The 71,078-nt window shown below is 47.7% G+C and overlaps 3 protein-coding genes across 3 annotated transcripts; 2 read left to right on the top strand and 1 right to left on the bottom strand.

Moving 5' to 3' along the window:
* Positions 1 to 30,513: 30,513 nt before the first annotated feature.
* LOC149363959 (uncharacterized) lies at positions 30,514 to 33,452 on the bottom strand. The gene is made up of 3 exons (XM_089570006.1): positions 33,374 to 33,452; positions 31,699 to 31,997; positions 30,514 to 30,780 (listed from the first exon to the last, which is right to left on the bottom strand). Exons 1-3 carry the CDS (start codon positions 33,450 to 33,452, stop codon positions 30,514 to 30,516), a joined length of 645 nt encoding a protein of 214 aa, XP_089426132.1.
* Positions 33,453 to 35,339: 1,887 nt separating this feature from the next.
* Positions 35,340 to 44,552, top strand: LOC149363958 (uncharacterized). Its single transcript, XM_089568626.1, has 8 exons — positions 35,340 to 35,381; positions 36,505 to 36,562; positions 36,732 to 36,817; positions 37,010 to 37,141; positions 37,603 to 37,665; positions 39,075 to 39,128; positions 41,031 to 41,165; positions 44,247 to 44,552. Exons 1-8 carry the CDS (start codon positions 35,340 to 35,342, stop codon positions 44,550 to 44,552), a joined length of 876 nt encoding a protein of 291 aa, XP_089424752.1.
* An 8,891-nt stretch (positions 44,553 to 53,443) lies between these two features.
* On the top strand, positions 53,444 to 65,607 carry LOC149363957 (uncharacterized). Its single transcript, XM_089570004.1, has 6 exons — positions 53,444 to 53,707; positions 56,103 to 56,209; positions 57,770 to 57,832; positions 58,899 to 58,958; positions 59,260 to 59,316; positions 65,407 to 65,607. Exons 1-6 carry the CDS (start codon positions 53,608 to 53,610, stop codon positions 65,497 to 65,499), a joined length of 480 nt encoding a protein of 159 aa, XP_089426130.1. The 5' UTR covers positions 53,444 to 53,607; the 3' UTR covers positions 65,500 to 65,607.
* Positions 65,608 to 71,078: the final 5,471 nt, after the last annotated feature.

Genomic DNA, 71,078 nt, shown 5'->3' with positions numbered 1-71,078 from the left:
ATTTCTTTGGAGGAGAAATTCTAGAGGCCCGTGTGCTGTGCGATGTCCGTGCACGTTAAAGAACCCCAGGTCGTCGGAATTTCCGGAGCCCTTCACTACGGCGTCCCTCATAGCCTGAGTTGCTTCGGGACGCTAAAACCCGAACAAACCAAACCAAACTTTTCTTCCTTCTTTCTTTTTTCTTCCTTTCGTCTCTTTCCACTCTTCGTTCCTTTTTTTTTCCTGCTTTCTGAGTTATTAATAAGTCACACAATTCGGCATTGACTGTTCATCGTGTTGAATCAAGTTTCACCACCTATGTAAAGATACCCAACGTAAACGCAGTTGTATAGAAAACGTGGATAAGAGAACACATTTCTGCCATTGCAAAAAATTACCATAGCAGTTGGCTGAGACATTCGCGAGCACATTGAATGCGCATGGCCTCCCTGATGAAGCAGCTGGTTCCAGTTGCCGATGCGTCAATTCACCGCTGATTGAGTACCCGTGCGTTTCGGGTTAGTCTGAGTAGGTAGTAGAGTTTTGAAGGGAAACTCAGCGTTTACTTTTTATCGTGCAATAAGGACGCACTTTCGCTTTTTAAGCCGCGCGCGAAAGGCGGTGGCTTCGATAAATAATTTCCAGCAGCGCTAAAGGAGATTGAAGGCAGGTTAGGACGACACCTCCGGCGGAAGCACTGTCGTCACAGCGCCACCACTTATCACTTTTGTGTTACGACGGTTTATCATCAGCTGTGGCCGAACATCGTCCCAAGACAGCAATATCCAAACACCCTTAACAGCGCATGCGACTGCATCGCCAGAGTTGCTCATGGGCTCGTGGCACCTTTCACTGCGCATGCGTGGATGGCTGGGCGTACCGATTCCGCAGGTGCAGCATGTACAGCAGTGCGCAGCATGAGGCGGTTGCCAGGAGAGCGGCAGGCGTGACCAGAACGAACCACGACAGCACCCCCTTCACGCCTCTCTTGCTGCACCAACGAAGGAAACAACCACGGGATAGGTACACGGTTTTTAGACAGCAATAAATTGGTATGTGTCACGAAGGCTGCATTGTGGGGTCCTGAAGGTACTCGTGTGCTATGAGAGACTAGTAAAGAGAAAGCATGGGCCTAATTTCGACCGCCTGGGCTTAACTCTTTACCGTGCACTGACATCGTACAACCCACTCGCATTGAAAAAAAAATCGAAGCCGCGGTCGGGATCCAACGATATGACGAGAAGTGAAAGTGCAGTGCGCTGGTAATGCGTGTTTATTTGTAGTCGAAAAAAAAATGCAGTATGAGTAGCCTCCTCTGAATATGTCTGCTGGAGGGCACGTTACACATAATGGCTGTCACAGCGGCAAACACAAGTGCGGAAAGAGTGTGCATGGGAGTGCAGTCCCCCACTTTCGCTCTTCAGGCACAATATTAACTCCACAATCAGCGAGGTAGGGTACGGGCGCGTGCTGTATAGAGCGGTCGCTCACATGACAGCGTGCTGCACGAGCGCCCCCCTGGCGGCCACAGTGAGCATGCTGGACAGGCTGGCCGTCATCGTCACCATCGAGCAGCACAGCAGCAACGCCGTCCGCTGAGACATGTGAGCCCTGGAAGAGGAAGAACTGCACTTGGCACAACAACAGCCTGGTTCAACCCCCGGCCTATATACGAACGAACTCTTGTAGGCTGGCACGAACTCTTGTAGGCTGACATCGCGAGGGACATGCACGCATGTGCGGACGAGAAAAGCGTGGCGGTGGTATTCAGTGAATCTCGGTACCGAGGTAGAGTTCCGCGGAATTTCCGATCCATTTCAAACATCGGCAGTCGCAACAATGCGTTGTCTCTGTTCTAAATGTTTTAACGCGATAGCGTTAGAAGGCGTCCGTTCTGCAGAAAATCCGGTGTCGTCGGCGTTGTGAGGGAAAAATCTCCGGAGAACCAACGACGTCGGCCACCTAGGTCACGTGACCTTGTGGAGTCTGTACAACCTGCCCATCGGAGTGTGAGCAAACTGGCCAGAGTGGCAGGTGGCAGTTAAATAAATGATTGGTCGCTCCGGAAGAGCAACCTGAGTCGCACAAGCCCCACCGATAAGTGGCCGCACCTGCCATCGGAGGGCAGTGGCGCATCGCTTAACAGCTCCACTACTCCGACAGGAGTGGTATGATGACTCCCAGGGAACAATGAGTGCGAAGTCGGCAAAGTCCAATTCCGCATATGTGGGCATTAATTAACCCATTACGCTACCGCGACACACTCTTAAGGCGGAGCTTTAGTGTCCTCTCCAATCTTTTGCAACTATTTATCTTAGAGGCAGCCAGGAGGAAACAGCGGTCGCGAGTGCCGCCTGCTCTGCCATGAATAGCAAAGTTGAATGCAGAGTGCACATGAGCTGGCGTGATCTGCGGGAGGCTCCAAAGTGCAACACGACTAGGAAGCTGGGCACAGTGGTTGATATCTTTTTTCTTTTCTGACGGTTTGCTGGTTGAGCTAGGCCGACACTGTCTTATACGACATAACTTTCTATAAGGAAGTTACAAGGCAGTCACAATGTTCAGTGAAATTTCCGCAAGAAACTAACGCCACCAATCGTGTGACTTCGTGGTCGCGTGGTCACCAACTGTGACCAGAGCACAAGATTTTTTATGATTGCACCCTCAGTTATGGAATTTATTAGCAAAGCTAAACCAAAATTCATTCGAATCTCAGTGACATCGTTTGCAATTGTCAGGAAAAACTCATTTAACTTCTTGTGAGCCTTCATCAACTTTTTAGTTATCGTAATATACCAGGCTTTCTAGCCAAAGTTCGAAATAATCTCGCAGTTACAAACCTTCAAGAGCCTTTTGTAAATATGAGCAAGCCTAACCACCTCACCGAGGTTTAGTGAGTTAGTTTTTTCTCTCATAAAATTCACTCAGTTTACACCCGCCTGCAGTACGCACCGCTGCAAAGTGAGACACATATTAAGCTACCCGTGAATAACAGCAGCACTGTTAACTTTCGCTTGGATCCCAGGGCTTGCGCTGCCGAGCAGCTCCATGCGGGGGCGGCGTTTGCATCCCGGATCTCGGAGCTCACCTAAGACATTCCTCCAACTTGGCATCGGCTGGGGAGAGTAGAGAAGTGGCGCTGGCTGCACGAAAGAACAAAGGGGTACATAAACATATAAGGTAACGTTCATCGTGCAACAGAAAAAACGTCGCTATTGTTTAACCATAAGGATACTGGCGTTATTCACTAGGTTAAGCACAGCCAGACAGAGAAGCAAATGTTACCGTTAAAGTGCTTTCCGCAAGTAAATATTCAGTAGCCTTGTTCAGAGCACTTTGTTTTTTGAGAAACACATCTCTCGGTGATTCGATTCCTGTTGTGCTGTCTTTCAGTTCGCTTAGTACGTAATTACGGCGATCATCATCTTAAACATCCACGATAACAAAATTTTCTACTGGTGATCTATAATTAGCTCTCTCTTGAGCCAACCCTGCAATCTGCCTGTTCCAGCAAGTCAGCTTAGCATATCTCTCTATCTCTCTCTGCATAAAGTTATATTGAAGCTAAATCTGTAAAATCTAAGAAACGTTAGAAAAGAACCAGTGTCTTATTATAGAGAGATAAAATCATCCCTTTGCGCACATTTCACATGATGGTTTTCTTTTATGGCTTTTTTTATGAGAGGGCGGAAAGCCGCCTTCTAATACGAGAGGGTGTAAGTGTCACGTCACAACACCCTTGTCAGTCAGCTGACGACTGCTGTTATTCGTAGTTCGCCATTGTGCAGATGGGAAAATCGAAGCCTGCTCCTGTCGAGTTCGAAATTCGCTACACCAGCGACGAATACGACTCTGCGGCTGAAGAGGCTTCGCATTCACACACACAAATATTGGCTGTGGTTTAGCTGTGATTAAACCTGGAGTGATACGAGAGCTCCGCCGAGCCGCCTACTTATACAGCTGCGACATCTCTCCCCCCCTCCCCCCCCCCCCCTTTTCAACACGGCGCATGCGCACAGCTGTTGCAGCTCGGTTTCGTCGGCGCGCCGCGCCGCCGGCTGCAGCAGCTGCTCCGCATCACGTGACCAGCTGGCTCAAGGCCACGGCGCCGCCACGGAGCTCAAGGGGTGCCACGCAGAAGGCTCGAAGAGCTGGCGTAGTGTAGCTCTCGCTCCGAAATAAATAATGGAGCATGGCTACGAGCTTTCGGCGTCAAGTGACTACATGCGACCGAGTGTAGCGGGAGTGTTTCAGGTACTCGGGGCCAGCAACAATTTGAGATTTTCGCTCATACTCAACTCACAATGGCAGGAGCAGCAAAACAGCGTTACGCCGGATGTTAAGGACAGTTTCACAAGATAAGCTGAGACAAAGACGCAATTACTGCGGCTTAATTTATCGAAGCGCCCTAAAATTGTTCCAAGCTACGTCCCATGGGAATAAATTGCTGCAGTCGTGAACGCCAGTGTATCAAGTATCATTCATCGCGGTGCTCGACTGTGAACTAAGCACTTCACAGTACTAATGGAACGTGAACGCACAGAAAACGCTGCGCTAAATTTAACATGGCACGCAGCTACAAACGGCTATTTCTTCCCCTAATAGTACATAAGTCCAAGCGTAAGCAGCCGACTTCGCATACTCCCAGCGTTAGTTAATTTTTTCAGCTTAGCAGTCTCGCTATGCGCCTCTTACAGGCAACGACAACGGCAAGAAGTTTTCAGTGCTTTTATAGATACGGCCTAACTGCCAACAATGAAGGAGCTCAGTAACAAATTGGCTTTATTTAAATTTATACGGAGTACACTCAGCACAAGAGAACTTGTGATCATATGCTCTTTCTTCTCGTTGCCCAAGCAATAATACAGCGCCAACCTCTCCGTCTCTCATCGTCTCCACCGTGTAGTTTGTCCTGTGTGATTTGCGTTTTCGTGAGAAGGCAAACGGAAGAGCGTAAGGCTTGGGCGTTGTCTTTCAAACGGTATGCCAAGGGTTCTCAACACGGCTCTACTGTTGCATAGCATTCAAGAAGAAAGTTCTTCGAAAAACTGAAGTCGGCTCTCAAAGGCATCCAAGTTGGCTGTGATCGTTGCGCAGCAAGGATCCAGGATCATCTGAGCTTCTCATCTCTCTGAAACATATGCGAATGTGTGTCTCGACCAGACATGCTCTCGTGGAAGCCTTGAGAAAAGCAGTATGTTAGCAGTTGGTCTCGTCGTGCCTAAAGTTCCCGCGGTTCCCGGTTCCCGCGAGGGTCGCGCGAGGAAAAGCTGAGAGTTAGGCGAAGCATGTACTCAAACAACTACACACAGTCGGGCACATGCATACTGCGATCTGAATCACGCGGGTACAGCAGAGGTGTTGTGAGATCACAACTGAAGTTTTTGAATGCCGCCTTCAGTTGTAGTGGTGCGATAGAAAGCCTTAGAAAAACCGTGTTTTCCTCCTTATTTTTCTAAGAACCTTGTATTTATTACTTATGCCAGATCAGCACGCGTTTGGCTCAAGAACTGCGACTGCAACATTTTGATTCAGTAACCCTTATTCGATGCCAGTACTGGTTAAGTAAAAAGCAAAATATTTGCATGCAAAAGGTTTTTTTTTTAATCCCCACTGCATTAGCGAAGCTAGGGTGGATAGAAGAGGGGAGGTTTGTCTCCGGCAGCATGCTTCCCCGCGCTGCATGCCTCCTATGTGCTACATGCGATAGATTGCCCGCGTAGGCCATCGTCTTCCCGGTATAAACCGTCTGCCGCCGAGAGGACCCAGAAGTTCGCGGTGCCTTCGAGAGGACCATGTCGTTGGCGTCACCGAAGCAGACGGAGCTGGGCTCAAGTTTCGCATTAGGGAGTATCGTAATCGTCCTTAGAATTTCTGTCTTCGCCTACTACCGCTATATCTTCGTTACAGTCCTATTCTTGGAAGCTTCACCTGAGCAACATGGATAAGCTATATCCTCCTGACTACGTAACTATGTATGCAGTGTGTACGCTGTAGGTGGGTTTATATACAGTGTATGGTCATCAATTTACGTCACGCGTTATATTTATTGTCATCCACGTGCACTTAAATGTCGATTATCATCCTAGTAAGCTTCGGCAGTGTGAGCGCCAAAGTATTGCCGCCACGTGCAGAAAAAAAGTTGGAGGCTTATCAAGGTTAAGCCCAGTGGATGCGAAGCAGCCTTCGTTTTGCATTCTTATTATTAACGTCCTTAGCGTTTGGAGGCATCTTGACCGCATACACGCCCGGCGCAAAGACGCTGGCGCGGTTGCGGGCACAGAGACTGACGCGACGGCGGGCGCGCGCCGCTTCATCCCTGGCGTGACGTCACATATCACGTGATGCAGCGATGGTGGCGCCGCCTCCGCGTTGCGCGCGACAGCGCGAACCGAAGCGTGGAGACCTCCGCCGGGCGACGTCCGACGGCGCGATATGAGGCCCCATTTGCAGCCGGTGTGACGTCATCACGTGACGTCACATCATGTGATCTCACTTCAAGGTCAATGGTGGCCACCGCCGGGCGTCGCGCGAAGGCCCGAAACCTACGTTAAAATGCTTCGCATAAAAATTGGTACCACGAAAACTTGGCGTCCAAGCCCCAGAATACCTTTTCTGTGTTGGAAAGCACTGTTCACCGAGTGCTGTTGGTGAGCGATTCGAGAAGCGACTAACCCTATCTGATACCACACGACCGGACCTGCCCGACACGATGGTATACCCGACTGGATGCGACCGGCCGACCGATTGATCAGTCTAAAGATTTCAACATGGGCGCTCACCAAAGCCGACGCTGGTGCTTGGTGCTGAAGACGGCTTTAGCGCTGCTGCCTCAGCGCCCCCCGTCGGTCGTTGCGGTGGTGAGGTGAGACTGCTGGCGTCGCTGATGGCGCCAGGGGAAGTCAGCGCAGCTACCGCCCTTGAACCGGTGCATTGGGCAAGAGCGCCAGGACCTTTCGAATCCGGCGCTATTTTCGGTGTGTCTGAGGACGGGATGGCATGGGGAGAGTCCTCGCAGACCTGGAACCCGAGCAACGTGCCATATTGAGGGTGAAGTCAAGGACAGGCGTGTAGGGTAGACAGTTTCACCAGGCACGGAATACCACACACAGGAATCCTCAACATTAGATTATTATCCTGACAAACACCGAACTACCCACTACGGACCAGTGATGACAATTATCTATAGGTCCTGCTTAGCTCTGTCGGAGTCCGTTTTTGAACATTAATTACACGTGACACATTAATTCCTTCACTTAGTCTGTACACCGCGGCCGTCTATAGTACTTGCGCTAAAAACATTCAAGGGAAATTATTGGTTCATACTTATCGTGATGGTTTTTCGCCTTATTAGTTCCAGGTAATTGCTGAATGGTCCTCTTAGATTTTCGCTGAACTGCAACGGTTAGCTGTACTTCGGTGAGAAACCTTTGTGGGGATTGAAACTCCTGACTAACAAAAGCTGTAATTAGTAGCTCCTTCGAAAACGTTGCCAACGGATATTTGCGTCAGGTGTTATGCAACGGCTCCGAGACAGGCCAAGTAGACGGAGACTTGAAACACCCGTTATATGTTTTTTTTTTTTTATAAAAGGCAGCGGAGGTTGTGGGAAAGGAAGAATCGAGCAGGAACTACGTTTTGCACGCAACATAGCGCTTTTTATTACCTTAAACACGGCCATGCAAACCCGTCAGGAGGCTTCGATCGTAGAAAGCAAGAACTCGGGACGATATAATGCACCGATGCAGTGACCTACTCATTATCTGCATCCTACCGTGCCAAATATGTCTACTTTAACATAGCTTCTGAAAGCAACAGGCCGGCGAAGCCGATTATGCCTGCAGACGAAAGCAAGCTGCCATTTACTTTTGATATTAGATAATTGTCGCGATTTCAACCAGCTTTTTCTTACAAAAGTCGACAACTACTGCATTGTTGGTTTTACGTATGAGTTTCTAATGCAACCACAAAAGATATAAGTGTCATTTTTCTGCCATTGCAGCTGATGTTGCAGGCACATTTGCCTTTGGTGCAAGGTACAGCTTTCATTTCAGAACGTGCTCACCTCTTCTCAGCCCTTCTACCACGGTGATATTGAAAAACACCGTTCGGAACAAAATAAAGCGTGTTTTGGTGCACGCGTTCAGACTACGTGTTCAAGTGACCTCTTCTCGTTTTCCGTTCCTCCTTGCCGTCACTTTATGAGAAGCACTAGCGTGGTATAGTTGCTTGAAAACAGACTTCAAACTGAAAAACTGATCTGGGCGAATATTCATGCGCAAGGGCTCTGTTTGCCATCTGGCTCTTGTCCACGCAGATAGTGTCGCCATCTGTTGAATACGGAATGTAACAGGCGTTGCTGTTTGCAGCAAACACGTGGGAACACGCAGCTCAGTCAACCTGGCGCATTTTTCCATTTTTTTTTATGTCTCCAATCTAAAGGAATGAAGTCTCCACCCTCCAGAAACTACACCCACTGCAACCTTCCCACCCAAGGCACCTACCTAGGAGGCTCATCGGCTTAGTTCAGGTATCTCACTTCAGAGGACTCCTTCTCTAGTCTGTAAAGCCGTAATGTCCGGCAAGCATCAAGGCCGACTGCCAACGCCTGCTTGCAAAGATCTTCCCACGAGGGGGGTTAATACGGCTCCCTTACCTGCTCAGCCTCCGCCTGCTCTTCTTCCTCGGGGGTGATGAACTGGCACTCGTCTTGCCCGAACTCGACCGTCGATGCCCTGCGCGCATAGATGGCGGCCGGGCCTCCCAGCAGGGGCACCCAGCTCTTCCTCCTCGGCATCTTCAGTATGGACTGCCGGCGCACAGAGGGAGGCGCCCAGGGAGGAGGGACCGTCTCCACATCGTCGAGAAGAACAGCTGTCGTGGGCTGCGTGGCCTGCATGGACGGCGCTGGAGCCGTCGCCGAAGGCTCGGCCACTCCGCGCGGGCTCGGCGGTTGCTGTGTCGCTGTGAGGGAGTATAGGTTGTGTCATCACTGGTGCCAATGCGTCAGGACTTATCGATGCATCCGCCGGTTCTCCCGTTCCACTTCCCGGTACGTGGATCGCGATACAGTCGGTATCAAATGTGCTCGTGGAGGCAATTTGCCATCATAACACTAACTTGTAAAAAATCTTTTCCCCTATGAAAGCTTTAAAACGGACTCGTCTGAATAAATAAAAAAAACTGACTTCGGTACAGAGTTTATGGCTTTTACAACTGCTCATACACTGTCTCAACGTAGTGACTCGCATTGGCAGGCAGTTCATCGATTAGCACAAGGAACAAATCTGCATAGTAAATCTTTTCTTGGAAACTCGAACGAAGAGAGCGGAGGGAAAAGAAGAAAGGGACACATCACAGCGCTGAGTATTTTCTGCGTAAAGTGGATTGCGCTGCCAACTTGCATCGTGGGAGCCGTTTGATGCACAAGAACGCTGCGGTAAGAGAAGAAAAAAAAAACAGTTCAAAAGAATGCGACACCGTAAGGACATTCGAGGTAACTCTGTCAGGATCCATGGATATATTTTATCATTTCATGGTTTGCTGAAGTATCGCACCTTTGGTTGCCAACTAGTGTTATCAGCATGAAAGTCGACGCATACACAACAATATCGCGTGCGCACGCTTAGCCAAGGTCTCTAAGAGGAGGCGCACAATAATGAAGGCTGGCTACTCCAACAAACAAGCGCGCTTGTTCCCGGGTATTTTTTTTCCTCGCTTTGCCTTTGATTGATTTGAGAAAATGACTGAACAAGAACTGTTGGCGAAGGATGGCAGAATAGCCCCAGTTGTGTGTTAATAAGGGCAGTGAGGGCGTGATATTAAAGTCGGTGTTACGGGAGTGTCGACGCTGGCTTTCACCTGACGGTCGCATTACCTAAACGCCCCTTCAGCTTTGTCTCTTCACGTAACCCTATCACTTTGCTATCATCATCATCATCATGGCTACGCAATATGCAGGACAATGACCTCTCCCATCTCCCTTCAGTTAGCCCTAGCCTGCGGAGCTGCGGCTACCCTATTAAACTCATCCACCTACTTTTTTCCCGCCCCCTGCTACAATTTCCTTCTATTTGAATCCAATTAATTATCCTCAGCGACCATCGGTTATCTTGCCTTCGCGTTACATGCCCCCCCAAGCCAATTTCTTCTTCTAGATTTCGACAAAGAACTCATTAACCAGCATTTGTTCCATGATCCAATCTGGTCTCTTCTTGCCTCTTAACGTTGCGTCTATCATTTCCTTTTCTTTAGCTCGCTGCGTTGCCCTTAATTTAAGTTGACCCACTTTGTTAGCCTTCACGTCTCTGTCCCATATATGTAGTAACGGCAGGATACAGCTGTTGTATATATACTGTTCTCTTGAGGGATGTTAGTAAACCGGCATTCATGATCTGACAGAATCTTCCAAATGCGCTCCCCCGCACCCTTATTCTTGTAGTTATTTCACTCTTATGATCCTGATCTGCGGTCATTAACTGCTTGAGTAGACGTATTCCCTTACGACTTCCAGAGGCCTCGCTACCAATTGTAAACTGTTGTTCCCTTCTGAGACTTGACTTTATTTTAAAGGAGCATAAAATAAAAATGGCATGACTACGTGAAAAGTACCTTCTGGTTCCGGTTGATCACGTGGGGCTTCGATGGCGCTTTCCATTTTTCCTGCACGGTTGCGCTTCCGGGAGCCCTTCGGGGAGGCCGTCTTGTTCGGGCTCTTGGGAGAGTTGGGCGACTTGCTCCGCTTGCTTCGCTTCTTCTTCCTCTGCGCTCGTAGAGGGAGAGAGTTTTAATCCATATAACGGAGATATACTGTACACTATATTCTCAGTGCATATTATACTGAAAAAACAGCACGAAATGCCGACGGGCGAGGTGAAGGAGAACGACGGGACAACAGGAGCTGTCTCGTTATTTTTTCCTCGCCTCGTCTGTGATGTATTAATGTGACAGCATTCGAAGGGTCATGGGGGCAAAATATCCCGTCGGTTGTAACACGAGGTCACCGCACAGGAAGTGACTTCACTTCCGGTCAAAGCAACGACAGGTTCTAATGCTATCGCATTGCCAACGGGTAGCATAGTACGGTGTCCCTGTGATTTTTTTTAACGGTGGACTTTCGAGATAAATTCAAACCAACTTTCTCAGCTTCCCATCATTGTGCATTGGATGGTGATGATTAATGGTAGGATGATTAATAGCACAAGATTATCTGAGGCACAAAAGCACCCGCGAGGCAATGACAAGTACGCCGACGCGTGAACACCTCAGCAGAGATCAGTTCGAAACCTTGTGATGTTGAATAAGGGCTAAATAAATGAAAATATATCTTCATAGCCAAGGAAATAGGTTTTTAGGGCCAGAGAAAACCTGCGCTCAAAATTGGACTGTGAAGGAAAAAAGGAATATCGATACAACTAAACAACCGTTTAGGCATTTCTGTTCCGAACCAAGAAAGGCTTCAGAAGGAGTTTGTTTTGCGGCCTGGGTGTGGTGATTTGATGTTGAACTGCCAGGGGGAAGAGGGAGGATGTGGCTGGTCTTGAATATTAAACCTTTTATTAAGGCCAGAGTGTTTGGCGATATCATACTCTCGTCATGACCTCTCCGCTCCTCCACTCAAGTTGTGCCAAGAAAGATTTCTAACGGAGGCGACGGCTGGTAGCGAGCTACACAAGTCCTTCCTATCATTTCTGATAGCGCTATCAGCTTCATTGCTGCGGCAGTGTTACATTAGTGCAATTCCGTAGAAGCTTGGGAAAACCAACGGGATGGGTTAGGCAGGGCCATTAAAGGAAGTAGCCAAAGCTAAGTGGAGCAGAAAGCTTGTCTATTAAGTATGAAAAGCAAACGCAAGGTTCGCAGATGTATTACAGTCAGTGAAAGTTATCTCGCTTGAAGAAAACTCAAAACTTGTCATTGCAGCGTGATCCCCTAAGTTGAGCGAGATTTCAATCAGGAAAGGAATTGCAATGAACAAGTGCACAAACACGGAAAAATCTGTGCAAGAGCTATGTTATATAAGGAATCATTTAGATCGCATGAATCGTGACTGAAGAAACAGAATGGGGAGAAGGTAACTATGGATCACTAGTATCTCGGCGCCTCCGCTAGTCTCACCTGCTGCCGCCGATATGTAGTCCAGTTATCATCATCATGGACCAGGATGTTCCGAGATTAAACTCGATTAGAACCGATAAAGGTTCTTAAGCGTTTAAAGCCTCTTACTCTGCCAATAGTAAGCTTAGGTGCCGGTCCGTCAATGTGCAATGGGCGTGGGGTCGTGGCATCATGGTCTTGGTCCGGCTACGGCTACCGGGCCGTTAACCTCAACAGTCTACGTCACAGGGACAGTAACCAATGGCAGAAGAAGGAATCAAGTCTTTATGAATCTTTATATAAGACGGGCCGGGCTTTTCTTGAGAGCTTTACGCCTGCGCAAGGTTAGGTGTTAAGTGCAGCAGTTATTACGGCGAGAGCCGTTATTGAGTGGTCGTGTTACTGAATCCTGAGTGGTCGTGTAACTGAAGCCCGTTGCCATTGTAGACATCGTTTCTATTCCTTGACTTGGCTTGACTTTCATTGGCTTTGCGCCCAAGCGGATCAGCAGGAAGCCAAGCCAAGAGAGAGAGAAGCAGATAACGGAGGCTCGCCGTGGGGTAGAAAGAAATGCTTCGATAAGAGACAGTAAGCGAAGGCGAGCATATCGTGAGGTCTGCGATCGTAAGCAGCGGCGTTCTCACCGTGCTCATGGCGCTCTTGTCCTGCGAGCGTTTGCTCTTGTCGCTGTCTCCAGTCGAAGCAGACTTCGCGTCTTGCTTGTTCGGTCTGTCCTCCCCAGCTTTGTTATCACCCTCCGCGACGGCGTTCTTGGCACATGGTGGTTCGGGAGTTTTAGGTAACGTGGGATTGTCCTGCTTGGGTTCTTCAGTCCCGTTCTGACCGTTGCCGCTCTTGCCGGAGGTCTCCATTCGGATGCCGGAAGTAGAGGCCGGGTTTTTAAAGGACGCAGTGTTTGGCCGCTAAAAAGGGAAGAAAATTTCATCTTGTAGAGAGTGACATATTTGAAAGATGGCAGGAACGGTTTATTTCTCCCGTGAAGATAATGACAGTGCATCGCAACTTTACGGTTAAAGATTAATATGGGTCCCCGATAAACACTTGTGGAGTGTGTTATCCAAAATACAAAGAAGAGTAATCGAGCTTTTTAGTGCAAAATGTGCGATATATAAACTTTCTTCGTGAAAAAAAAAAAGTCAGTTTTACGCGACTTACCTGTTCATTTGCTGTCTTTCCTTTAACCCGGCTGTAAAATGAAGAAAAAATGTTTAACAGTTAAAACAGAGCGGTGCTATTGATTGAAAAATTTCAAGAAACTTTTATTTATTCTCCTGGGTTGCTCTTTTGTAGGAGACGAGTCACTCTGCCATCATCTTACTTAAAAACGTTTTAATCTACTTCATCAAACAATTTTGCTGTCCTCAGTTCCTCGGTCTACAAGATACAAGAATGATGGTACAGAGAGGAGAAATTTACGAGTTAAGGTATGGTTTCGTCTTGTTGGCTATACAAAGCGGAGTAGGACAACCAAGACAGAGAAACAACCAACAGGACGGGCGCTATGACCTCATAATTAAAGTTCTAAGGTGGAATAAGTTTCACATGACGTTTGGCGAGAGGAAAAATGGCTTTAACCACGATATACTTTTAGGGTGGCCTGTGTGAAGCGTTTACCAAGTCGGACTCGAGAGAGTTTGAGTGAGAACGGCTGTTTTAAGAAGCAGCTGGTTCGAAGGGACTATTAAAGGGGTAGAGACATCAAATTCCAAGGTTGTACAAAAGACTGCCATACGTTTCCTTTGTATGTGAGGACCATAAGAGCGAAGTATTAAATTTAAGGGAGGTCTAGAACATATTTTAATTTCATTTTAAAGTGTGTGAAAATGCTCACTCTTGAAGTCTGAGCCATCGCTAGTGCATCAATGTGACGTAGGAACAGAGAAGAAAACACAAGCAAGTATTTCCTACGTCATTGCACAGTTTTCTGACGTACGGGACCAAGTTTTGCGGTTTCGCGGCCTAGCAACCTTGGTTACGAGTGCTCACCAGTCTTTCTTTTTTTCTGCACGCTCGCGAGTGCGATGGTGCTACTATAATGGTGCTTTACGCCCGGCGTTGCCGCAGGCGATGTCGCAGGAGATGTCGTTGCCGAAAGATCCACTTTAGCAGAGGCATATTGCCCGTGCTCTAATGTAGGAAGCATTCTCTAGTATCATGGATGTTATGTATTTTCTTGTTCGAACGTGAAGTACGCCGAGCATGCCGGCCGGCCGGCCAGCCTGGATCCCGTCTGCCGGCGTCATAAAAAGGAGCTAAAGTGTGTTCTTGACGTAAATAATAAACCCTGGGATAAGAAATGTGAAAAATGTGTCATTTTTCAGGATCGCTGACGAATACTGAGCTGCTGGCGAAGGTAACGACTGTGATACGAGCAAACTTTCTGCCACAACCGCCTCGAAGCTGCCGCTGGGCCGACGTTGCGGTCCGGCTCGCCTGGCGCCCGCTCGTTCGCTGCTGAAGACGTCGTGGAGATTTACCATACTATTATTTTATTGTGAGATGATGCTGTTGACAGTAAAGTGATGTGCAGAGCAGGCCTTTTATTATAGCGCAGGCGACTTCCGAAGCGCCGGCCGCTGCGACTTCGATGCGGAAGAGGCTATAGGCCTAGCGACGACCACGGCAACAAGGCAGCAGAAGAGCTCGTCGCCCGGAGCGCCCGCGAGCGATGCCGTTGCCGAAAGCTCGAAACATAAGCATGCATGCTTTGTCGCTGCTCGAGCAGTCTTTCTGAGGGACTGCTGTACGGCGGCGAAGTGCGACACCGGTTGCGGGCGGAGCTTGGGTAGAGCAGCGCAGCGATGCTCACCGCTCCGTGTCCCTGCTTGCAGTGGGGCGGCAGTTCGCAAGCGACGATCGGTGCGGCGCGTCGGCCAAGTGGCCATATGGCTTGATGAATGTTGCTGCGCGTGCATTATTTGTCTAAAAATGATTGCACTTCGCGCTCTGAGCTCGCTACTTGTTTTTGATCGGCGAATGTTTTCGCTCGGCCACCGATATGCCCAAGGCACGTCGGCCAACGGGTCTCGTTTTGGTCGGCGGCGTTGTCACACTAGGACGACGCTTGGTCGTTGGGGCGTCGTCGTCGGTGCAGTGTGACTGGTTAGTCGGGGAACGACCAGGTTGGCCGACGCGACCGTCGGCGTCGCTGTCGCGTCGACCTCGGGGTCCCGTCGGCCTAGTGTGAACGCGCCTGAACTGCGCGCTGGTCCCAGGCTGCCCTAGTCGTCGCTAGGCCTAGGTGGTCTCGCTTCCGCAGTTGACGGCGCTTTGGAAGTCGACTGTGCTATAATAAAAGGCCTACTCTTCACACCGCTTTAGTGCGAACTCGTCCCATAATAGAAGATAAGTTCGACTTCCACGACGCCTTCATCAACGGAGCTAGCAGACGAGCAGCGCGCAGGAAGAAGCAGCGTTGAGCTGTCGGGATGGGACAACGTCGGCGTGGGGTCGGCGCTGTTGTCGGTAGAGTGTGACACACGGGTCGGCCGACGGCTGCTATCTCGGCGACGCGACGGCGATGCGCTCGTCAGGCGACGACCGGTGCTCGGTCGGCGTCTGCGCAGTGTGACAGACGCGCCGACGGCACGAAAATCGCTGCCGCCGACCATCGCCAGACTGAAATCGGCCGATCGTCGGCGTGGTGTGAACGCGCCTTTACCATTTGACGTTGCCTACACGCTCGGCGTTCGCTGGCACAATCTGAGCTGCGTCGGGCCTGACGCCTGCCTCCTCTTCGGAATCGCTGGCCAGCGGATCAAAAATGAAGTGATTGTCGGGGTTCGAACCGCGGCGTCTTCTTCCTCGTCTGCGTCATCCCGCGATTCCTCATAATCGGTGTCTTCGCCGAAATAAAACTCTTCTTTCCGACTCGGAGCTGTTCGACTTGCCCTCCGCCCGGCTGTCCGTGTTTACGCGCACCACGTGCGTGTCAAGCAGACGACATGCCTACACGACGTCACGGCTTTCCGGGCCCACGTGACAACGCATTGTCTGGTTTTTGACGTCATGAAAGAGCCTGGCAAAACCTGGCAACTACGAACCGAAACCGAAACTGCTGGGTACAAAAAATACGATTATTAATTATATAATGCGAGTTCATGCTTCTAAGATGGTGTTCCATGCTCACTGAATCGCTACGCATTATTTACAACCCAGAGATACAACACAAAAATTTGGTGTCTCTACCCCCATTTCCATCTTGTCAACACGGCACCGCACTACAGATTAAAATCTGTCGTTTCTACGCAAAGCTTTCGTTCGCGTGAAAAATAAAAAAAAAAAAAACATTGAAGCGAATAGGCTACCCTTGCTAATAACAGCAGATTTCTGCAAGGCATAGTGCGTCATTAGCGCTTGGATGCTGACCCGAAAGACGCGGGTTCGATCCCGGCCGCTGCGGTCGAATTTCGATGGAGGCGTAATTCTAGAGGCCTGTGTACGGTACGATGTCAGTGCACGGTAAAGAACCCCAGGTGGTCGAAATTTCCGGAGCCCTTCACTACGGCGTCACTGATAGCCTGTGTCGCTTCGGGACGTTAAACCCCCATAAACCATAGAGCGTCATTAATATCGATACCTAAGTATTAAGTTGGCCTTACGTGATAATTAACTAGGTTTAACTAAATGCAACTTGAATAATCAACGCCAGTATGAATGCGTTGACGAAGTATCGTCTTCGCAAAAAATTAGACACGGGGCACATCACTGAGCTTCTTGAGACTAACGCGTCTTGCCCTTTTTAATTTTTGTTTTTAAATACGGGAAGCAGTAGCGCTCACCCTGTAGTCGGTTCCTCGACCTCCCCCTCCTTCCGTCGACACTCCTCCGGAGGGCACTGGACGGACTGCTGGACTCCCCTGCGGTGGAAGCAGTTGGTGCGACCGTAGCATTGGTTACTGCGAGTCGCCTGATTCTATTCACGCCACTCATCTCGAAGCCGCTCAACATCCACAGGAGCAGACACTGTAATAGCTGCACCTCCCTCCCCTCCCCCCGCTTCCCCAATAATTTCACATTTATTTCTTGTGACCTGAAGTACGACTACCGAAATCGCAGAATGGATTGGGTTACACGACAAAAAATGAAGAAAAGAAAATTAAGATATTGTTAGTACAAGCTGTTAGGGAGTGCCCGTCAAGAAACTTGTCTGCGAATACAAATTTGTGTACATGTATGATTTCGGGGCTTGCCGACATAACTTGCATTATCCGCCAACATATCAAGTAAATGCTCAATGATTTCCCCACGTTCAGGATCGGTCTTATGCCGCGATGAGCTTAAAAAACGAGAAATGGGCGTAGGTACCTTGAGGCATAACACGTCACTGAATATTCTCCTTTTGATGCTTACGTACAAGAAGGTAAGCATTAAGCGTGATGCTGACCACTTAGAGAGGACCAAGACTATAGCTCTCTTGGAAAATCAAGATAGTGTGCATCTTATCGTATTGTTGTGCAATATTGGCTTCTCTATCTTGGCGTTTGTTCGCTTTCATGTCATTTAAAAAGCTTCACGCCAGTAGGTTCCAACTAGTAAAGTCAGAGTGAAAGAATGGCTAACTACCGTTTGGACGTGAATAGCGGTGTAGCGTAGTCTATAGGATACGCACCAAAACCTGCATGTGGATGTATGCAGTTTACTGCGAAACCGTCCGATGGTGGCGACACCTGTGTTGCTGTGTTTCGTTTTTTTTTTTTTCTTTTCAAGCCTATAAAAGCTTTGTTTTAGGTGAGAGTGATTATAACAATGTGGCCTAACGATGCAGGTCAGCTTGTAGTAATCCTCTGCGATCCTAATTAAGACCAGGTAAGAGAAGGTGCACGAGCTCACCTCTTGCTCTCGGCGGGCTTGCGGCTCAGCTGAACCATGTCCTCGGCGAGTTCCGCCATGAATTGGGCCGCGCCTTCAGCCGGAGCTTCAGAGAACTCAGCAAAGCGGGCCTGCGGTTCATGCGTCTCTTGCTCGCACCTGCGACCAAAACCAGATGCCCCGCTGAAGACACTCGGAGGTTAACGCGCAGGAACAATTGGGTCTTGCCCATAAAAAGCCATTACGAAAATGATAATGAATGTCGTTTTCTACGAGACGGACTGTGTGAGTTGTCGGACGCCAGGAGAACAAGCGGTACGGCTATCTGCTCAGCGATGGTGCCCCGGAACCGCCTCTCCGAACTCATTATCGCACGGAGGGCATCCGACGTACGAAATCTGACGAAAATTGCTCTGCTGCGCTTGAAATGTTTGAGTATACATCTTCTGAGCTGAATTTATAGTATTGGGAAAAAATTCGATTTCAGACGAAAAAATTAGGTAATATGAAAAACAAGTTATGTAGAACTCACTGAAGATGATTATTTAATTTAGCGAAAAGCTTCCTTATCCCGCTGAACAATTTGTAAATGTCCGTGGATCCCTAAAATACGACGCACATACCAGCGAGACTAGTGTTGGCGTGTTTTCCTTGAGCGTCGACGACGGCGTTCTTGTAATTAGTGCGAAAGCAATAATCTGGAAGGTCAGACCCGAGTAAGATCAGATTTTATATGTGCACCACAGGAGCGTAGCAAAAAAAAAAAAAATCAACGAGACATCAAGCTCTCGTACTTTCGTTGTTGTTTCGTTTTCGGTACAGATACTCTGCAGAGCGTGTCTCTCGCGAGTTCTAAAATTTACAGGGAGGCACTTTGTTAACCTAAAGTGCGGCAGGGCGAAAGCCTTTAGCGCGGTGTTGCTGCTTGTGTCACTGATGTGTGGTTAAGATGTTAAGTACACAGTTGTTTGTGAATCTTAAATGCTGGAGACACTGGACGGCGTTTGGGAGGCATCCGTCCGATTCGACGCCTTTTTTGCAAACACTTTCCAGCGTCCTAGACAAGGAGAACCGCATATGCGTTGGCAGGAAGTAGCGTAGCCATTAGCACTCGTGGTGGCGTCATCCACCTGCCGTGGTGGCTCAGTGGTTGAAGCGCTCGGCTACTGAGCCGGAGTACCCGTGTTCGAACCCGACCGCGGCGGTCGCGTTTCGATGGAGGCGGAACGCAAAAGGCGCCCGTGTGCTGTGCGATGTCAGTGCGCGTTAAGATCCTCAGATGATCGAAATTATTCCGGAGCCTTGCACTACGGTTCTCCTTTCCTCCTCTTTCACTCTCACCCTCCTTACTACCCTTAGGGCGTGGTTGAGATATCTACCGAGGTATGTGAGGCAGATACTGCGTCATTTCCTAACCAGAAAAATAAAACACGTCATACAGTCAGATGGAGGAAACTGCCACGGTGCCACTGTAGCCAACGAAAGCTATTGGCTTATATATATATATATATATATATATATATATATATATATATATATATATATATATATATATATATATATATATATATATATATATATATATATATATATATATATATATATATATATATGTTTGTCAATGCTAGTGTATGTGCTACTGGCAGCAAACGTAAATGTATCATGCTGATGAGTTCAATGACCTACTGCATGACAGCTTAATGCCGCAATCGAGTTTGAGTTCATGAGGTTTTAACGTCCCAAAGCGACTCAGGCTATGAGAGACGCCGTAGTGAAGGGCTCCGGAAATTGCGGCCACCCGGGAATTTTTAACGGGCACTGACATCGCACAGTGCACGGGCCTCAAGAATTTCGCCTCCATCGAAATTCCGCCGCAGTAATGCCGCAGTCGGAAAGTGATGAGCAAGATAAGCGCGGTAAGCAATGCATAGCACCTACGGAGAGGCAGAACCTATGCTGCGGTGCCACGGTCGATAAAATGGTATTTTAAGTCTGCTGCCAACATCCCATACTGTGCTGTTTCTTCATTTTTTTTGTGTCGGGCAACCGCTATTGTGCGCTGCTTGATTCCTGTATCCCTTTCCGGCAGTTAGTGCTTTAATATGACATGAACGCAACTAGCATCAAAGAGAACAGCCGTAATGAAAACTGGACTTGCACGCATACCGTTGTTCTTCCTGCTCGCTGGGCGTCCTGTCGAGCTCGCAGTCATGGATGCAGGTGAGGATCTTGTCGACGGCCAGGTTGAGCAGCAGCGCCACCGCTGCCTTGGGCACGAACAGCGACATCGCGTACGCCAGCACCGTCAGCCACAGAAATAGCGGCAGGACCTGCTTGCACACACATCGCCAATGAACGGAGCTGTATTACTAGTCTATACACGCGTCAAAGCTCTGTCATCATGCCGCTGTGAGGCACCACTCTAATTGGATGAAATGTACCGGATGGTGCAAACAAAACGGGTAAGTTCTAAGGCGCTTCAAAGGAAAGCTTAAGGGCGCGAGATAACATTGCCTCGCTTTTGAATGAGATATACTTGCGAGGAAGCCTTGGAAAGAAGTTGTTTAATACGATGCAGCGTAGCAAGTCGCTGCTATTATTCCCGTGACGATGTTCATATGCGAATGCCGTAGTGTGTCCTCACTCCATAGAGCCATTGATGAAAAAATTTGTAGCCTCCCAAAAGGTCGCGCCACTAGTCTAGTTTCGCCCAGAAAGAGTCGAACGCTTAAAAATCCGAGAATAGTTTGATGCCAACGCCAAGTCCCCTGGACAGGAGGGGGAAATGAAAACATAGTTAACTACTATTCCTGGCACCAATAAACTCAATGTGACACTCATATAACGTTGTCTTCCAGTGTATAGTATACATGAGGTACAGCTCGTCGATACAAGGCCGGTAAGTAGGCCGATACAAGATGCAAGGACGGAAAAGTAACGACAAGTCGATGGGATATGATAGTGTCTTCTTTTCTTTACCTTTCTCCTGCTGCGCTCTTTCACCATCAAGTCAGATCAACTCACGCATCAGTTCACGTTGTTCAGCTTAATAAGATGTAATGTATAGATGAACTTGTCGTTATGTAGGCATGTCTACGTTTTATGCGAAGCATACTACTTTAGCTACCACTTCAGCCCTTCACCGTGGTTATGCGCCTCCAAATCACGTGATACATGACGTCACACCACGTGACACGATGACGTCACGACAGCAGAGAAACGGGGGCCCACCTCGCGCCGTCGCTGTGGTTGTGCGCCTCCAAATCACGTGATACATGACGTCACACCACGTGACACGATAACGTCACGACAGTGGAGAAACGGGGGCCCACCTCGCGCCGTCGCTGTGGTTGTGCGCCTCCCAATCACGTGATACATGACGTCACACCACGTGACTTGATGACGTCACGACAGTGGAGAAACGGGGGCCCACCTCGCGCCGTCGCTGTGGTTGTGCGCCTCCAAATTACGCGACACGATGATGCTTCGCATTCTCCAGGCTTAACCAAGTTAAGCCTCAGCCATTTTTTCACACAGAAGTGAGAAAAAAGGAGGGCTGAATAGCATCCTGTGGCTTCGGATGAGAGTGACAATGGATCACGCGAGCGTATTTTCATAACTTGTGACAGAGTCAAAGTTTGGTCAGATGTTTAGGGGAATCTCCCAAGGTCGACTAGGTTCGTAATAAGGGAGTAATAAATCACTGACATCCACCCGAGCACAGCCACACGGCTACAAAGGAATTATACAGCTTTCTCAAAAACTTCATGGTTAAAGCAAAATGCGTCCCGGTTCGCGGTCAAACTTTGGGAGAACGAGTTAGAGATGGAAGAACTCCCTCTTTAATGGCTGCGGTCACACCTGCACAAAGTTTTCTCGTATCAACAGGCGCCTGTAACGAAGAAAATCTGCCGCAGTCATGTGCTTATACTGGCAGACGCCGTTGTGTAATAAACGTGGATGCCCCCAGCTACAAGAGCAATGAACTTGTTCATCTCTTCTCGGATGAGGACGAATCATTACGAACGTCTCTATAGCGGGCAAATTCTCTGCCAAGGCCTGCGCTGCGACGCACCTGGAGCCCATATCTGCTGCACACGCTGAAGCTCAGCCTGGGAATCAGTCTGCCGCTGGTGTGGCTCGCCGTCACGATGACCAGGAAGATGAGGTACCTCAGCGATGCGGGCTGGGCGAAAACACAAGGGACCAGAGCGATGGTCGTCAGGGGATACGATCGCATTAAACATGAAAGCATGATGGCATCTAAAGAACAATGGGAAAAAAGCTACAGTACTCCTATTTCCTTCAGCTTCGAAAAGAAGTCCCTTGAAGAGTGCCCATCTTCCCATTAAAATCTGTTCTCTCGTAAATCCAGTTGTACTCCACGAAATGTAAAGTAGTCAAAGGAGCACTTCGTGTAAATGGCAGTTGGCCTGCAATGAAAAGTTACTACGTCCTAATCAGAAATACTCCACTCTCGCCAAAAACGGAGCTTTTATGAGCTAGAAAAAAAAAAAGAGTAAACGAAATACGGGTGTCGCCATCACCGGCCAATTTCGAAAGTAAGCTGCTACCCTTTGGCACAATTTCTTTGTGCCGATTTCACAGGCTGGGCTACACCACCATTCACTTTCAGACGGTGATCACGGAGTCCTTTTTCGTGTAGGTGTCGCGAGTTTGAAGGGAGAGGCAGAAACAAATTTCAATGCAAGAAAAGAATTTCTCCTTCACTGCCGCCAAACTACCAACAGAGCCAGAAACCACCAGAGAATTGAGTTTTACGACAAGCACAGAATGTACGGAGTCAGTCCTCCGTGTCCCTTTGTTGTTTGGAAATTCGCCTGTTTTACTATACATTTAATTTGTCGTTCTGAAGATAGCACGCGTCAGTAGTGAAACGAAGGCGGCAGATTTCAGCCACGCGCGTAAACGAGACAGCTTCCTTCTCATGTGGGATGCGATGGGCGCCGTTATTAGCTAGGGATAGGCGCCTGCAGTGGTGTAGTGCGTGCACATAGTAAGCGCGCAGTGGTGTATTATACCGTGAGGAAGGCAGCGGCGGCCTCGTCGGCGCCCAGTGTTCGCAGCACGGGCAGCGTGACGAAGGGCGCCAGGGCGGCCACGCATCGGGGCACCGAGTTGGTCATCCACCAGCACAGCGGCAGCAGCAGCGAGTACAGGCACAGGCTCTCCTGCAGCGGCAACGTTGGTTCGAGATATATGAGGTTCTCGTTCTTAATTCTTTTCTTACAGAAATATCACTATATATGGGACCTCATGCGGTTTCAGCGGAGTTTGACACATTGGTGCACATCCTAAACAAAATTTCGCGCGTTTGGAACACGAACGCTGCTTAGGTGAGCCCCGGAGTGCCCAATCTTTGCGATATTCTCTTGTGACTGTGTGACGAAGGTAGGGGGGGCCTGATAGAATTATGCTATAGAGTCGACCTCCTAACGAACTGTTTGTTTGTTTCTTCTGTGTGTATGGGGGTAGGGGAAATTATACACGTGCAACTTCAACGCTCCGTTCAAGGGGAACAAACATGAATTGTTTCTAATTTCTTTTATGTGGACGGCTGTAGAAGGTGCGTTGCATGTGCGGAGCATATTCCACAGTCGTCGCCATGCGTTGTGCTCAAACCGTTAAGACAGCTGATTCACAACTCCCACAAGAGCTTCGGCCACTCTTAAGCCTTCGTGAATACCGCAACCTTCGAAAGGAGGTTCCCGATAGCTACTTCTCACGAACCCACATGACCTAACTGCTCAGACCTGCCTAGATTAGCCATCGGATAAACTCGAGAGTTGTGGGTCAGGACATAAAACGATAGTGACGGTGATGCCCTTGTTTACCCCGGAGGCAGTCACCTGAGCCGCTGTCATTAGGAATGTAGGCATAAATGCAAATACCACCCTACAATGAAATGCAAACAAGAGAGTTGAAACACGAAGAGCCAGATGAGAAGACTTTAACCGGATGATGGTCAGAATTAGAGCGGGCTAATTTCACATAGGTGTTAAGTGTCTCTTTTAGAAGAGTTTATCAACTTTGCTTCTATTTCCTTCCTTGGAACGAATATGTTGTGCTTTTTTTATTGCATTTACGTTTTATTGTTCGTGTTTCATTTGTAGGATAGTAGATCGAGTACAATGCATCAAGATAAATCTGGGGACGTCTGCTGGTATAAGACTGCAACATAAGTGATCACGTCTCCGCAGCGGTACGGGAAGCAGTCAAGCAACCCATTAAGAGGTAACACAACGCCATTGAAGGTAATGTTTGTGTGAGGACCGGTCAAGTGAAGACAGCCCCAATATTAGGCCTGACACTTGCAGGTTTGGACTTTGATAACAATGAATTAAGCTATTCTTATTTATATTCATCGATCAGTGCCTCAAGTTTGAGATTTTGGGCAAACTATGTTTACAAAGAGGAAATTTCATTGAACTTTATATTATATACAAAATGAGAATGACTATTCGTTCCAAAAATACAGTTATGCGCAGTTACATGAAAAGATATGAAGAGTGGCTTAGCAGGGATAAGAACTGAACGATAATATAGGCTGCGCGATGTTACCAACCAAGAAACCGGATTGCTCTTTCACTAGCGTCACTCCGAGACCGTTAGTAATGGGTACCAGTACCACTCAGTGCGCACACAACGTACCGGTGTTCCGTGGTAGATCAGTGGAATCAGATAAAAGGGCATGAGGAGGCCGACGGACCCGTACAACTCAGGCTCGTCCCCGCCGACAGGCTGGATCAGAGGCTTCGCGGTGGCTAGTGTCTCCGGCTGCAAAGCGCTCGGCCCGAGGCCTGATAGCGAAAAGCAAACGCAAATACGTTACATACCACTCTATGAGTGTACGGCGTCCATAGCACCCCACCCCTATGACCGTCAAACAACTCTTAAGACATGTTTCTCCATAAAGTTTATTCTGTCTTTCATGATTCTAACGGAAGCTAAAAAACCTCCTCACCGCCAGGAGCAGAGTGCCTTTCTATTAGTACCTTTCCTACGACCTTTCTTATCTTCCTATCTTTCCTACGCTAGAGTTATCTGCAGACCATAGCCAAAGAATAAGGGCTGTCCAAACTAAAAGCAATCTACAATGCCACACAAGAAAAGAAGACCCACTTGCAAAAGTATTGACCGTGTGTTCGCAGTGTGATTCCCGCCGCCATCTTTGGCAATGATGCACTCATTAATGCACTTTTTTACAGCCCGCCTTAGTTTCCCGGTCTATGGTCAAATACACGAAGCCCACCTCAAAAAGGGGGCTTTTAATCACACCACCAGCGACTGCGCGAAGGCGCGATGATTTCAGGTGTTCTTTCATCTTTAACAACAGCAGGTCGATGGTGAGAGAGTCGGACTGCAAAAAGGGCGAGGTAAAGCAGCCCACACCATTCCGGTTCCTGTAGTGCAACGCTACTGGTGTAGGCTGCATCTAAGTGTTAGGTGCTCTACGGGAAGGCAAAGTTCCAGACTTTCTTCTAATAGCTTTAAATTTTAGCAAACACGTTAGCGCCAAGAAAGTAAAACTGTGTCAGCAGCCCTAGTATTTCGGCAGTTCGCGCCCTCCTAACCATATGGCATGCTGATGACCGTGAAATCGTGGCTTACTGGGGGAGGTCAAAGACTGGAAGTTCTTTGGTGCACTGTCCATCTTGAGCGAGGACACCCGCTGAGGACAGATGGCGTGCGAAGTAGCCGGCAACGTGAACACGGAGTAGTTAGGCTGAAGAGCAGAGCGCAGCTTCTTCTTCGTGGAAACTGGGTGGGATCAAGAACATCCGGGGACGGCAGCATCAGCCACTTCTTCACGCGAGCGCGAGGGCGGATACACCTACCTTCGTTGTCTTCGTTCCAATAATACCGAGTGACTTTAGTTCTACTTCCTTGCAGTGTTATATGCAAATAGTTGTCTTAGAGCACGGGACCTTATGTTTCCGCGTAATGCATTTCAGAACTTGCGTACCAAAGAATAAACTTCCTAAAGCCCTGTGAAGTAGTTTAGTCGCATAATTATACCCAAAAGGCAGAAGAAAAAATTGTGCGATCGCCCAGAAAACTATGTAACATCGAAAACTAGCGCGATTAATCCAGAGCAACTTGCGACCGTAGGCACCTGGCATGGCCATAAAATTCAACTCCATGCTCAGAGTAGATGCTGCGGCGCGTCGTAATGTGTTCAATTGATTCTGATATGGTCATAGCCTTGTGGGACCGGGCTGCCACTGCCGGTGGCGCTGCAGTAGTGCAAGAATTTGTAAAAAGGAAGATTACCATGGAAAAGGAAGGATTTAAATTTCGGATGGCTTGGGGATTCCGTGTCCATCAATGCTGATTAAGATTCTTTGGTTTAGAGGTTGCCGCAGGTTTTTTAGGATGCGCAGCTCTGACTTCACTGCAGCGCACAATGACAAAAGAGAATCCTTGGAAACGTTGCAGCTTCAGCTTATGGAACACGTAAAGTATCTTTGTGATTCGTTCTCTCTTGCGTTCGAGCATATGTTCGTAGCCTCCCTCGCACGCTAGACGCCGCGCGCACAACGCATGAAGCTGCAGCAGTTGGTTACCATCCATCCCTAGCACATCCCCTCACACACCGCCTTCCCTCGGGCTCTACGCCTGAGGAGGCAGAGGAAACCGCCATCGCCCTGGCCCTTGTACATTTCAATGCAAACTACATCTTTAGCGACTCCAAAACGGCTCTTTTCAACTTCGCGAGAGGCAGGATTCACGCCCCTGCTTGGGAGTTGTTGAACACCCCCAACAAAAACTTACCACGCAGGGTAGAGCTCCAGTGGGTGCCAGCTCACTCTGGGAATCCAGGAAACGAGGCTGCCGATAAAGTGGCCCGAGGTTTGATTTACCGGGCTCAGGACTGCCTCGGTCCAGGCTTCTCGAGAGAACGGGCGCATACCTTTGCAGAGCTCACGCAAATGCCCCGCTTGGACCTTCTGACTTAACCTCCTCCGCACCCCTCCCTTACCCACTCTCAACAGATCCTCTGGAGGCGCCTCCAGGCCCACTCTCTCTCATCCTCTAAGCTGTTATCTCACTACTGTGGCATCTCCCCTGAATGCTCCCTGTGCGGCGACCCTCACGCCACACTCTCCCACATCATTTTCGGCTGCCCTGCTGATCCTCCCCCGCAGGGACAGCCCGCGTTATCAAGTTGGGAGGACTGGGAGGTCGTGCTCTCGTCTCTGGACCCGCCATCGCAGCTTGCTGCGGTACTTCGGGGTGCCGACGTCATGAATAAACACCACATGAACGTTCAGATGTAGAGTGGGACCGCGCGGTGGTCCAGAGACCCAAGGGGGGTCAATACACTTGCCCTAATAAAGTCTTTCTCTCTCTCTCCCTCGCATGGGCTCTTTCTTGTCCGCGCTCCCACTATGTTGTAGTATCCTCGTTTCACACTTCGAGTGTGATCATTTTTGCGTTCCTGGTTGGCTCGTCGCGTGCATAAAATTCGTATGGATATGCTTGTGCCACTTAGCTTTAGAGTCTTCGTTCCTTGCATTCGCCAGACCGACCTCATTTGGAGGAAGAGGAGGAAAAACATGTATTAAGAGCATAAATATACTGGGTGGGTTCAGTAGGAGAACCCGTTGGTAGCCATCATAATTAGGCCCCTCTAACCAACAATTTCTTGTAACAAGGTACCCATGTGGGCTAGTTGGTGTACATCAGACATAACTTAATCAGCGAAAGAACGAGACACGAGAAGAAGAACACAGGACAACGCTGGACTAACAACTGAAGTTTAATCGAGAAACGGCCAACCTAGGTCACCAGAGGACGCATGCGTATCAGACACACTAAACAAAACAAACTAAACAAAACAAGTTGTTTAGTGTGTCTGGTACGCATGCGTCCTCTGGTGACCTAGGTTGGCCGTTTCTCGATTAAACTTCAGTTGTTAGTCCAGCGTTGTCCTGTGTTCTTCTTCTCCTCGTGTTTCGTTCCTTCGCTGGTGAAGTTATGTCCAGTTTCTTGTCGAGGGGACTGTGGCTATGAAGGGTTGCCTCCCATGGCGCCCATATGTCGGATCGGGATTGCTGTCCAAGTCTGGGGTTTCTTGAGATTCTCAAACCGTGCGGAAAGGTGTGCCAACTTCTCCACAGAAAGGGCAGGACGAATCGCATGTATCTGGATACCATTTGCTTATTGAGAATCATTAATTTAACTGCTGCCAGGCCACGGTGGGCAGTTTGCTCCACTATCCGATGGGCAGGTTGTGATGACGCCACAAGGTCACGTGACCCAGGAGGCCCACCTGCCTCCTAATTTGCTCTCTGAGGACCACCTGGCAGAGCCATCCATGCCCGTGGTTTTTCGCTCACAACACCGACGCCGACACCGACACCGGACTTGCTGGTGAACGGGACCTTTAGCGCTGTCGCGTTAAAACAGGAGCGATTCTACCATATAGGCTGACCCTAGAAACAGTCCTCCATGCTGGATCTATTGAGGCTCTGCCAATATACGGAAAATTGCCAATATACGGCGCGTCCGTTTGGCAGCGTTGTTAAACTAAAGCAAAAGATTACCCGGTTTTGAACCGTCGTTTTGAAACTCGTACATGAATAAGGAGGTGGTGACATACTTGTGCATGAAGTGCTTATGGCGCCGTTACTCGAGCGAAAAATTGGGAAACGCCCTTGAGAACCTTTACTCCACCTGGGCAGCCGGGCAGAAAAGAGCGGCGCAGCGCTCTGCCGTGGCGCATATATAGCCCGCGATATCAGCGTTTTTCACACGCCTCACGATGAACAAGACATCAGCAATACGTTCCGCGCGACAGAGGATGTTATCACCAGAAGAACGTAACTCCTCCCCCTTTTAGGAGGGCACCAGTTCTCCCCTGTTGTGCAAACAGCTGTGAAGAGTTCCCTAATAGTAGCAAGTCGACAGTAATGAATTTCGTAAGTGCAGCACCGCTGCTCTATATAATTCAGTCATGACGACAAGTTCGGCGCAGGCGAAATCCTGCTTCCGAGATCCGGTGCGGTGGAGTCCACAGACGAAAGCACCAGCACATCGGCACGTCGTTCCGAGTTCTGGCAGGAGGAGGCGGTTGTAGCACGAGAATGAAAGCACCCACACATCACTGTGACGGCCTCCGTGCCGTTGAAGAGATGTGGACTGCACTGCCCAGGATTCAAGGGTTGCCCCGACGGTGTCCCTTGGAACCTTAGACCGAAGCCACCGGACACCCATCCTTGAAAGAGGATGATGACTGGGCAGACGGAGAAACAAACAACAACCAAGCCCCACAGAAGCCACCGAGGTGCCCAAGATGTCAGTTCTGTTCACCGAAAGTGCCTTTATTTGCCTCATTAGACCGCCCAAAAATTCTTCGTAAATGTAACCAGATTTTTACGCAAAAAAAAATATATTAGTAGCGAACATTTGAAAAGAGGAGTAAGCATGAATGATTGCCTGAGGAGACTATCTGCAGTGACGTAGATGAGCCAAAAGGAACAAGAACACTAGATGGCGTACTTATTCGTGTGCCCGACTTAAGAAGTCTGCGTTCGCATGAAGTTTACCTCTCCTACGCTTTAACCCAAAAGCGTATTCCTGGAGAGTTAAACTAGACCGGAGCAATCTGTAGTTCTTTTGAGACAGTTGCTGGAGCCATGTCAACGGTCGATTATCAGCAATTAGAATAAATTAAGAGCCCAAAAGGTAACAGCAAAGCTTCTCGACAGCCCACACCAGACAAGCGCATTCTTTTTCAATAGTTCTGTAAGCTTGTTCCCTTCAAGTAAGCTTCCTGCTGGCAAACAAAATAGGGTGTTCTTTCCCCTTGTTTTCTCGGCTTAGTACCACGCCCATCCCTCCTTCGCTAGCGTCACACTGCACCAGGAAAAGAGTCTGGGGTGGCCAGCACAGGCTGGGTTATGAATGCTAGCTTCAGGGACTCAAACGCTTGGCGCTTACGATCGTCCCACACAATGTTATTGGGCACCTTTTTCTTAAGGCCATCCGTAAGTGGACTCACCTTTTCCGAGAACCGAGGAATGTACTGATGGTAGTAATTCACCAGTCCGATAAAAGACAAACACTTCTTCGTTTGCGGCAGGCGAACAGCGCCAACCGGGCCCACGAATGCTGTTTGTTTATCGTTCCGGTTCCCGTAAGCTGTCATACCGAGGCAACACCCCAGCAACCTGTCCCGCTTCTCTGCCGTTCGTGCAGTGTGACAAGAAGTTGTGGGACGAGTTGGTTAGGCGACTTGTTGAAGGCTCGCTTGCACACGTGTTTGGTTCATGTCATTGCTGTGTTTCCGCAGTGTGACACGGGCTTTAGGATGTCAGCTCAGTGCATTACGTAGTATGTGTGTTCTGAATTCCAGTACCAGCGTCTCGAAGTAGAAGTAAAGTGAGCAGACTCTTTGTTTTCATCTAGTCATTTTATCGCATAACAAAGCCACAGTTTGTGCGCCACTATACGTCGACGGCCGTTGCCACGCGACCAAAACGAAGAACGTTCTTCTCGACTTCCTCGATGACACTCGTGCAGCTGATGCGGTGATGGGTGTGCAACCTACATGCCCTCTCCTTCGTGGGCGTGGCCATGTCAGATCATGTACTTGTCGTTGCCATAGCCCGCGCCACCCGAGTCGCCCGCAGCCGCGTCCCGTGGCGACAGGTCTGGCGGCCCCATGCCGCTGCCCGCCGCGGCGCGTGCGGCGACCAGCCTTCGCGTGCGCTCCCAGCAGATTCCGCTGATGCACACCGCGATGCACACGATCAGGATGACGAGGAAGGCCGTGGCCAGGATCAGCGGCATCGACTTCTTGGTGATGCTCTTGAAGCTGCTGTTGGGCACGGTTGGGTCCTGGGGCTGCGAGACGACACACGGGGGAGGGAGAGAGAAAATGGTAAGGCTACGTGCGCCAGCGAGCTGGCTTAGCCGCGGATTCAGTGGGGAAGTGTCCTCCAGCGCGTACAAGCTTTCCTGTATAGCCTAACCTGCTAGAAAACCAACGGTGAACATTTATGACGGTACCAAAAATGTTAATAGCGGAAAAATGGAGGCCTGCTGCTGGAATATCTGCTGATATACTAATTGTTATAGTGAAATCTTACAATATACGAAAAAAATTCAGGGGCCACTTTGACGATCTAAAGTGCGCGAGGTGAGACTTTCCACGCAACTTGCCGTAGGCACACACGAGGCGGCTATGGGGCGACTTGGATTGGCTAGTCATGAACCATGACTAGTCATGATTGGTAAATGACTAACTAGTCATGACTAATTAGTTGACTGGTTAATGACTATTTAGTCATGACTAATTAGCTGGTGACTAACCAGTCATGATTGTTTAATGAATAACTATTCATGTTCGGTCAATGCCTAACTAGTCATGATTTGTTAATGACTGACTAGTCATGACTGATTAGTTGACTGGTTAATGACTAGTTTGTCATGACTTGTGACTAATGACTAGTTATGACTCTATTCAGGTGTAACGGACGGACAGACAAAGTAATGGCCGCCATTAAAGGCTTTCGCCTTAAAAATTACGTTCATGCACCCTGTTTCGGCGCTGAACCTGATGTGGGGCCGCAGAACGCATCTGCGCTGCGTTGCTAACATAAGGCATTATTAGCCACCTCATGGCGCTGCCAAAGACAACCCTACCGGGCACTTCCGTGAGAGAACAAGAAATCCCCGAACCACCAGTCCTTTCCCCCTTCACTTGAGGCAGCTAGACGATAGCCCGGAATGCAGCGCAAGCAGCGAGAGAAGGGCCTGTACCTTGAAGTAGTAGTCGTATGCGACCTCGAAGCCGGCCGCCTTGCGGACGCGATCGTCGCCGGCGACCCGGTACGCGCCGGTGTCGTTGAGCAGCTGCCCTGCGGAGAGGAGCACGATCTTGCCCGGCTTGCCGGCCTCGGCGACGGCCACGACACTGCCCGCGCTGCCGCGTTGGCCGCTGCGCCCTGGCAGCGCCGGGCCGGAGGGGCTGGTGCTCGGCTCCTCCGACCCCACGCCCAGACGCCGCCAGGTGAGCTCGGGCACCGGAGTCTCGTCCGCGTGCGCGAACAGTCCCTCGTCTGCGCCGTGTGCGGAGGGTGATGCGTATCGTTAGCGGGGCTGCCGGGGCCAGATGGTCTTACAGTTTACAAATTCACTGACCCATGCACCCTTATAAAAATGGTCTACAGACTGTTTATAGACTTCTTATAGACTCTCTTGCCTTCCTATAGGTATTTTTTTGTCTATTCATAGTATATAGACTGTCTACAAAAGCCTGCTAAAAGTGTATGGCCATAAATCTACAGATTGTCTATAGACTGCCTATAGCATTTGTATTGCCTATAGACTGTTCTCTAAGTTTTGTCTATAGAGAGTTTATAGACTTATATATAGAAGTGTACTAGTAGTAGAAGATCTTTATTCGACCATAATCTACAGGCCGAGCATGTCGACCGCCTGGGCGACCAGAAGTCGCTGTTCTTCCTCCCCTTCAGCGCCAAGCCAGTCGAGCCAGGTGGTGATGGATAAAGAAGGTGGGGGGTATGGACAGTCTATAAACTGTCTAAAAAATTTTTGTAAGGGCAGTTCCTGCATTGCATTTCGCAAGTACACGTACTGCTAGCAGGGATTCCTACGTGAGCACGCCTATGCGCTATTCCTCGAGACTCTGCCGCGACATCAGTGCAGAACAAGTTTTACATATTATAATCGGTTATGAAGAAAAGAATGATGCAGTATAACTGTCTCATTCATGGTAGAAAACAGAACCGCGCCGTGGGGAAGGTATCAAGCGAAGAGAGAAAGGACGAAAAGGAAAAATGAAAGGCGCGGGAAAAAGTTGGACCACGTGGGGTTCATTAACAGACGCTGTCACCGCGCGGTAGTCTGGTGCCTTTCGCATTCCACCTCCATCGAAATGAAGCCACCGCGGCTGGGATTCGAACCGGCGACCTCGGGGCCAGCAGCAGAACGGTAACCCCTGAGCCCCGTGGCGGATTCCATAGCCGGTCGAAGGAAAATGAAGTGCGCTAGTTGCCCTATACAGATCAACGAAAGCACATGAAAGGTTGTACTTAGTTCATAAGCGATATTAGCGTTTGACGACCGAAAGGGGCCCCGTAAAACCTACAAAACCTTAACGCAGATCCTATTTAAAATGGAAGATAACCCAGATCCTGCCACGTATAATTTGCACAGGGCCACTACGCGCACACTTTTCATGTACTACGCCCTCCTGACACGTGGCTATTGTAGGGTAGAGCAATCCCGCATGACAGTGCTAGCAGAAGGAGCACCTGTGTACACGAATGGCGACGTGCGCTCACATTGGTGCACATGCATTGCCCACTAGCCCCGCGTGGCCTGGAGTTACGCAAGGTGGAAGGTGCACACAGACCGCCGGCATGCAATGGTGCACGGTCACGGCGGCGAACACAGAGCGAGGGACACTCACGGGAGGCGGCATGCCCGCGGCGTCCGACGTCCAGCAGGACGCCCAGCAGGATCGCCCGGGCGAGCACTGCCCACGACATGGGGAGCTGGAGAACGGAGCTCCGGCTGCGGCGCTTCGCTGTTAGAGGCCCTGCGCCCGCACTCGCGACCCTCTTCTTCTGGCCGCAGCGCGAGACACTTCCGTAATGGGAAACTTTATTGCCTTACCCGCGAATCTCGTGCCGCAGAAAAGTGAAAATTGAAAATTGTTTTTTTGAAGAAATAAAATGGCGCAGTAACTGTCTCACATATCTCGGCGGACACCCGAACCGCGCCGTAAGGGAAGGAATAAAGGAGGGAGCGACAGAAGAAAGGAAGAAAGAGGTGCCGTAGGGGAGGTCTCGGAATAATTTAGACCTCCTGGGGATCTTTAACGTGCACTGACATCGCACAGCACACGAGCGCATGTTCGAAATCGGGCCCTGAATTTTGAGTTCTTCAGGCTGTTGCGTAAGTTGTGGTAGTAATGAAAAATGCTCAGCGCATCTCGTAACTTCATGCTGGCGGCGACAGGTGGCGCTAGTTCTCATAGGAGTAAGCATAATCATCATCATCTAATGTACACGGCAGCATCCTCCGTATCATCATCATCACCATCATCATCATGTGCCGGATTTTGGGCATATTTATGTATACGTTAATGAGTGTGAGTGTTAGCACTCTTTATTTTTTGGGAGCGACATGACTTTCATTTCTATACGCTGCCAGTTTCATCATCATCAGCCCGTCTACGTCCACTGCAGGATAAACTCCTTTCCCGATCTTCTAGTGTCTTCCTTCTCGGGATCCGGATCTGCCGTCACTACCTGCCATAAGTAGACGTATTTGCTTACCATTTCCAGCGCCTCGCTACCAGTTGTAGACTACTGTGCCCTTGCGAGGCTGTTGAACTTTACCTGCATCTTGTAACCATCAAAGTACTTTAAACCATCATCATCACCATTAGAGGCCACAGGAGATATCCTGGTATAAGGTATATTCTAGACTAAGGCGTTTTAAAGTTTCGTCGCAGCCTTCTTATTGTCGAAGCTATGTAAACATGGCCGGCATTGGAACCGCAGTTTCACGCAGCAAGTTACTGTACTCTCAGTCTACGCAGTGATTGCCCTAGCCCTCTGCATCGCCATCACAGTACTGCCGCGAAGGCTTGCACATAAACTGCTCACTGCTTTATTAAGGAAGAAATTTGTTTAAAGAGCATTTGTCGTACTTGCAAGCACCCTAATGTAGATAAAAACATTGCGAAAATGCTATCTGCGGCGGCCATCATGGTACCGTTTAGAATCACGTGATCCAATCTAACTAACTACATTGTGTTTCATTAGCTTTATAAGATCAAAATATTACAAAACAGTGCTTCTGAGATCTAAAAAGATTGTTGACAGATTAGTACGCCCTGTATTTTTCACGCACTGTAACGGTCGGCTACCGACAGGCGTTAAAAAATGGCTGCACCACGGTTAGCAAGCCTGTGCTGAGGGCGTGCATGGGAGTGCAGGGGTCGCTTTCACTCTACAGCCAGTATATTAAATTTGCGTTATACGCATCCTATAGTGTCGGTAGGTTGCCTGTGATCTCGTTTATAACAAGTTCCATATCGCTGTAGAAAAGACATTTATCTCATGATGATGATGATGATGAAAACGTTTATTAAAGCCTTAGTTGAAGGGAAGGCTGATCGGGTCCCTAGTCCGGGACGCCGTTGGTGAAAGCCGCTGCCCGTGCTCTGGCGACGAGGGCTCGTTGTTCCTCGAGGTCAAAACGCTCATGACAAAGAGGAAAACACGCCTCCTGAGCTGGCAACCGGGGGCTTGCGAAGACGAAGAAACACGCGTGCTGCGGCGGGCGCGAGGTATCGGCAGTCGTGGCGGTGCGCGTGCAGCAGAACCCTTGACCGTTGGAGCTCTAGCGCACGGCTGCGACTTGCCATGAACAGGAACACCATCGTCAGCCTCTGCTACGGTTGCGCAGTAAGTACGTTGAGGCGCTGTTCCGAAGACATGCTCAATGCTGGTAGTTCCTTGCAGAATTAGGCTGCAGAAGCATGCGCACCGCCATTAGCGAGCTCGGTGGATGGCATTCACTCAAGGGTCTGCCCGCTGAATGTTAAAAGCGTTCGTATGGAACAGTTTATTTGTTGTCCTTGCAATGCAGACCCTTGGCTCAATGTATCAGCGGAAAGATTTGATTTCAGTCGCCGAGATGGACTCGAAGCAGATGGGACGGTTCGGCGGACCGAAGAGGCTTGGACATGGGGAGATGATTGTTGTACGGAATAGCAAATATTTTATGAGCATTCATAACAACGGAGCCACATGTGACCCCACATTAACACCAAATAATGCTGGAACGAGATCGCATCAAGAAGCGCTCTGTGACATTTGATAGGTTGTGTGTCTGCCGCCCGCGCTGCGCATAGCTCACATCTCGTTAAATTAACAACTAAACGAGAAGTGGTTATTGCGGTAGCCAGTAAGGCGGGAAGGGAATGTCGGGCACAGTAGTAATCAAGTAGAGGCCTGCGCCATGTAGCTCACGCATTAGAAATCTTCGTCGCATTGGATGTATTTTATGACGGGAACGTTGCTCTGTTGCTCTGTAAAGGTCCCCACATTTCAGCAAATCTTGCCTGATTTGTGCATTCATTTTTATGCGATGCAATTGTATTGAATGCGATTTTCTGGCCGCTAAGAAAACAGATTGCAGTATTCATGCGGGCAAATTACGGCCAGACTTCATAAAAAGCAGTGAGGTACTGAATGCATATGCATGGAACGTACCACTTTTGTCTCAAGCGTCCTTCCGAGATAGACTATCCCTAATTGGGCATGAAAGAAAGCTTAAATGCGAGTTAGTACGGCGTTAGCGATATTTATTCTTTCCCGCGTTGAGGACCACCAGGAATTGTTTGTGTTTACAGACCCAAAAAAAAAAGTAAACCGTTTACATGCCCTACTGCTGACGATCGCTCCTACACATAACCGTTTCAGGCCTGGAATTTTTATTTTGGTCGGAAACGTTTGTTCCTCTGTTTCTTTTTATATACAAGATCCTCCCTTTCACCACTTCCCTTTCCCTCTTTTTTTCATGTAGGCGCTGAATTCATTCAGCTTCCTGAAATACGCGTTCGGCTTCTACAGGCGAAACATCAGTAAGTTTGTGTCTTTCTGCGACATTCAAACGTAGTGCACGTAGTGCTCAACGTAGTTCACTGCATGCTCTACATAGAATAGAGCCACTTCTAGTGACACTATCCCCGCTTGTATCGGCGCATTGTTGACTTTAGTGAGAGCAGTGCCATCTGATGTCTCTGCTTCCAGGCTATGGCTGGGCTTTCGACCTCGCCTTCGGTTCGGAGTGCTTTCTCAACCTGGTGTCAGACTACCTCCTGCTCGCCACCTACAAGGTACGCGGGCAAGCCGCAGTGTCCATGCTAGCTGTCTATCGATGCCTTAGACCTTTAAATGCTTTGGGCTCCTGTTCAAAAACGGAGGGAAATACCACCAGTCTCAAAACGTCGCACCCATCAGCAGTGCTGGGAATTATGAAGCGTTAAGAGCATAGCTCATGCCTAGTTCGGCAACTCCCACCGACGCAGGACTTTCCCCGGCCGTCCTCGCTGTGGGGTCGCGACAGCCTCGTACTGCTCGGCTTCATCGTGTGGAACTCGGCAGGCGTCGGCATCTGCTACGTCGCCAGCCTCGTGCTCGCCGTCCATTTCGCCAACACGGTGTGTCCGCCGCATAAAATATACGCGCGAGAAGGGAACACTCTTCAAGTAATTACGAGGGAACAAGATGCCTGTAGCGAGTAATACTTCATATGAAGATAAAGAAAAAGTTGAAGTGGTCGTTAGGTGTTGGCTGCATCGGCGAGGAGAATATGAAAACATGTGACTGTAGAGTGTATTCGCTTCTTCAGTGGCGAGTTTATTTAACTGTAACGAAGAAAGGGTCACGCGATAGGGTCATGTGATTTCTCTTTGTGATGACATCAGTGCGTGAGCACGTAGACCACACTGTATTAGGGGCGAAGGTCCGGCTTGGCATGTATAGCAGCAACCGCTGTAAAGTTTTAGTGTACTTCGGCTTTGAGCGCGCCCTACACAGAACACACTCTTACAGCGCAGCGCTGATTCGTTGAAGCCTCCGACAGTACAGCCGTGCATCTCCTGATTGCGTTTTGTCACAGGTGGACCTGAAGGAGGCCATGCAAGAGATCAGGGAACAGAACGTGGATGAAGCCGACTTCCGCGTGAGTGCCAAGCTCCTACCACTGTCAACAATGGCAGACACCGTGGAGGACGGTCCCGACCGCTTTCTGTGTTGTTTTGAGGTGAACAGCGCGTACTCGACGGAAACAAAAACGAAGACATAAGGACCAGCGCTGTTCATCTAGCTGTTCACCCCAAAATGGCACACCAACTCGCCCAAACATCTCTTCTTACACGCCTTCCATAGCGCCTAGAGGGGTATAATCAGCGCCATATCAATGCTCGGCGGCCGCTCCAGCCGCGCGCGGGGTTTCCCGGAGCCTTTTTAAAAGTACTGTGTTTGGCGACGAACAGCCTGGTACAGTCAGGCATGTGCGCTTTCAGAGTCAAGCGTTTATTGAAACCTGGCATCGATTAGAATTTTAGCAACCGAAATTGAGCAGAAATTTAGCCTAACTTAGTTTAAAATACATGTCCACAGCACTGGCTGTATGCAGCACTGAGTCGCTCAACTCGAATCTTCGACGCCAGGTGCTGTTTTGTTTCGTATATACTTTAATTTAACGGACGCTAGAGTGAATTTTAGTTATGGATTGATATTCTTAATATGCTGAATGAAACAGTGTTCGATGAATTGGTCTTGTTCTATTTGTTTACCGAACGTAGAAAAACGCCTCAAGGCGCCTTCGGCTTCCGCGTGAACTACTCGCATGACGTAACAATAGACGAAAGGTCGCTGGCTGCTGAATAGCTTCGGCATTGAGCTAGCGCAAAATTAAGGACAAGGAAAGTGGTTCTCGCAGGCCACCGCGATGAACAATAACGCAAGGAGTTGGTGCCTGGCACTGTGTCCTGTGAGATCGTTTTTTTTTCCTTGTACCTCGTGTTATCGCGGTAGTTACAATGTCGGAGTTTACGAAATAGCTGAGTGCGATGCCTTCATTTGAACCCCTCGTGACCGACGACAACGTAAACTTAACAGTTTTACTGTAACTGCTCTTTGGCTGCAAGAAAAATCTGCTTGGCACGAGATGTAAAGCTCATTCGAGTTTGTCAGCCCCTGTTGCAATTTTTATTACAGCTCGAGCGATGCCTTCCATAGTGTACTTCCGACGGCCCTAACCTTTGCTTGTCTCGGCGTTGCTTTCCTTGTGTAAAACGTGAGGAAGCCGTCACTGACCTTGCGGCAGTTCAAACTCACTAGGAAGCTGTTTCGAGCTTACAACGTCTCGCAAATACCGCAAATACTACGGTGCCCACCGCCTCTGTGCACGGTGCGATGGGTGGCAATACGCCTGGCGTTGCAAACGTTCTCGACAGTTCCTACAGTGCATAGGCTCTCTAGTGCTGGAAATCTGAATTATTACTTTACTAGCTAATGTCAGCGTTTGAGTAAAAGTGTAGATACCTATGGTAGCGCTAACTTTTGTTACTATTTTTTTTCTTCCAGAGGCAAATGATGATGACGACCATATCCGTATTCACTCTCGTGGCCTTTATCAAGGTAACTCACCTCTGAACAAACTAACCGTTCTGTGCGCTGAAAATGTTTCTTTCACGGCGGTGGTTTCCCATCGCGGAGAAAACAGTGCACAGTTTCAGTATATAGCCACCTCCCGATGGCTATACGAGTATAGTCGCCTCATTACATTGGAGTAATCTTTTTTTAATATTATTTACCTAATAATATTAATATTATTTTTAATATCAATTACTCATTATATTGGGAGTAATAGTTTTGGGAGTAACCGTCTGTAAGACCAAAAGCAGCGCTGGATTAAAAAAAAAAAGAGGAACACACGGACACACAGCGCTCATTTGCAGGCAGAATTATTTAATGCTACGATTTACGAAACTTCGATTCAGAAAACTGTTTTAACCTGAGGCCGCTTGGGATTTTAGCGCATGATTACAATGGGGTTTCCGTTGCTTCAGCGACTCAGTGAGCGCTTCGACTCATTTCAGTAATCAATTCCTCACTGGATCGATTTTGGAATATGGGCCCTGAGCAATTTCGAGTAGCCTCGCCGTATAGTACCCCAGGCTGGCTCAATTTACTATCGACATGGCTTTGGGGCTCCTTATGCCACGCATGGAGGTTCGTGAAGCGAGCCAAAAACGGTGCTGTTACTTCAGCAATCTGGGTATGAGCGAGTCTTAAATATAAAGAAGTGTGAGACAAAGCAAAGTTTATGAGAGGTAAGGTAAAAGATGTCGGCCGGTGGTAACGCCACCCTGGTCTGCTACTCCACACGAGGGGAAAAGGAAGATAAGAAAGGAGAGGTAGAGTGAGAATGAAGAGTGATGAGGCCATAACACAATGAATCGCATGTGTGACCCGGCATACAATGGGGGGGCACTCAGCTCTGGTAGATTCGACACGTATGCGCACTCTTGTCTTGCACACAGACCGACGCATATCACTGACAAGTAGCACAACTTAACGCACGCACATGTAAACATGTAGCCTGCCCTGTGTCAGTAATACAGTACACACACACAGTTGCGGAAACTGGCTCTTAAATACACGCATTTCCCAGCAGAGCGAGACTTGGTTCCTGGTACAATGAAGGACAGTGCATACGCTCTTGGTTCGGGAAAACGTGCAGCATTTCTCCTGAAGAGCTGCCTTTTCTGCAGCATTTTTGTTATTGTAACGAAGCACGCTTCCAAGGGGCGACAAGTGGCGTTATTCGTTTAGCTGACGCAACTCGTTCTCTTTCTTGTTTTATTTTCAAGTACAAAGGATGTCCGAGAAGCAATATGAAGCGATTGAGTTTAAATTGCCCGACTGAAAGCTTTAAAATTACATAATTTTAAATATGAGAATTCTCTGAACATTGACCACGCAAACGAACCTAAAACGGGGCCAATAAGTGACCAACACGTGTAATGAGATGTAGTTGGGAATGACAAGATGTGCAATATTGGTAGCAATAAGGACTCTAATGTCGACGACCTGCCTGGTACGAATCGGCCTGATACGAACGGTGTGGCCATAGCATACATTCTTATCGAATCCAATCTGTCGGTTGTAGTGGTTGCACGGTCCACTAAAACTGTCGTCTGCGAGACGACAGTTTCATGTACGATACCTACATAAGTAGGTATGCCGCAATGGTCTTGCGTGCAGAAACTCAACTCCACGCTGTACTTAAAGTGTCTGATTACTGTCTGGTCTCTGTGGTCATAAGTTTGGTTCCTCACTGTGGCTGCGTGCAACCGTGACCATTCTTATTGACCATTGTTTCTCGCATCGGGATGTAGAAAAAAAAACAAACAAAAAACTAGCGCATCTGCGGATAGAAAAGTTTCCATAAAGACCTTCTGGAAGCTTCTAATAAAACAAGCACAATACGCGGCCGCTGGCCTTTGTCTGTCGCCACTGAGAGCGCGGTTATCGCAGGGGGCCATCCTGTTCAACGTGTACCAGTTTTACAAGAAGGCGGACGCCGACGGCAGCATCGAGGAGGCTCCCACGGCCTTCTACTTCCCGGCGGACCCGAACGCCCCCGTGCCATTCCTGCCGCCGGAGACCAAGGTATACATGCACGCTCACAGGGAAAATATTGGACACCCAGCAAAATAGGCAGGAAAGCCGCCTCTGCAGATCGCTACTACAGATCGCTACTGATGACTTCGCTACTGGTGCTTCATCGATGTGGAGTTTCGTGGCGCGTCCGATAGATGACGTATAGCGACTCAGTGGTAGAGCTTTTCCGCCTCGTGAGACGCACTCCCGCTAGCGTGAGCGCTGCCTGCCACTTGGTAGCTTTCTAACCGTACCTCCGATAAGTTGCGACCCTGGTGAACGCGTTACGCCCATTGCTCGCATCCGCATTTTGTCGCGAAGCAGTTCTGACTAGTGGCGCATCGAGTATGTGGGGGCGGTCGCTTGTTCCGAAGAAGGTGAAACTGGAATGCTAGGTTGGGTGTGTACGAAGAAAGACACCTAGAACATTGTTTTCCGCTCGTATTTGGCCGTAAATGTGGATTCAGCGTCGGGATAACGGTGACTGCGAAGGCAGGCTTGTAGGGAGAGAAGAGGAGCAGATGCAGTGAGTACTTGGCGTCACAGTGGCATTATCGGCACAAACCGAGCGTATTGCGGCGCGTTCGAGTATGCGCTCCTGCCTACGTTAATACGTGGTATTGACCATGTCTCAACATCCTTCACAGAGTGCGCAAGTGCGCAAGCTGTTCTGACGTTTCAGCCGGCTGAACGACTTTTGTCTGCTTCATAGCGATTTTGGCCGGCTAGAATTGCCGCTAGTTGGCACTCTGTGCGCGGCAGCAGAACAATTTCTGACATAGCCTTGCCTCGTGCTCAGGGCAACGGCTCAAGCCGTACGTGTGTGGGAGCGGCCACTTGTTCTGAAGAAGATGAAAAGGAATACTAGGTCGGGTGTGTACGAAGAAAGACACCTAGAACATTGTTTTCGGCTCGTATTTGACCGTAAACGTGGATTCAGCGTCGGGATAACGGCTTTTTCTTGAGACAAACCTTCTAAAAGTGCCCTGCACAAATATATTCGTCACCGTGTGACTAGGAATACTATTTATTGCGTTTTACTTTTCATTGTTTAACAAATACGAGTATAGTGGCCTATAAACATAGGTGTAGCTGCGGCCTCGCAGCAAAACCCAGGTTTCCAGCAAGAGACTAGCCAAAGTAGTTCACTTTCCGTCATCAGCATGGCGGATGACGCGTTCTTTAAGGGTCTTTCATAGACAGTGGTGCCCGAATCAAAATTCGGCCATTGCCAGCGTTTATTCTTTTAGGTTAAGGAATGGTAGCGACGGCTATTAGCTGCCAACTATTGGTGGCCCCTGTAACTTTTGTTCCTCCACCATAGTTGTATTTTCGTCAGCGCTGAGCAGTTCCTTGTGTGTGCCGCAGGTGGCCTGACAGTCTGAGAATGACCGAGTTCTTGCCAATTAGAGCGTCAGTCTTTGATACATGTGCTCTGTGTGGAGTTTGAAGTTTGAAGTTTATTTCCATTTCAGTAAGAAATGAGGGACCCGAGACAAAAAGTGAACGTTAATTCACTTGACGGCGCTCGGGCCCCATTACATGGCAAGACAGCGAGGTGTCGGTAGTAACAGTTGTACGAGTACATTTACATTGTAGCTTTTACTAACATAGTTCAGTGTTTGTGTGTGTGTTAAAGGCAAAGACACAATGTGAAGGATAAACATGATCAGCAAATAACAGCAATTGCGAATAGTAGCAAACCCCAAAAATACAAAAAAGACATAGGACGAAACACACTGCAGGAAACCAGAAAAAATTACATTTGTGAGAGTAAGAATGAATGTATTGTTTTCTTATTAACATTTTCAATATTAACATTACATTGGCGAAAATAGTTTAACAGAGTGGGGAGAGTATGTGCGAGCATTTGCTGGCCAAACGTCGTTCGTACGAAAGGTATCGTCCAGTTAGGAGCAGAGCGCGAAGGATATGTTCGTGTAAGTGTTGTTAAACTGGCGATAGACAGCATTGCACTCTCAGAGGTAGTTATGTGCTGTTTGTAGCGAACTGCTAAGTTATACGAGTAGAGATAGTGTACTGACATTACTTTAAAATTCTTAAAAAGCGGCGCGGTATGAGTGTAGTAGTCTTTCCCAGCTATATGGCGAATAGCCTTTTTTTGTAGTGTATATATTCGATTTAAATTTGTTTTTGTAGTTGTACCCCATACAAGGAAACAATAGTTTAGTTGAGACAAGAATAACGAGTTATAGATATGTAGCTTAATTTTCGGCGGTAGGAAGAAATTGAGTTTTGCTAAAATACCTACTGTTTTTGCCAGGCGTGAAATTATTTCATTTATGTGCCTATCCCAGGACATATTTTTGTGGAAATAAACGCCTAGGGTTTTCATTTCATCAACAACTTCGATAGGAGCGTGGCCAAAAATTAGGTTATGATTTGAGGGCATGATAGGCATTGGAGACTGCCTTGTGGAAAACAGTGCTTTTGTTTTGGTTACATTTATCTCCAGTGAATTCAATTTTCTCCAAGCGTTTAAATCATCTAATGATTGATTTATGTTATTTACAAGCTGGCTGTGATCATTGTTTCGAAATGTCATCAGCGTATATTACATATTCTGGCCTTTTACTAATGTTTACAATGTCATTTACATAAAAATTAAACAATAGGGGCCCTCGGATGCTTCCTTGAGGTACGCCTGTAGTAACACGCTGAGAAGAAGAAAGATTTTCGCCTATTACAACTCTTTGTGTGCGATGCTCCAGGTACGAACGTATTAAGTCAAGGGTATACCTCGAATTCCATATGTTTCTAACTTTTTTAGTAGAGTCTGATGATTTAAACGGTCGAACGCTTTGGAGTAGTCAATGTATACACCAGCTACCATCTCTTTGTTTTCAAAGCCTTTCAGGATAAATTCTTTCTGTGCCAGGAGGGCCAGTTCAGAGGATCGGCCTCTACGAAAACCGTATTGTGCGGAATTAATTACGGTCAGGGAGCTCTCAGTGGTGCCTATTTTTCCCTGTAATTTTGAGGCCCACTCTGGGTGACTGAACTGGACGAGTACGTTTACATCACTAAGCGGAACGGGGTCTCCTCTCTCTCCAACTGGGCGTTTTCTAGGCACACAAGAAGGCGAGCAGCGGCGGCTCGGCACCAGCAGTCGCTTGCTGCGGGCTCAGGGGTCCCCCGGACGCTGCCGCGATGGCGTCGGCGAGGCGCCCCACCATAGCTCCGCCGGTGCCACCGATGAGGCGTCCCTCAGGGCAGCCCTACGAGGTCGCCGTGCTGCGGACGCCGTTCATGGTGCTTCACCTGCCGCGCGCAGAAGCACCGACCGGACCGCAGGCGGCGCACCCGCAGCCGCCATCTTTGGCCGCGCAGTACAAGCCGCCCGTGCCACAGGCGACTGACAGGGCGGCTCGCTAGCGTTTTCTTTTTGTAGCCAAGATTCATCCCAGAATCGCAGCACCTTGGCGACGGGTGAATTATTGCACTGTCATTGCTGGTGCGAAGTAAATCGATCTACGTACGCCTCGCAGCGCGCGTCTCTTGCTCAAGTGATTCCCACAAGCGCGAATTTTTACTATCAAATCCACCGCGGCGATTCAGCGCGTGGCTACGGGTTCCGCCTGCTGAGCTCAAGGGCGCGACATCAAGTTCGATCCACGTATTGAAGGAAGCGAAGTTCGCTATCACCGGTTTTTTGTACTAATATTTCAAAACACTAAGAACTTTAGGCAGTCGAAATTAATGCGGAGCGCTCCACCACGACACTCCTGATAGCCCTCGTGCTGGTTTGGGGCGTTAAACCCCGCATACCATACCATACCGTACCGTACCATACCATACCATACCATACCATACCATACCATACCATACCATACCATACCATACCATACCATACCATACCATACCATACCATACCATACCATACCATACCATACCATATCGTACCATATCGTACCATACCGTACCATTTCACAGATTAACAAACCTCAAGAAGTTCTCTGAACGCGACTGCTAAGGTTCTGAACTCAATGCAGTATTGCTCCCACATGGACTCGGAAACCAGATCGAGGACCTTACTTCAGACCTCCAAGTTGTCGAATTTTACTTGCTGTTATTGCTGCACTCTGCTCGAGCTATCGACACGACATAAGACTGCCTCCCACTGTACTTTTGCCAACCTCAAGGCCTTATTGAGCGACGCTAGTAAGTACCGGAACGCAGGGTAGTGCGATGTAGGGCAGGGTTTGCCAGGAAGGCGGGTATGTGCTTGTAGAGGAAAAGGATGCTACACAATGTACCACGAATCGATTAGTGTTCCTAAGCCTAGCGTGGCAGTCTGCGATGTCTAATTCTACAGCCGCACAGGCCGAACAGGAGTGAATTTGCGTTTGATCCATTTACAGGTTGTTGAAGCGCCGACTGAAACTATCTAGATGAATTACTTTCAAAGCACAAGGATTGCTTTTTTTTTCAGCGTGTTAAGCAAAGGAGCGCCTCGGCAGTCAGTCCCCACAGCTGTCCAAAGCAAAGCAGTTTTTGGAGTGCCGTAGATTTTACATCACATGCCTCTATTTTGTGGGGCTCCCTAAGAGAGCGTTTCACACGCAAATGGCTTTGAAACGCAGGGAAGGCAGCACAGATGAAAAAGCGTCCACACAGGACCTGCATCTATGTAGATGTTTCGTGTGTTTTGATCAGGAAGGCGCACTGACCACGGCCCAACTATAGTGAGGTTTGCTTCTGCACATACTTTCTGGTTGAAAAACGACATTTTTGACCCGTTGATACGGTGCGTATCCATGGATGGAATGCGATGCACTGGGACCTGCTGCCCTGGAGGAGACAGACTTCATTTTGAAGAAGCCAGAGAGTAACCTTGATCCCAAAAACAGAAGGGATGGCCACATCACCGCTGGGTACAACATTACAGCAACTATGAATTGCTCTATTTTGGTTGCCTGGTTTCCCCTTTGTAATGATGCGTAAGATATCAGAATTCACTATCGAGCCGAGGCGGTATACCACAGACTACCGTAACGCAGGTTGCTTTGCCCCAAGACTAATTTCCGTCGAATTATCTGGGTAATAATTGTTGTCACATTGGGCAGTGTCTCCTCATTTAGCAGCGTTGTTACAGCTGACAGGCTATCCTCGACTACCATTAATGAAAAGGCAAGCTCATACTGTATTAAGATCTCAGAAAAACATTCAAACAAATGACTAGTCGTAGCTAATAATGACCTGATCCAAAAATAATGTTTGGTCCTGACTTCTGCAGTTACGTGCACTGCCTTCTGTCGACTCAATAAGCCTCTTGCACGCATTTATTTTTTGTATAGTCACAGGCGCCAATGTGGCACAGTAACTAACATGCTCTTACGCTGATGGGTTCGATTTCGACCTCGCAGCCCGTCGCAGCGATCGCCTGCAATAGTGCGAGGCAGCCGCGAACCGTGACGGCCTTGTCGCTTTCGGGAGCGACAGAATAATCATGGCTTTGTCGGCAGGGGCGAGCAGTCTTCTGCTGTGGCGTATCACTCGCAAAGCGATCGCTTTCCGCAAGACGCTTCCTACCTCTCCTTTCATCAGGCTCTATTGCTCGGCTTAAGCAGCTGTGACGGTGGCGGCATTGAAATGCAGGACGATGCAGAAGCGTACGCGGACACGACGAGACGCAGGCCTGACAAGAATGTATATGCAGCGCGTTCGAATACTCCGCGAGCGTGTATACACCTGCCTGCCAAAGAGGGAAACGTCATGAGCTGAAGGCCCAGCGGCCGGTCTTTTACATGCATGAGTGTGGGACCGCAGCGACATCCTTGGGGACGGCGCGGAAGCAGTTTTTCCGCCCAAAGCCCTTCTCGCCCTGGAGCTCCCCTCTTGCTCTAAGCGGCCCTCTCTCTTAGAGAGCCTCGTTAAATCTCGTACGGTGCCCGGATGTTCTCGTTTCAGTGCCCGGATGTGTGGAATTCAGTGCCCAGATGTTGGCTCTCGGTCTCGGTGTGACGTCACCACACTGCCGACAGCGGGAGCTAAAAGCATTTCATGCTGAAAACTATCGTGTACTGATATTTTACTGCTCGTGGCTGGAGACGAAACCTGCGCCTCCCACTACAACGTCCTATAGCTAGTAGCCTTCATGTCCCTTTCTCAAGCAAAAATTGATTTCGCACTGGCTTTCGCCTTGTCTATGGAGTTTTTGACGGGCAAAAAACCCGTTTCTATGATATGTGCATATTTGATGAGGCGCTATTTGTTTATCAAACATTGCAAGGGATATTTGATTAAAATTAATAATTTTTATGGCGCGAGGACATCGGTGGCCGAAGAGCGCCATGGCGCAAGATTTTTTCTTCTACTCAAGGGGGGGTCAAAGGCCGATTTTTCAAGAATTTCACCCTAAGGAAGCCGAACACCAGGAAGTGGAAAGCTGGTACACGTTGTATCGCCGATGGACATCCGGGGACGCTGGGGATCGAACCCCACACCTCCTGCATGCTAAGCGGTTACCCCAAACGACTAAGCCACCGCTGCGGTCCGTAAGGTATATGTGACTGATGAGCACATATTAGCCGCGAACACTTTTGTACATATCTAAGTGCCTCAGTAGTAGCAGTCTTTATAGATGTGGTGCTTCGTTGTGCGCAGAGTGAGGAGGGTGATACAACGACTCGATTCTAATTCCATTTCAGTATGATTCCTTTAACCCATACTCAGTGTCCCAAGCCCTCTCTGTCACTGGGATCAGCGGGTGGCAAGACATGCACGGATAGGATTGATTGGAAAGAATTGTATAGCGGGCTTACATTCATTACGTGTCTTCCTTCCACTGCTTAGGAACAGATTGAGTATACAAGAAGCGCTTGTTTGGGCGAAAAAAAACAGTGCGCAGAAAAATGGGCCCTCTACTTTCTCACTTTCCGCATGAGCATGCGATTAGAAGTCTAGGCTGATATTTATAGTCGCAGGTACTTAATAATATTTATGAGCACTAATAAGCACCAAATCGCATGGTATCATTCTGTATAGCTCAACCCGAAATGACTAGCAAACTTTTCAGCTTGCTTGCTTTCTGCGCAAGCAGCCTGACAATCACTGGGTTTTACTTATCTCTAGGACTAAATGCACAAAGTGTGCCTCATTTTTGTGACGCACACTCCTCGCGAGAGTTTTTGTCCTCAACGTCACTATGGAGTTTAAAGGACGCCGAGGACAGCTCCATTAAGTTTTTGCTCAAAAACTGATTCTATGGATTTTTTGGCCATGTTTAAATGTACTCAAAATTGTATCGAACAATTTCGCGCCACTCGATTCAAACTAGTGACGTCAACACCAAAAAGGACTCCGTGATCACCGTTTTGAAGCAAATGGCGATGTAGCGTAGCCTCTGGGATCCCCGCAAAAAGAAGACAAACTGTGTTGGCGCACCGCAGGTTAGTTAAGAAATTGGCCGGTGGTGGCGGCACCTGTATTTAGTTTCTCGGCGTGTTCTACTTCCCAAAAGCTTAGTTTTCAGCGAAGGTAATGTCTTTGTCGTTAGAATAATTTAATCTATCGTTGCCAACCAGCATCTGTTTGACTCTCCAATGCTCGCGTCGACTGCTCATACGATCTATACCACTCGACTCCCGTGCTGTACGTTTTCAAACACCGGCCTGGAATTTTTGTCTTGTCTTTCGTCTATTCATTTGCACCCTCGAGCACCGCAAGACTGTTTAGCTCATGAGAGGTCCGGCCATCGTCAAACCAGCACAAGCCAATGTTGAAATTTAAAAACAAGCGTGACTGTACTTATAGGCAGGCCATGCACAGAAGCCGTCTTGCTCAACGCCGCCATATTGGATCAATCGAAGCGCCCAATCTGGGCCGTGAAAATTGCCAGTACAGTGCTTACCTTATAAGAGTGTTACGCGTCATCTTAGAAATGACGCTTCGATGTTGAGAATCACTATATTGAAATAAAGGTTGATTGATTGATTGATAAATTAATTGAATTATGATTTTAAATTGCGCTAGGGCAGTTTAAATAGCATCATGGTACACGGTGTTTGCTCTGAATAAGGGACGTCGAAGTTCCTTTTCCCAACTATCTTGTCCCGAAGGTGCTGAGCACCAGGTTAGTTGAAAACTTCGACCCATTGGAGAACCTATGGCTACCTTGCGGCATCGGGGTTCAAACCTCAAACCTTCCATATATGAGGCGCATGATAAAGCTACTATGAAATCACTACGCAAGCAAGCGCCTGATTTCAGTAGTTCCAGGTATATCGGCGCCTGTGTACACCTCTGCGCAATTCAAACTTTCCCCAGAGCGACCCATTCGTTCATTTCCGATGAAGGTAGATTTATGGGCAACCATGCCTGCATAGCTGTAAGGCAGCCGTATAAGGAAGAGCCGCCCTTCAGATCCAGTTACGACATTATGCATTGGAGTGCTGTCTCCGGGGCACTACTACTGTGCTGCTATGGTTGCTCTGATGTCGGACCATAGCAACCATAGTTGTCGTCCCCCGCACCTTCTTCGCAGTTCATAAATCTGCTCCCGGCGGACAAATACCGGCACGGGAGGAACCAGCTGCTCTGGAAGCCAACACTGTCACGGCTGTTAATCATTCCTGAAAGAAGGACACCAAGGACGCCAGTTTCTGGATCGCCGTCCAGATAATGGTGTAAAAGGGAGCATGAAATTAATGAGTCTCGCGCAGGAAAAAAAAAACGCAATAAAGACTTTTTTACTAGCCCCGTGAAGTGCTTGTACGTTGAGAGCGCACATTGTCTGTCAACTAAAGTTTGGTAATAGTATCACTAATTTTTGCAAATTAAGGTATAGTACACATTACTTGCACTGAACGTCTGAAACAGAAAAAAATGAAAACAATGAATGGGGCTTGCTTTGTTGTCGCGGTTTGATTCTGTAGACTGCGTAGATTGGTGTCGCACGTATTTCTTATGGCATCAGAGTACCAAATGAATTTTTTTTTTAGTTCGTATTATGAGAAGGCAAATATTACAGCTTAGTTTCGAAGACAGTAGCTCACATTCACACGCCTTTCTCATGTCAGAGAGGCGACGGTAGTTTTGGGCAAATACCCCTTGAAAAAACGTCATTCACCCACACCCGCCGGGGCTCTAACTTGAGAGAACAACGGCATATTGCGCCAAGAGCGCCTTTCGTAGAACGTACTGCTTGGAGGAGGTGACCTCAAAAAGTTGAAGGAGAGGATGACACAAAGTTGGAGGAGATGACGGTGCAAACTTGGAGGAGGTTAGACTAGCTTAAACCCCTCTCGGCAATCCCAAGCGAATCTTCGAACCGCCAGAACGGCCGTCGTTCTCTTAAGGTCGAGTACGGCCGGTGAGGGCTAAGGACCGTTTCCAAAGATCAACTAGTACCATGACTTTTAATCCACTTATATTTGTACTTGGCGTCAGTGCACTGTCAATGCACTTTAAAATATTAAGCCGTTATGAAAAAAAAAGGAGAGTTGTGGGGAAAGAGCTGCCCAGAAACAGAATGCGTATTGGGGGCCAAGATTCAGCTGAACTTCCCCGCTGGAATACTTACCGGGCACTTCGGAATAGCGGCGTGCATGAACATGCTGTTGCTTGTCTCTCAGGCGTTTTCTCATCGTCCGAAAGATAAAGCTCAAAACCCTCCGCTCTTCAGTCCGACCCTTCCTCATTCGAGCACGCTCCGACCCATCCTGTCCTAGCTGATCCTGTGCCAGCTTAGAACACTGTGCCTACTCATGATCCACAACTGCGCAGCAAACACGGACAAAAGGGAGACGACATCCAAATCCGAATAGTTATCTCATCTCCTGCTAAACTGGATAATCAACCAGCCCTTTCCAATAAGCGGAAAGCCTTTTCGCTGGTGCGAGCAAGAATCTTTCGAAGTACCTTAAACACGTTCACTGGTCTGAAACATAAGGTGCAAGAAAATGATTTCATCAGGATTTCCGTCTCACGGCTACATTTTTCAGTGGGACAAGTCGCCTGGGCCCTCGAGCCCAGAAGTAACAAATCAGTGCTCCCTTTACAGTCTGCGCACTCGAAGATCATCATCATCATCAGCCTGACTACGGCCACTGCAGGGGAAAGGCATCTCCCATGCCTCTCCAATTAACCCTGCCCTTTGCCAGCTGCGGGCACCGTATCCCCGGAAACTTCTAATCTCCTCCGCCCACCTAACTTTCTGCCGCCCCCTGCTACGCTCGCCTTCTCTTGGAATCCACTCCGTTACCCTTAAGGACCAGCGCTTATTTTGCCTTCGCATTACATGCCCTGCCCAAGCCCATTTCTTCCTCTCGATTTCGAATACGATGACATTAACCGTCGTTTGTTCCCTCACCCACTCCGCCCGCTTCCGATATCCTAAAGTTACATCTATCATTTTTCTATCCATAGCTCGCTACGTTGTCCTTAACTGAAGCTGAACCCTTTTCGTTAGCCTAGTTAAAAAAAAATAAATGAAGGGGACATTTAAGCTGCACGCGAGAGCGTTGATAGATTAATGCCCATATGCGGAACTGGTCATCCTCGACTTTACATTCATAGATGCCTGGGAGTCCTCATATCACACATGGCGCAGTCATGTAGCAGTGGTGGCAGAGCCTGCCGTGCGATGACAGGTGCTGCCAACTGTGGGGCTTGTGCGACCAAGGTTGCACTTTTCATGGCCTCCGAGATCGCTTATGATCTTGGAGGCCATGCACTTTCTGAGCAAGCTCTCGCGCCCAATTATTAATCAAACATTTTAGGTTCGATTGGTGCGGATTTATGTCTCGAAAGCGTGAAGGATGTCTCGCTGTATTGATTTTATATACATGTCGAGATGCTTGTTCCGACCTGAACTGAGTGTTTACTGTTCCTGAGACGGGCGGAAGGGGTTACAATTTTGTTTTGAATTATCGGAAATGTATTCCCGGAGTCTCAGAGTTGGAGCGAAATTGTCGAGATCCTTCAGTAACTGGCATTCCTCATTTCGGCCAGTGTTTGGACAGAATTTAAGTCCACGTGATGAGACTGATTTTTCCTTCTTGTTTAGGCTTGCGTCTGCGAGGTTAAAATAGTTCACCTGAAACTGTGAACTATCGAATGTTCTAATAAATAGGCTTGTGGCACCGCAAATATTGCGAAAGCAAAAATTTGTTTTTAAGCCCTGCGACAAACAACTGTTGCGTTTTACTTGTCATAAATGCGGGAAGGATATGTGACAGTCTTTTTCCCTACTCTTCCCTGTCGGTTTGAGAGGAAAAAAAAAACTTGTTCCGAAGGCGAAGGGATTTACATGTTGACGTTCGTGCACATGAGGCGTAGTACATTTTTTTGAAGAGTATTGACATACCACTAGTCTACACGAGAGCTTTAGTTGATGGATCGCTTGTACATCTACGGTTCACCGTGGACGTACAGGTTAGGACGCGAGTATGGGCCTGAACACGAGAAAATAGTTTAATTTGAGCGCTTGTCGCTGTCGGGTTGATGATGGAGAAGGGCTTTAACAATAACAGTCCAGCAGCGCGTCTCTTTCCCTCACTCCAGGTTCTCTCCAAATTAAACGTAAGGTTAAACTTGACTTGCCTGCGACCTTGCGTATCTGACGAAGCATGACAGTTTCAAACGCAGATGCCTAGCTTATATTCCTTTTAATGAAAAAAAATATGAATAGGAAACGTCATAACGTTTCAGTTTTCTTCCAATCGGTCTGCTTGTTTGAGTTTGTGATCGATCACTTTTTGAATCGCATTGTCAGACCCCGGAGACTTCTGGTTCCTGTAAGTAGCATCAGGAAGGGGTTTGATTTTCTCATCTGTGCTGGGATGCACGCGTTTCCTATTAACCACTCGCTTTAATGTTCTCCTTTGTTACTCTTCGCGTTTTTTTTTCTTTCGTGCTTTCTTTTGCATTGTTAAAAACAAGCTACAAGATATGGGAGCAGGCCTTGTATGTGCTTACAAGGTCGCTACCTACACGAGGGCAGACGTGAGAACCAAGCCAACAATCGTCGATATCTGCCGCGGTGAAGTTCGCAAAAAAGACCCCCCCCCCCCCCTTTTCTGTTTGCTATTTGCTCAGGCGAGCACCATCTATAGCGTTCCTTTTTTTTTTTCTTGCAGCTGAGTGCGTATGCCTTCCTCTCAGGACACGCTGCCGCTATGATTTTGGTATGAGCACAGCCGCAGCTGCAGCTGCGAGTTTTCAAGGCAGCAGTATATTTCTAAAAAAAAAATGCAGATGGGCATGTAATAAGGAGGAAAAAAAATGCAGTAATGTCCTTCTTCTGCGACAGTTACATGCCGTTGATGTCGAGCCTCTCTGTCCGAAGGCTAAGCGGACCATAGTTGTCCGGTTGTACAGGCCCGTTCGGCACGGCCACCTTTAGCGCCCCATTCGGTTTTCTCGGCTGTGTGACTGCACTCAAAAGGCGACGACGGCCGCGTCGAACGGCTGCCAGGCAGAGGACGCCATGTTTACCCATCTCGTTCGGCATCCTTTCCTGGTGGCGATCGCGGTGCTGGCCTGCGCTGGAACTGGCAACACAAAGAACCTCTGCGACAATACTCCGGGTGAGATGTGCGGCCCATTTCATGCGCTGCTTTTGTTGTTTGTCGTGCCAATTATCGGAGTAGTTAAGCTTAATTTGCGCCGGTCGTCGTGTAGTAGTAGTAGTAGTAGTAGTAGTAGTAGTAGTAGTAGTAGTAGTAGTAGTAGTAGTAGTAGTAGTAGTAGTAGTAGTAGTAGTAGTAGTAGCAGCAGTAGTGTAGTTGCGGTACTGGTAGTGGTAGTACCAGTAGTGCTACTATCGTCGCGCTGTAGCGGTAGTAGCAGTAGTGGTAATACTAGAGTACTATTACTGTCACGCAGTAATGGTAGTAGCTGTGGTAGTAGTAGGGGTGGCCGCCGTTATTGTCAGTGGTAGCTGTAGTAGTAGTAGTGCTGGTTGCAAGTAGCAGCGGAAGCAGCAGCAGTACCATTAGTAGTAGTGGTGGTAGCAGCAGCACTACTACTACTACTACTACTACCGCTGCTGCTACCACTACTACTACCACCACCACTACTACTACTACTACTACTACCGCTGCTGCTACCACTACTACTACTACTACTACTAGTAGTAGTAGTAGTAGTAGTAGTAGTAGTAGTAGTAGTAGTAGTGGTGGTGGTAGTAGTAGTGGTGGTGGTAGTAGTAGTGGTGGTAGCAGCAGTCGTAGCAGTAGCAGCAGTAGTATTAGTAGTAGTGGTGGTAGCAGTAGCAGTAGTAGTAGTAGTAGCAGTGGTGGTGGTGGTAGTAGCGGCAGCAGTAGTAGTAGTAGTAGTGGTGGTGGTAGCAGCAGCAGTATTAGTAGTAGTAGTAGTAGTAGTAGTAGTAGTAGTAGCAGCAGTAGTATTAGTAGTAGTGTTGGTAGCAGCAGCAGCAGCAGCAGCAGTAGTAGTAGTAGTAGTAGTAGTAGTAGTAGTAGTAGTAGTAGTAGTAGTAGTAGTAGTAGTAGTAGTTTCGGGGTTCGAACCCCGGACCAGGACGAATTTTTCTTTAACTGTGAAGTTTCTGAGAAAGCTGTATAACTTTCCTTTGTAGCCGTATAGCTAATGTAGTGTTAAAACGGGGCTACCACAGTATTTTTTTTTGACGTTTTAACTATAAAACTTCACGGCAATTCTAGTCTGGACAGAACTTGTTGTTTTTAGTCGGTGGCCGTCATTGCTAGTCAACGATTGCGTAGTGCTTCAAGGAGTTAACGGCAAGCGAGATCTACGCGGACAGGAAAAGAACGTTTCAAAACCGTGCTTGTTTTTGTGCAACAGCAAATAGGTTGGCAGCGGCACTGAAAAAGAGAGCTGATGACGGGTGAACACCAATCCGATCGTCCGAGAAGTAGGACGGCGGCAGAGACAATATTAGCCGTGTCACCGGTACCACCATGTACGATCCCCGACTGACCATGCGGCGGGAAGTAATATATGTGGGAATACCACAAGAACGTGTGTATGCCTCTCTATGCCTTCAATTTCACATGGGGAAATCTTGTGCCGGACGGATGCATCGAAATCCCCCCGCCGCGGTGGCTCTGTGGTTACGGCGCTCGGCTGCTGGCCCGAAAGACGCGGTTTGGATCCCTGCCGCGGCGGCCGAATTTCGTTGGAGGCGAAATTCTAGAGGCCCGAGTACCGTGCGATGTGAGTGCACGTTAAAGAACCCCAGGTGGTCGAAATTTCCGGAGCCCTTCACTACGGCGTCCCTCATAGCCTGAGTTTCTTTGGGACGTTAAACCTCAATAAGCCAAGCCAAGCATTGAAATCTGACAGAAGAGCGAAGGAAATAAATGTTGACCGCTGCTGCTGCTCACTTGAAGCGTCTACGTGCCAACATTTAGGGTTTGTTCGCAAATCAAGGTAAAAATGTGGAAGCGCGTCAGTATGATGTTTTCTTAGACTTGTCGGTCACCCAACTTTAAAGCGCTTTCGCGACATTTCGACCCACAAGCGAAACAGATGAAACAAGAGTGGCAACAGATGAAACGTTCCAGCTCTCCACTTTCAAGATGGTTCTGTCAGCATTTGTTTCCGTGACTGGCCGTGGTCACCTTTTATCGGAGCATTTTTCGATGGTCTTTTTCCTCCTAAAATTTCGAGACAGTTTGTGTGGAATGTTAATCGAACCTCGTTAAAATTTTAAGACCACCATTGGTAGAAATCTCCGGGCAAAGCTAGAAAACTGTAGTTATTCTTCTCCAAATTACACAATACAGGACGGGTTTAAGAAGGAAGGAAGTGGAGAGGGCCGCGTTTCATTGAAGCCGTAAAAAGTGAGAATAGAATAGTTATGCAGCCATTACTCCGCAAACACTAACTGTGGAATGACTGCAATGCTTAAAATTTCTGTACACAACGCGCCCTTATGCAGTGACAAGGTACTCGTATAAGCACAAATGACAAGGCAATCGGTTTTCTTCTCTACAACAGACGAACCGACCATGCTGCAGGTGCTGAAGCCCGTGGCCAAAAGTATCTTCGTGTGCATCGACGAGGTCCTGCTGGCATACAAAGTTCGCGGTGAATTCGCGAGCGCGGTGAGTACTTCCGCGTGGGAGTATTCAGAAGGCGTGGCTAACGACAGGGACGCCCTGGTCCCTTTAAGCGTTGTTATGAGCTGCGAAAGCACACTGTTTCCTCCTCGGCCAGCTTCATACGCTAGGAGGCTAATAGACTTTTGCCGTGCTTGAAGTGAACAAATTTCAAAGCAGCACCCTTATCCCGAAAACCCATATTAGCGGATGCCGATATTGGGGCCCTCCAACCACTTTGGCTTGTGGCGTTTAAACACCTTGCCTTGTACAATTCGCACTTAAGACCTTAAAGAAAAGAAAACTACATGGCTAAAGCAAGAAAAAATAGGGTCAAGGGTAATTGGACGACGACTGCTTATCTTGATTTCTTAACAATCCGCATTCGTTTTATCTGCCGCTTCAAAGCGACTGCAGAAAAATTGGCAGGAACGTTGCCGGCTAAGATGGCGGGGTTGTATTGACGGTATTGCTTAAAGTAAGCGATATTTATGACATGGACTCAGTGAGAGGTTACTTGACACAGTCGTTATGCGTCACCTCCTTTTTGCCGAGGTATGTTCCGATAGCGGTATAATCGTGCTTGACTAAAAGTTGATGAACTGCAGAGAAGCTCTTAGTCCTTAAAGGTGCACGGAAGAGGACTCTGAACTCCTCTTTTTGCCGCGGAAACTTCGTTCTTAGGAACTTAAGCATTCTTAGAAATTTCAATTTATTGCCCTGTGCGGCCGATTTTCCTAATTAAATTAGGTTAACGTCCGGCTCCCACTTTTTTTTTAATTCTCGGCATACGGTGGGAGGAATCGACCAACGAATTCAGTGCCTTTCAGGCAGTCGCGTGGCGAATTTGCTTTCGCTTTTATTTTGTTTCTTTTAGGCTTTCCTGAATAAATAGGTCTATAGTCAGAGACTACATAGCTGCAAATTAGGCCCACGGAAATAAAAATACGCGTGGACTCTTTGCTTTCGCCGATCACTACGTATCACTCCGCCGATGGCAGAGCGTCAAGCCGCCACGGGACTGGGCGAAATGTTGGTTGACTCTTCCCACCGTATGCGGGGAATTAAAGAAAAAAGGCGGGAGCCCGACGTTAATCCGATTTAGATCAGGGAACTCGGCCGCACAGGGCAATAATTCGAAGTTTCTAAGCAGGCTCAGAACGCGTAGATCGAGTTCCAGCGGTAAAAATGCGAGTTCAAACTCCTCTTCAATGCACCTTTAAACCACTTTAACCTTTAAGCCACACTTTGATGTTTACTAACTTTGTTATTATTGTTTTGTTTGTCATTTTACCCACCCTGCTTGGACCTGTATAATGTTTGCAGTATTCAATAAAGAAGAAGAAGAAGAAATGTTGGGCGCATGAGCGACCGCTTCTATTCAATTTAGAGACCTACTGTTGCAAATTTTATTTGTATACTGACTGAGCTCGTGGCAGCACTGCCTTACTGCCTACTCAGGACTACATATGGCCTCAAATGATCTTGCGTGCCGAAGGCACTAGTGATATTTGCGGCAAACATGAGCCAGTTTCAAGTCGTAACGCCCAACGCATTTGCACGCAGGTACTCGAGCACGTCTGCGAGGCGCATAAGGGCTGCTTTGGAAAATACTTGGGGAAGAAACCGGTGGGTGTTTTGCTTCCACATGCTCGCTTCTCACGATATGAGGAATATAATGTCAATCATTTGCAGTTGGCAATCGACTGGTTAATAGCTTGTTTTACGACACGGAACCACCTGTTTAAAAGAGGTCAGAACACTGCGAAATGAATGCGTTTGAAGGCAGGAATCGGTAGCAGAAAGTTGCGAGGTGGCTGCGTTGGTATACATTGATGAACAAGACAGATAAGGCAGCAGCTGAAAGACGCTGTCTTGCAGAAAATAAAAATCTGTGAATGTGACCCGGTACCCGAAGCCGAGAAAACTGTATATAGAGTGTACTGAAGAATACAGCGCTGAGTATAAAGTTAGTTCTCCTGGTAGAAGGCTCAAACAAAAATACGTATGCTGCAAAAGCTTGAAAACGAGAAAACTCCTCGCTGTAGAAAAACAAAGATTGCTATGACGGTTGTAAAAAAATTACACCCTGGGCTCCTTACGTATGCAGTGCGCCACAAACTCGAGCACTCTTAAGATATTCATCGACAGGGTGCTCGTTCCACAGGACGAGGCCACATAGTTTCGTTTAATTGTAAATGACATAAAATAATAAAAAAATATAACAAACTGCGAACAAAACCACAATGCAGCACTAATATTTTGCGCGCAGATCTTTATTTTTTTTTTGCTTGGCAGGCGTGTTAAAATAAAATGAGCGCTTAATAGCCGAACGACGAAATCACATAAACCTATTGTTCCATACGACCAAAAATGCTCACGCATTTGTGTATTACGAAGCGGCGAGTAAGCCTTCAGATTCGAATGGCTCATAAGTTTGCGACATGCTTTCAGGCAGCTCTACCTTTTTCCAGGATTCTTTTCCCGACTCATTAACTCTCTTATTCTTTAATTGCTAGCAACCGCAGCATGTAGAGTCAAGGATTATTGATAGCTTGCGAGCAGGTATGGCTCCGGGTATGGTGTGAAAGGCGAGGCTGAGGAGTGGTAAAGAAGTATCACAAGAACTAACCGAACAAAAAAATGTTAAACGATTAAGTTTTCTTTGCATAAAAGAAACTTGTGCTCATTGCAGACTAAAGAAGGTAGAAACGAGAGCATCGATTGCCTGATCCAATACGTGGAGCCTCGAATGGTGAGTAATGATCAGTCAGTCTCCTTTTTTTGGAATATCACTGCTACCCCCACTCCGCACCATACACACACACATACGCGCACAAAAATAAAAACTGGTAGAAAAACATGCCTTCAGCGTGTTACCTTTTCTCATCTGAACGAAGAAGGCAGCGATAAACTAGTCTTGCTGGCGATAAGCTAGTCCTCATAGCTCGGATGTGTAGCTTTAATCGAAATGTCTCTGCTTTCGCAATTAAACGCTAGCGCCTGCCCTCCGAGTGCCTAAAACCTCATTGTTTCTGTTTTCTTTTTCTACTCAGCCATCCGACCTCCCGACAGCAGGTCAAGAGCCCCGAGAACTGGTAGCTCCTTTCCTGGTACGCATCAGTAAATTTTTATGCCACCTTTATATATGTTTCCGCTGCCATAATTATTAAGCCTGAACATCTGCACTTGTATGAGCACCTGCGTGAACACCTGAACTGATATTAGATAATCACTACTTTTTACAAAACTCTGCAAAGACTGTGTCGCTTTCTCGCAGTTTTCCTCGGGATGGTAACTAAGGTGTGAAAAATATTCTTCTTCGACAACACAAAATAAGCTCATAACTAAAATAATTATGCCTTTCACTTTCACTTTTCACCTCTGTACTTCTGTGAGGGACAAATCAAGATGCGAAGGACTTTCAGCCCTCAACAGCTCTACGGGTACAGAGATGAAGCAATCTGTTTATTACTTATCAACGGTTCATTAAAACTGAATTTATTTATCTTTTCAAAATGTTGCAAAAACCATACCAATGGCGTACAACGAAAGTTTCTTTTCTCCAGAGCAGGTAGTGAGTGAAGTGGCCGGACCTGGAAGGTATTTCTTCTGCGGCACTAAGTACAGGCTGAGTGTATTCAGGCATTAGCAAAACAACCTTGAGAGCTTCAAGCATGCGTAGTAGCTTCTTTGCTCAAAAAGCTGAAAAAGGGGCTTTGTATCGTACAAAGTCGTTTTGTGCGGCATTCACTGGGATCAAAACTATCCGCCACAATTAATTTCTTGCATCCGACTTATCAATTTCTGACATGTCGCACTCCCTCCATGTCGTTGAGGCAGAAATAGTTCTTTCGCGTCAAAAGAAAATTTCGCTGTCACATTATCCAACAAGAACAAAACGGTAGAAGTCATTGTCGCACCTAAGCGCCGAATTTGTCGCCGAAACAAAATTTATTGTGTCCGGGTTCTTGAGTCCGGTTGTACTTGTGTCTCAGGCGCCGCACCAACACAATTTCCGACCTACTGTGAATCTTAAATGACCTAGCATTTCGCGACTACCTCCCGCTTCTTGCCGACAAAGTAGCGTTATAGCAAAAAAAAAAATATATAATAGAATTAGTTCGCAGGAATTCATGCTGCTAATTTTAAAGAGACACTAAAGGTAAATATTTATGGAAACAATAAGCTATGCTGTGTTTATAGATTACCCTTCAAGAGCCTTACCACCGATATTGTGTTGTACATGGAAGCGATGAACTAATCACTGATGGCGAAGAATTTCGTGGAGGGGGCACTGAAAACAGGTTTATGCAGGGGCACTGGGACCAGCCTTTCGTTCTGAAGTAATATTTTTGGCTTATCCTAGCTCTGTTTCTGATAAGAAATTATACATCTGAAATCTCGGCATACTAACTTCCTAATCTAGCTGGTCGTTTCAGTACCTTTAATGAAAACAACCACTGGGTTGGAGATGAACGAGATAGAAACACTTAGATACTCAGATCGATCACAAAATGAACAAGGGAGGGGAATACCTCAGGTTTCGAGCCAACGTTTCGACAAGGGGGCTTGTCTTCGTCAGAGTTACTCAGAGTTAGCTACAGGAACTCTGACACACGGAAAAATCCCATTAGCAAAAGAAAAAAAATACAGTAGCAAGTTGGTGCGTGGCTGGCATTAGTGAGTGAATGTTTATTGAAGAGGATGGTGGCTGGAGCGCATGTGGGCGCGCCCACAGCCCAGGGCTCCGGAGGCTTCTGCTAACTTTCTGGCAATAAGAAGGGGCGCTGCCTGGTCGTCGAGGCATGCGCTGGTCAGCTTCACCTTCTACCGCTGCAGGGCCGCGTTTCGCGGCTTTAGACGGTGGTGTTTTAGGGACATGTCCATGTGATATATGTTAGGTTTGCGGTGTCGCCCTACCAAGGACATTTGTCTTCGTAGAGTGTTGGACGTAGGCGATGTAAGTGGTGTACGTTGGGATAGGTGTTTGTTTGAAGACGCCGTAGGAGGCAGGAGTCTTCTGAGGAGAGGGAGGGATGAGGAAGAGGCTAGAGGCGTCTATTAAGGCGTTGGGTTTCGAGCCGGGAGGTGAAATGGGAGGATTGGGGGTATAGGGCACGAGGGGTTGGCCCCGCTCGGTGAGTAGGGAAGAATGGTGGGCCTGTTGGTAAGGCATGTCAAGGGAGAAAACCAGCCAAAAAAGACGGAAACACAAGAAGAGAACGACACAGGACAACGGCTGGACTAACAACTGAATTTTTCATTGAGTACAGACCGCCAAGTAATCACCACGCATGCGCCAAGGCAACACTCAAACATGATCACTCAAATAATCAAATTCTTTTGCCGTTAATGCTATCGATGGTGAGCTGACTCTACTCTACTCTATTCCTCACGACGAACTGTTCCATGCGGTGAAAGAACTTATTGAAGAGTCCGGTGAAGTGGCCTTTCAAACAAGATGTGGTATTCAGAGCGAAAGTTTTTTGGAGCTTCTTGCAATGTGCCTCTCTTCGACACTGGTTGAGTTTGATAACAAGTTTTATATCCAGAAAAATGGAATTTGTATAGGAGCTTGTGTAGCCCCAGTGCTTTGCAATATTTTCTTAGCAAAGTTTGACCGCTCCCTTGTAAGTTTTTTGGACGACGGGTGTGTTCTGCGAGTTGTCAGATATGTTGATGACTTTTTAGTGCTTTTAAACATCGGACATTTTGACTCCTATAAGATGATGGTTGAACATGTTTTGGGTGCCTTTAGGCGCTGCTCATCCCATTTGAAGTTTACTCACGAACTAGCCACTAACAATTCCATCCGTTTTTTAGACTTGTTGCTAACCTTTTCTGGAAAAGGCCATGTGTGCTGGATGTACTCACCAAGAACAAAAAAGGGGCTGCTACCCTTTGACTCTAACCACTCTAAACTAGTCAAGCGAGGTATTGCCAAGGCTTGTTTCCATAACGCCGTGAAAAAAAGTTGCTGCCACACCGTGTCAACCAGTGTCACTACGCAAGCCCAACGTCTATCTGATGCAGGCTTCCCAGGAGAAATGTTGAGAGCGGTCGCTGAATCCATATTAAAGGAGATGAATGGCATGGCCAAGAAGGGAAACAATGATGCACCTGACAAAAGAAAAAAAGTGCAAGTCATGCCTTATTTGCACAAAGTGGCGCACAATGTTAAGAAAGTCGCCGAGCGCCAGGGGGTCAATTTGGTGTTTTCTGCGCCAGTTAAGCTTTCAGGTCTTTGCGCACGAATTATGCCTGGCGGAAATAAGAAGCGTTGCACGACCAAACATAGAACTATGTACACAAAGTGCCGGACCGAAGTGATCTACAAGATTCCGCTGACCTGTGGAAAATTTTATATAGGTCAGACAGGGGACTGTGTGAACGAGAGGTTGCGCAAGCACAGAACAAAAGTCGGCGCTGGTGAAGATGGTAATCTTGCTCTGCATTGCAGTAGATGTCCCGGAAAATGTTCCCCACGTTTCGCAGATGTGCGTTGACACTGCGTTGACAGATATATTCCAACTCGTGTTAAAAAGACGAAGCACCGAAGCCCCTGGATCACCAGGGACATAATTCATATGAAACGCAAAATAAAAAGACTACGTAAAAAGAAAAATAAACGTATCCCAATTTTGCGACTTCGTGCTGAGCTGAAGCAAGCGCTGAAAGAAGCTAAAAAAAAGTTCTTCGATGAAACGCTGCGCCGCTTCCTCAAAACGTCGCCGCAAAAGTTCTGGCGATACTTTAGTGATAGGAAGGAGAGAATACAGGAGATTAAGCACGAAAATAAGGTACTGATAAAGAAGGAGCATATAGTAGATTACTTTAATCACTTTTTCCAGTCGGTATTCACTGCAACCCAAGATGACATAGACCTTAGTGCAGAACACCTGTTGCCTAGCCAAATGAATGACGTCATAATTACGCAGGATGGTGTATTTCAGCAGCTCCTCAATTTGGATGCTAAGAAGGCCAATGGACCAGACAACATACCAACCCAGTTTCTTCGAAGATATGCCTAGTGGGCGTCGAGATACCTTATACTTATTTTTCAAAAATCTTTGCACACCCATTGTGTACCACAAGATTGGCGCAATGCACTAGTAATTCCGGTGTTTAAAGGGGGAAACCGAGAACTTGTAAATAACTACCGCCCAATATCTCTTACATCGATTTCTTGTAAACTTATGGAACATATTATAGCGAAGCACATCTTTCATCACCTAGAAACAAGCGGTTTACTTTACCCTCACCAACACGCATTCAGAGCAGGCCTTTCCACCACTACACAACTGGTAGAGACAATTCATGATTTTGCAATGACGATTGATGGGAAGCGGCAGATTGACGTAATCGCTGTAGACTTTGCCAAAGCTTTTGACAAAGTGCCGCACAATAAATTAGTTTTTAAACTGGAAAGAGCTGGAATTAATTTGAATATTGTGAAATGGATTAAAGCTTATTTAACAAATCGTAACCAAGTGGTCAAAGTGGATGGTCATGTGTCCAGCCCACTAGCAGTGCTTTCAGGAGTTCCGCAGGGTTCTGTTCTGGGACCATTGTTATTTTTAGTCTATATTAATGATATCTCTGCTGTTCTGGAACCAAATGTACGACTAAAGCTATTCGCAGATGACTGTTTAATTTATTCTACAGTTAGAAACAAGGACGACCAGCTTAGAATTAACAACTCTTTACAGGCTTTAAGCGAATGGTGCAAAAAATGCAACATGGAAATAAATTATTCGAAATCAACATACACGCACATTACAACGAAGAAGTCTGTTCTTTTGTTCCCATATGTCATTGGTGACAAATGTTTGGTAAATGTAACTCAGTTTAAGTACCTAGGAATGACAATAACACAAAACTTAAATTGGGGCACACATATAGAAGAGGTTTGTTCTAAAGCATACCAGAAGTTATATTTTCTGAGAAAAAAATTGGAGCATGCTACACGGGATGTAAGACTAATTGCATATAAAGCTTTTGTGAGGCCAGTCCTTGAGTATGCGTCAGTAGTATGGAGTCCTAAACAGAATTATTTAAAGAAACAATTAGAAAGAGTTCAGAGGTACGCAGTACGCTTTATTTGCTGCCGATATCGAAGGACAGACTCAGTTGCGGATATGCTCTCTTCCTGTAACCTGGATTTATTAGAAACACGACGACAAAAAAATCGGCTGAAGTTATTGTTCCAGATGCTCCAAGGACAGATAAATATTCAGAAGGAAACATACATACAAGCACCAGGCAAACGCAGTTCTAGAACAAATCATGGTCGGATAATTCAGCCTTACAACGCCCGTAGTGAAACTTTCAAACATTCCTTCTTCCCTCATGCAGTTGAAATGTGGAATGATTTGCCAATGAGTGTTGTGGAACAAAGTGATGTGCATGCATTCGAACGATCTCTGGATAACCACCTGCTTGAAAGTGCCATTTGATGCTTGACTGAATGATGTACCGTGTCATGCTGATGTATTCAATGCTTGTGAATAGTGCTGTTTTTCTACGAAATTTTTATACCCTCTCTGTAAGGACCCTCACACGAGGGTTGACAGTATTGTTAAATAAATAAAATGTCACCATCCTGGGCTGCGGAAAAACACGGAAGGCTCGTGAAATCTTTGAGGCCTTCCAGATTGCCAAACATGGTGATGCTTGCGTCAGCTCACCATCGATAGCATTAACGGCAAAAGAATTTGATTATTTGAGTGATCATGTTTGAGTGTTGCCTTGGCGCATGCGTGGTGATTACTTGGCGGTCTGTACTCAATGAAAAATTCAGTTGTTAGTCCAGCCGTTGTCCTGTGTCGTTCTCTTCTTGTGTTTCCGTCTTTTTTGGCTGGTTTTCTCCCTTGACACGCTCGGTGAGTATATTCTCTAGCTATATAAGGTGTCCGCCCTGACGTTTTCATCAAGGCCCTCGTGGCCGGAGACCCAGGTGATGGCGTGGTCTTGATGAAGAGTGTCCCAGGATGCGTAGAGCCTGTTGTGGGACACGGCCGCTTGTATACGCTAGCGTACTTACATACTGTAGCAGCACTTCGCGTACTTCACCAAATGACGAAGTGCATAAATAGGCACTGCAGCACGTGAGTTCTTTACACTGTGGCCACGTTGGGCCACCGTTCGGTTTGCCACAGCATTCCAGCGAGACAGTGATGTTATGCCATGTGATTCCGCAGCGCTGCTTCCTGAGGCGCGTCGAGCTACCCCTGGAGAACGAGAAGCGGGCCAACGCTGTCTTTCACTGGTACTTCGAGATCGTGCGGCCATAAAGCGTCGTCCAGACGAGCCGGCCACTTCGACTTCGCAAACCACTGACTACGCTGTTGTTATGGCTAGCAAACGCGCTGATTACAATGAATGGAGGAAGAACATTTTAACTGCCTGCTTCATTTTTACTCCGCCTGTGGCGAAGTTATCTTTCGATGTGTCTCTTCAAGCCCACAGTGACGGGATTTGAAGGCGCAGGCTCCTTTACTCATTTTTCTAGCCTGCTTATTAATATCCACTGCATTAAAGATTAAAATTTCTGTACATAAGTAACAGCGTGTCCACTCGCAGATTTTCTGAGTTAAACAGCACATTGTTTCATGACTATATGCACAAGAAAGAGAACGAAGGCCCGGTAGGACAGGAGTTCACTTTTGAAGTAAGTCGTTTAATTAAACTCCTGTTGCTCTCACGAGGGGTGCCACAAAAAAGAAATATAATAAAGCCGTCCCCAGAATCATGCCTTTTGCCGACTTTCTAGGACTACTTGTTGTTACGAAGATAAATCTATTACATAGCGGTTTCATTTCCGCTAGGGCTGTTATTTTGTGGTGTTACATTGTGCCGTCAGTTGTGAAGAAAGCAAAGGAAGGTGCTGAAGGAAACGTCAAATCGTAGGCACAGCTGGTCTGAAGGCTGCGCCGCTGCTTCCAACCTGCTTACACCGCAGCCAGCGCGGTCATGTGGCAAAAACAATGACCTGTTAATTCGTCGGAAAACCAAAGCACAGTTCTTTTCCCGTGAAGGTAGTCGAGGCCAGAAAATATCGTCAGGCGTATCAACCGGGTCGTCACGCTCTCATTCGTCAGCGCCGTTCCTACAGCGCAGCGTGTGGATGGGAAGCTTTGACGTCATGACCAGTGTGACGTCATCACCCCCCCCCCCCCCCCCCCGCTCCTTTCACTGGACAACGTCACCAAGAGTAGGGACCAAAGGCAGAAGACCAAACGAAGCGAAAATGAAATGAAACGTTACAAAACATAGCCCCTCTGGTCTTCAGCATGTTCGCCTGGACGGGGCGCGAGTCATTGAGTTATGTTATGAAGTTATGCCTGCAGACGCGCCTCTATTCAATCAAATCAAATCAAATCAAATCAAATCAAATCAAATCAAATCAAATCAAATCAAATCAAATCAAATCAAATCAAATCAAATCAAATCAAATCAAATCAAATCAAATCAAATCAAATCAATCAATCAATCAATGTTTTATTACCAGGTGGCAGGGGCCACACCTATCGTCCTATTTCAGCAGCGCTTTAACTAAACGATCCAAAAAGCGGCCGCTACCACTGCAGGCAATCGAAGTGCATGGAAACACGCTCCTTCCGGTGGGAGCTCCGCAAGGAACTGCAACAAGTCGCGCGGTTTTCAAGAAGACGCATACACGATCCATAAACGAATAAGTTAGTGGATTGAACGCCATTCATACAGGCGTTCAAAATGTTTATGCTTTGTGAACTTTAGTAGCGCCATTTACAGGATATACCGTATAAAAATATCCACTTTGCCTGCCACCGGTCCGTGTTTTCCTCTGCTACAGCTCTTCGAGCAAGAAATGTAGTTGAAATATTGCTTTCACAGTAACATTCCTATCCACCTCACGATAGAACCCACCAAACGCTCTCTGGGGGTTATGAGCGCTGAAGATGGGCCTTGTGGGTCTGCGCTTATTTTGTTCATGCAGAGCAGGGCTTCTATTTCCTGCTTGGCAGGCCCGGAAGGGGCCCATAAGCTGTTCCAGCTTCATCAGATCTTCTCGCAACTCTTCCACTACAGAGTGGTCTTCGGACCTCACAGCGCTGGAACCCTCTTGCCTTGCCTCCTCTGCTTCAAGTCTTCGCTCGTCTAGACTGCCCACTGACATCATCGGGTAGGGGACGCGCGGCGGTGAGGTGTTGCCTTAATCTGGTGGTGAGCTACCGCGAGCAAGCGATTTTTAGAAGTTGCATCTAAATTATTTTGTCCGCGTACAGCATTCAGATTTGACTCTAAAAACCACAAATACCACCCATGCAGATTTGTTGAACTAGACTATGCCTGTCGAAATTATTTCAGGGCTTATTTATTTATTTAAATAATTAATTTAAATTATTTTAAGGCTTTCATTCTTGGTAGCCACTCTTTTTCAGGTTGCTGACTCCAGCGTTTCAAACGTCGGGCAGTGAAGTTGTTAACGATTGCCTTGAAATGCATTCTCGTGCTGGGTTCATTATCTATTAAATGGTAATAATGCATCCGTGCGTACCGCCCAACGTAGTTTTAGGCAGAATTACAAGGATTTCTGCGCAGTCTACTGATTCCCCCTTGTGATTGAAACATATGTCTTCTTAACACAGAGGTTTTACTTTGTTTTCTTTGTTATATTTAATGCATAGAGTTTGTCCGGTCGTTATCCTTGCGTCGGTGCGTGTTCTTCCACAACAAAAATGATGTCTTCCTTTGCGTATTGCTTCCTGCTCGATGGAAGCTATATCACAAAAGTGCAATCTTCTTCCAGTTTATCGCCGCATCTTTCCTGTTTTGGCTCTGATATAATCGTTCTTCCGCCACACTTACCGGACCGGGCTTGATTGCGCTCATCGCCCAATCATTGACCAACGTTAACTACTTGGCAATTTGAAAGCATTCTTTACCTCACTTAATGGTGCCTGGTCTGGCCCTTAGGTTGGCTCTCTTTGCTGGCTCTGATCTTTGGAGCTTGAGTCAGCGAGCTTTCCATTTAGGCCGCCATGTCCGTAATCATGCGAGGCTGTGAAGCTATCCGAAGCTCCCTGTGTTGGTTAGCCTTGTGTGGTTAGCCTTGCTTAATGTAACTTCGTCGTTTGTTTGCAAACCTTGTGTATACATCATTTCGCTGTAATGAATATTGTGCCAAATAAAAAAAAACATTAAAACGATAACAGAGTTGTTAAAACTGTTCCACAAACTTCTGGTTGCGCAAGCAAGGAGAGAGGTTTGAATCTGGGTGAGATTTCAAATTCTTTCTGGCAAAATTTATTTCGGGGAGTTTGTAAGGACGGATGGACGGACAGACAAAACCTGCGCAACGTCAGAACTACGTCGCGTGACGCACTCAGCTCAGCGAAAGGTCTGCTTCCAATGCACTTGTGTCGATTCCTTGGAGACTTCGCGTGTTTTCGCGTGACTTCAGCGTTCTGGCCAGAGCTTTGCCTCTCAAGGCTTCATAGATTGCTTGCTTGAGTGCATGCATACAGGCTTAAAGCGTGAGCGACTGCACAGAAGAATGAAAAAAAAAAAAAACCCAAAAAACGACCAAAAAACGACCAGAGAAGAAACGGGAAGCAAGAAGAACGAGAAAATGTGGAAAAAAAGTCTGGTTACCCTTAGAGCATATGGAGAACGCTCACAATCAGGTTTCAGTGGCGCTCGAATGAGCGCATAGGCCATCTTACTCCAACGTGTCGACCTCCTTCGTTTCGTTACCTGAGCGTCATAGCTTCCGTAGCTCCGAGGGTCGCGTGATTGGCTCCGGCGCCGGAGGGCGTTGGAGGAGCGGCATCTATACGCACGTCCGAAACTGCGCTTTCTATGTCATGCGTGTGCACACTGCGTCGAGCAGTATTTCTGTGATGTAAGTACAGAATAATCTGTGTGAAAAAGAGATTTTCCCGATTGCGAGTCATTACGTTTAAAAAATTGGCAGTGGTTTAGCTCTGGTTAAACCTGAAGGATTGCGAAAGCAACGAGGAGAGAGAAAGAGAGGCGATGGAGAGCGGCGGCAGCGGCGGCGGCCCCGGCACGCTAGCTATGCGCCGCTACTGCGCATGCGTAACTGGCGAGCGAGGCGGCGGCACCTCTGAGTGCCGAGCAGCGACGGTGGCGGCGCGCCAGCTGTGCGCCGTGTGACGTCACTGCTCCTCGCGCATGCGCAGTATGGCCTTTCGTCAGCTCCGCGAAATGGCTCGGAGACTCGCGTAATGTTGCTTTCGCAACAAAACAAAGACGACACTATAGCGCATTTCATTTTCGCAGGAAAGCATCGAGATTCTAGCGCCAATAATATATGGGCGAGCACTGGGCAAACGCTGTGAGGAGAATTTTGACCGGTTTAACCTGGTGATTAATCTGGCGATATTATTGTTTGTTAAGCATAGTAACGACCGCTGTATTTCACAGTACTCTGTGGGGAGTAGAAACGCTGTGCTAGGTGCGTTGTACACATGGATGCAAGATTGGTCACTAGGATGGGCATTTTCATCGCTTCATTAATATAATGATTGTTGAAATATTGCGAAGGAGGAGTTACACAAGTTGTTCTTCCAGACGCAGTTACCTCAGCGGCGTTTGAACTGCCTGTATTCGTTTCTAGCGCTCCATGTATAGTATGCCACACGCCGTCAGGACGAGACAGCGGTACGTCCTGAAAGAGCGCGTGGTAATATTACCCTTTGGCTTTCTACCGTTCACTGTTGACCTTATAGCGAAGTTTCTTGAAAGATGATCTCGTGCTCTTAAAAATGTGCCTCAATGTCGGTTTTTCTGGATCATCATCATCAGCCTGACTACGCCCACTGCAGGGCAAAGGCCTCTCCCATGTCTCTCCAATTAACCCTGTCCTTCGCCAGTTGCGGCCACCGTATTCCCGCAAATTGATTAACCTCATCCGCCTACCTAACTTTCTGCCGCCCCCTGCTACGCTTGCCTTCTCTTGGAATCCACTCCGTTACCCTTAAGGACCAGCGGTTAACTTGCCTTCGCATTACATGCCCTGCCCAAGCCCACTTCTTCCTCTTGATTTCAACTAGGATATCATTAACGCACGTTTGTTCTCTCACCCACTCCGCCCGCTTCCGATGTCTTAACGTTACACCTCACATTTTTCTTTCCATAGCTCGCTGCGTTGTCCTTAACTTAAGCTGAACCTTCTTGTTAGCCTCCACCTTTCTGCCCCATAGGTGAGTACCGGTGAGATACAGCTGTTGTATAGTTTTCTCGTGAGGGATATTGGTAAACTGCCATTCATGATCTGAGAGAACCTGCCATATGCGCTCCACCCCGTTCTTATCCCTCTTACCGCGCCTATTGTAACGAAAACAAGAAGTGACCAAATTTGCTTTGTGAAGAGTGGAAAATTGCTAGGTGTAATCCCAGAAAAAGCGGTGAATTCGCAATATAGCAGTTGTGCACATAGTACGCGATGGGGTTAAAAAAAGAAAAAAGTATCATATTTGTTTTTTTTTCTCACTATATCAGTAAACAAATCTCATTTTCACACTTTTCGCGGAAAAAAAATTAAAAACCGCATTCATATCTAGCTTTATTTGCGCTGGGAGACTAAACGAAGAATAAGGAATAGAAAGAATACAAGAAAAGAAGATGCGATGGAAAGGAGGAGAGGCCGAGAACGCTATCGCAGCAGGATTACGACAGACAGTTCTTGACTGCATACGGGAAATTTTTTCGCAACAGAAGAGAAGTGCATGATTTTGACTGTGTGTGGCACCAGCTGCGACGCTGGCGCACAGCAGTGTTTTAACTGCTCACTTCTGTGGATGCGAGCCCACGTTCACGACGCGTGGGGCTTTTTTTCCCCTCGAGATTCTTCGAAAACGCAGAC

This window comes from Amblyomma mixtum, chromosome 2, assembly GCF_055824585.1.
Source record: "Amblyomma mixtum isolate Tamu chromosome 2, ASM5582458v1, whole genome shotgun sequence".
Taxonomy (NCBI): domain Eukaryota; kingdom Metazoa; phylum Arthropoda; class Arachnida; order Ixodida; family Ixodidae; genus Amblyomma; species Amblyomma mixtum.
Note: the sequence above shows the minus strand (reverse complement) of the source record. Positions and strands in the feature narration are given on the sequence as shown.

Excerpts from the sequence above, each read along its gene's own strand:
- LOC149363959 (XM_089570006.1), bottom strand. The coding sequence starts at position 33,452 with ATGTCGTGGGCAGTGCTCGCCCGGGCGATCCTGCTGGGCGTCCTGCTG. Across the intron at positions 31,998-33,373 it reads CCGCGGGCATGCCGCCTCCC|ACGAGGGACTGTTCGCGCAC; the intron begins GTGAGTGTCCCT and ends CACACGGCGCAG. Across the intron at positions 30,781-31,698 it reads CATACGACTACTACTTCAAG|CCCCAGGACCCAACCGTGCC; the intron begins GTACAGGCCCTT and ends GTCGTCTCGCAG.
- LOC149363957 (XM_089570004.1), top strand. The coding sequence starts at position 53,608 with ATGTTTACCCATCTCGTTCGGCATCCTTTCCTGGTGGCGATCGCGGTG. Across the intron at positions 56,210-57,769 it reads GCGGTGAATTCGCGAGCGCG|GTACTCGAGCACGTCTGCGA; the intron begins GTGAGTACTTCC and ends ATTTGCACGCAG. Across the intron at positions 58,959-59,259 it reads AATACGTGGAGCCTCGAATG|CCATCCGACCTCCCGACAGC; the intron begins GTGAGTAATGAT and ends TTTTCTACTCAG.
- LOC149363958 (XM_089568626.1), top strand. The coding sequence starts at position 35,340 with ATGAACAGGAACACCATCGTCAGCCTCTGCTACGGTTGCGCA. Across the intron at positions 36,563-36,731 it reads CTTCTACAGGCGAAACATCA|GCTATGGCTGGGCTTTCGAC; the intron begins GTAAGTTTGTGT and ends CTCTGCTTCCAG. Across the intron at positions 39,129-41,030 it reads CTCTCGTGGCCTTTATCAAG|GGGGCCATCCTGTTCAACGT; the intron begins GTAACTCACCTC and ends CGGTTATCGCAG.